Source organism: Miniopterus natalensis, chromosome 2 (assembly GCF_054644295.1).
Source record: "Miniopterus natalensis isolate mMinNat1 chromosome 2, mMinNat1.hap1, whole genome shotgun sequence".
Lineage (NCBI taxonomy): Eukaryota > Metazoa > Chordata > Mammalia > Chiroptera > Miniopteridae > Miniopterus > Miniopterus natalensis.
In genome coordinates this window covers 151,940,056-152,012,144 of record NC_142082.1, presented here as the reverse complement: position 1 = coordinate 152,012,144, position 72,089 = coordinate 151,940,056, and the positions used below count along the sequence as shown (strand labels likewise).

General features: G+C 40.6%; 1 protein-coding gene across 1 annotated transcript; it reads left to right on the top strand.

Annotated features, from left to right (window-relative positions):
- Positions 1 to 30,514: 30,514 nt before the first annotated feature.
- On the top strand, positions 30,515 to 62,665 carry RESF1 (retroelement silencing factor 1). The gene is given in 9 exon segments (XM_087814733.1): positions 30,515 to 31,071; positions 47,930 to 47,990; positions 51,237 to 56,278; positions 57,538 to 57,621; positions 57,746 to 58,015; positions 58,018 to 58,515; positions 58,518 to 58,614; positions 58,616 to 58,816; positions 58,818 to 62,665. Coding segments are annotated over 7 exon segments (6,678 nt in total). The 5' UTR covers positions 30,515 to 31,071; positions 47,930 to 47,990; positions 51,237 to 51,294; the 3' UTR covers positions 59,362 to 62,665.
- The last annotated feature ends 9,424 nt before the right edge of the window (positions 62,666 to 72,089 follow it).

The following is a 72,089-nucleotide window of genomic DNA, read 5'->3' as shown; positions in this document are numbered from 1 at the left end:
GATTTCACAATGTGAGTCCAGGCAATATTTGAGAGTATGTTTATTAAAGCTGGGGCAGTGAAACAAGGAAGGGCCTAGGATAGAAGCAACAGGAGAGAGCCTAGGCGGTGCTCTGCTTTGGCTGCCTAGAAATGTTATAGGAAAGAAGTGAGCCAAGGCACGGCTGCTTTCAGCTCACTGGAAAGTTAGAGAAAAAGGGGGCCTTGGACTCCTGGCTGGTGTGGCTCAGTGATTAGAGCTTCAGCCCATGCTCCAAAGTCTCGTGGGTTCAATTCCCCATCAATAGCACTTACCTGGGTTGCAGGTTCTTTCCTGGCCCAGATAGGGGCACATGCAGGAGGCAACCGATCAATGTGTCTCTCTCACATCACTACTTCTCTCACTCCATCTCTCTCTCTCCCTCCCTCACTTTTACTGTATCTAAAAGCAATGGAAAAAATATCCTTGGCTTATGATTAACAAAAAAAAAGAGTATGCGGGGGGCTAGGAGAGAGGATCAGTGGGTTAGCTCGGGACAAGTTGCCTCTGCTTCCTTGTTTGTAAGTCTCATGGGGACCCTTGGAGTTTAGGAGTGTAATGGGGAATGAATACACTCTACTTGTATAAAGCTACCCATATTAATCTTAGTAAATGTTATACCCAGTTTATTACTCTAATCTGATTTTTCTCTCAAAACTTGAGCTTGTATGTTAAAAGTTTTTTTAGTATACTTTACAGTTCAGGAGTTTCAGTTCCTGTGTGAACCTAAGGAGCAGTCTAACCTTCAAGGCCCCGGCTAACACCAACTGCCCAGACACGGGAATTCAACCAGACAGCCAGCTCAAGGATGCTGACCATGAGAATCCATATGGGGACCAACAAGGACGCTGCATGCACGTGCACAGCCCCTCTCCCTCATCTCTTTGTTCTGCTTTCCCTCTTCATCCTTATAAAAGCCGCCACCGACACTGAAACCTTAAGATGGGTTTTTGAGGACTGGGACAAGTCTCCCATCTTCTCGAGATGCTGGCACTTGAACAAACCTTCTCCCCTTTTCACCAGCACCTGTCTCACAGATTTGGCTTTTGGTGCTACAGGCAGCCAAACCTGGTTTTGCTCAGTTACAGGAAGAAGTAAAAAGTTTATGCCCAAGAAGGAGCATGGTTGTGCACTAGGGCGAGCTCACCCTGGCATCCTTTGTCTTGAGGGTTTTCTCTCTCTTCTGCAGGTGAGAACCTTAGGAGAGGGTTACAGTAGAATATTCATCAACTTTCCAGGTGTGTTTTTAATACTGATGCATCAAAATGAGTGTATAGGGGAGTTTGGGATGATTCTTTTTTTTAAAATCCTCATCCAAGGATATTCTTTCCATTGCTTTTCAGAGAGTGGAGGGAAAGAGAGAGAGAGAGAGAAACATCAATGTGAGAGAGACACATCGATTGGTTGCCTCCTGCATGTGCCCCAGGGGCCAAGGATCGAGCCTGCAACCGAGGTATGTGCCCTTGGCTGCCTTCATTCCAAGGGCTGATGGTCTAACCACTGAGCAAAATTAGCTAAGGCCAAAGAAAAAAATCTTAAAAGCACAAAGACAAAAGCAGTTAGTTACCTCATCCCCACATGCCAAGGTTGCACCAAGGTTGCGGATTTGATCTCCAGTTGGGGCACATGTGGGAGGCAACCAAGGAATGCATAAATGGGTAGAACAACAAATCAATGTTTCTCTCTTCCTTCCTCTGTCTCTCTCTAAAGTAAATAAATAAATAAATATCAATCAATAAAAAAAAAAACCCTTTAAAATATTTTACTACTCATGGCATATGATGAGAAATTTTCCACTTTTTATCATTAACTCTCATTTTCAAAGAAACTCCATCTATTGATTCATAATAGTGTTGCCAGATTGAAAAGGCTGCGTGCATCAAAGCCCAGGAAGACACAAACAGGAGCCCACCTGGCCTGGTTCGGTAATTGAGTGTCAACACGTGAACCAGGAGATCGCGGTTCAATTCCTGGTCAGGGCACATGCCCGGGTTGTGGGCTTGATCCCCAGTAGGGGGCCTGCAGGAGGCAGCCAATCAGTGACTCTCTCTCATCACTGATGTTTCTCTCTCTTTCTTTTCCTCTCTCTGAAATCAATAAAAACATATTTTTTTAAAAAACAAAAAAGACACAAACAGGAGTTTGCAGCCAAGAAATAAGGGTTTATTAGTTTAGGAGATGGTACCATGCACAGATTCACAGGTGACCTAATGCTCAAACACCTGGCTCTCTGATGGCTTCCAGGGGATGAATTATATAGGGAAAAAATCATTAATCGTGGTAACTAAAGGAATCAGGATCATGGTTTCTACTGATTGGTTGGTGCTGATGTCAGCCAAGGCTTCATTCTGTCTGATTTCTCAAGGATTTGTTCAGTGGAATTGTTCCACTTTCCTGAGTCTGGAGCTGAAATATGACTGAGGCCAAGATATTATCTTTTTATTTCTTTAATTGATTTTTAGAGAGGAAGGGAGAGTGAGAGAGAAAACATCAATTTGTTGTTCTATTTATTTATGCATTCACTGGTTGATTTTTGTATGTGCCCTGACCAGAGATTGAACCTGCAACCCTGTCTTATTGGGATGATGCTCTACCCATTTGAGCTACTCAGCCAGGGCCAAGGTGTTATCTTTAGTTTAGTTGAAAACTCTTGTCTCTGTGGTCAACAGACCTGAGACCTTGTTTTTAAGCCTATTGGATGCTGACCACAACTTCATTGTCCTGAAGGCTTAATGATTAAGCAAGGGAGTAGACATGCAAGGAAGAGGGAGGTGGGTGAGTCAGGGTGCTGGGTAAGGACCGTTTGAGCCAAAGAGGAAAAAGGAAGGGAAGGGAAGGGAAGGGAAGGGAAGGGAAGGGAAGGGAAGGGAAGGGAAGGGAAGGGAAGGGAAGGGAAGGGAAGGGAAGGGAAGGGAAGGGAAGGGAAGGGAAGGGAAGGGAAGGGAAGGGAAGGGAAGGGAAGGGAAGGGAAGGGAAGGGAGGGGAAGGGAAGGTCAAACAGAAGGAAAAAGGATTTCTGCATAGTTACAATTGCTTAATGTTGTTAACCTTAAAAGGCCAAAGTGAAAAGGCAGAAAGTGAAAGGCAATAAGTATTTATTTGAGATCCAAAAGGATAGCCATTTGGGATTCACTAATTCAGGCAGAAATTCAAATATTGCTTTGATTAGGCGATGAAGGGAAGGGGTATACATGAGAAAGGGAAGGGGGATAATTACACGAATAAAAGGAAGAAATTTCTATGGGTATTAGTAAGCTAAGGGAGAAATTTCTATAGGTGCAAATACACTAACATAGTGATACTAATTCTAAAGAATGACTTTAATTTCTAGTTGAGCAGTCATATTGTCTACGTTCCTGTTATCTTTACAAATAGTAGTTTGGAGTACAACGCTGCTGTAACCCAGTCCAAATGTTATTTTGCCCAGTTTTAACATCTGAGAAGTAAGACATGCAAGGTAGTTCCTCTGGCATGGCAGTTCCAACTCCATTTTGAAGTGGCTCCATTAATATCATTTTTACAATATTTATCTGCCTATATATTTTTAATTTTTTTAAAATATGTTTTTACTGATTTAGAGAAAGAGGAAGGGAGAGAGAGGGAGAGAGAGAGAGAACCATTGATATAAGAGAGAAACATGGATTGGTTGCCTCTTGCAGGTATCGAACCTGTAACCTGGGTATGTGCCCTGGCCAGGAATCAAAGTGGTGAGCTTTTGGTGCATGGGACAATGCTCAACCAAATAAGCCACTCAGCCAGGGCTACAATGTCTATCTATCTCGCTTCCTCTAAAATTCAAAGCTCAATGAGGTCAGGGTTTATATCATTTTTCCCCTCCCACAGCACATATTATGGCGTATGTGAGGTATGGGAGGTGGCAATGTGAAGCCTGATTGGAACATGAATAAATAAGACTGGGAGATAATAGACTATCTAGTGGGGTAAGAGTTAATATAAACCAAAGACAAGTTGGATGTGGGAAAAGCTTCAAGAAGAGGTCAATTGAGGATCCAAATTTGATAGAGCTTGTTGACAAAACTAATTCTCTTGGGAAACACAAATTTCTATCATTTTTTTTCAATAGTTCTGCCATTTGTCATTAATTCAGTGGGTTGGAAACAGTAGAGTCCCCTTGTACAATCTTAGTAATGTGAGATGTTTAAGCCTAAGGACTGGTCTTATAAAATGAGCCCCAACTGAACTTTATAAATCCTCAGAGAGGACTAGAAGGCTGAGGACTCAGGTGGCAGCTTTATTTAAAAGGCTACTTCTGACCTTGGTGGACAAAAGTAACCATAATTAGTGTGCTTACTCTAGAGTTGTCCCTAAAGGTGCATAAATCCCCAAGCCCTACGTATGGACACCCTAAAGGTAATAAAATAACAAGGTATATTTCTTTCTCCAAAAGAGTCTCAAAAAATTTTGGGTGTGTCATATAAAGTTAAAAGGCAGAATAGCCTACATCTGGACTTCTCATTATGTGAGATAATGACTTTCCTCATGATGATTGTAGGGGAGGAAAAGTTTTCTCTACTCTCCTACATTGTTTTGGCTGGTCTAATAATTAAATTGGACAGATTAACACGCAAAAAACAAATTTACGTTTGTATATATGGGAGTCCCACAAAAACAAAAGAAGCTCTCAGATAGTCAAGCAATTGAGGCATATAAGCCACCTTAAGCTAAGGAGAAGAGGCAGGGGTCTAGTGCTTCAAAAGGAAGGAAGACAATTCACAGGAAGATGGGAAGAGCAAATGTTTGGTAAACAAATGTTTGCCATACCACGCAGAGAAAACAGTGGGACAGAGAGAGCACTTTGAACAAACAGCCCCACCTAATTCCCCCTAGCCCCAGCTCACCTAAGCCCATACTCTACACTTATCTCTGGTGATAGTTCTCTCCCTGGACCAGGCCCTCTATTTAAATTCTTTTAGGCAGTTAAGGGGGAGATAAAAATTATTCCTGAGTCTGCTGGACCTTGATTGGCATCAGCTCAAATGTGGTACATTCTGGAGCAGCTTGTTCTTGTCGACATAATGTAGAAAAAATTTTTAAATAATTTATTAAAGTTTATTTGAGCCAAACAAAGGATACATCTGGAAGCAAGATCTCAACAGATTGAGAAAAATATCTCTTAGGATGTCAGTTTGCAGTTTCTTTTATGCATTTGGAACTAAAAAGGAAATGTAAGGAAGATTAAATGATGATGGGAGAAGAAGGTAAGGTGGGTGGTTGGATTTTTCCAGTCAACAATTTTTGAATCACTCATTATTTCTTGATGCATCTAAATCCCCCAAGTTGCCCGGCCTGGCGTGGCTCAGCAGTTGAGCATCGACCTAGGGTCCAGGAGATCGTGGTTCGATTCCCCATCAGGGCGCAAGCCCAGGTTGTGGCTCAATCCCCAGTGGGGGGCGTGCAGAAAGCAGCCGATCAATGACTCTCTCATCTTTGATGTTTCTATCTCTCTCTCCTTCTCCCTTCCCTTCTCTGAAATCAATACAGATATATTTAAAAAAAAAAAAAAAAATCCCCCAAGTAACCAAATTCTCCATTGCCTTGCCCTAGGCTTCATGGAAAGCTCTGGGTTATAAAATTAATTTATGGAAAATATAACAGTTGTTATTAATGCTTTCCAACTCTTAGTTATTAGTGTTTTTGCAACTGAGGTTGTCTATCAAGAGCTACCTTAGTGCCCAGCTGGTGTGACTCAGTGGTTGAGTGTTGACCCATGAACCAAGAGTCCACCTGTTAGATTCCCAGTTAGGGCACATGCCCAGGTTTCTGACTCAATCCCCAGCAGGGGGCATGCAGGAGGCAGACCATTGATGCTTCTCTCTCATCGATGTTTCTATTTTTCTATTCCTCTCTAAAATCAATAAAATGTATATTTTTAAAAAAGAACTACTTTAGTAATGTAGCCAGAAATAAGATAAATATAGGAATAAATCAGAGGATAGTGGTGATGGTTGTACATTATGAATGTCCTTATTGCCACTGAATTGTAACATTTTAACAAAATTTGTTAGAATGCTAAATGTTATGTTATATATATTTTACTATAATTTTAAAAAGTCACTAGAAAAAAGAAATCAGAAAACATAATAACAGCGCCTGGCCAGGCGTGGCTCAGTGATTGAGCATCTACCTAGGATCCAGGAGATCACAGTTCGATTTCAGGTCAGGGCACATGCCTGGGTTGCAGGCTCGATCCTCAGTTGGGGATGTGCAGGAGGCAGCCAATGGATGTTCTGCTCTCACATCGATGTTTCTTTCTCTCTCTCTCCCTCTCCCTTCCTCTCTCTCTGAAAATCAATTTTTTAAAATATTTTTTAAAAAAAGAAAGAAGGAAAAAAGGCATCTGGAAGAGTAGATTCACATAAATAACATATTTTAAATAAAAGAATAAACATAGGGGACATGGCCTCCGAGATATCAAAATACAAACTATTAAAACATCATGATATTAAAGCAGTTTTAGACAAATTGGACACTGAAAGAGAAGAAATTTCTGAAATAGAATCAATGACATATCTATATATTATATAGTATCCTAAGTTTCATTTCAAGTCAGAAAAAGATGAATTATTCAATAAGTGGTGTTTTGTCTGTTTTGATGAAAAAAGATCCTTACATTACACCAAATAATAAATATTTGGGGAGGAGGGAGATTTAAAAGTCCAAAGATAAATGAAAATATAAAGTTACCAGAAAAAACATTTTAAGAAAACATCTTCACAATTGTGAAGTGACAAGGGGTGTGTGTGTGTGTGTGTGTGTGTGTGTGTGTGTGTGTGTGTATAAATATGTCAGCCGTGGTTAGGGTGGCCTCTGGCCAGAGACAGTACTCTCTGTCCTCTGTCCTTGTCTTCTTGTAGGAATGAATTCAAACAAAAAACAACAAATAGCAGCAAAAGCAGGTGAGAATTTACTTGCAGAAAAGGAAGACACTTAGAGCCTGACCTGGCAATTCAGCAGGCTGAAACCAAACCTAGTGTCTCAAGTAAATGGGGTTTGGGGTATTTATACCCTTAGGCTGGAGAGCCCCTAAGTATGTCTCCCCCTCCTTATTTCTAAAAAATAAAATAAAATAAATTTTTGAAATATTTACACATATATATATAAAATATATTTTATATATATATAAGATATTTTATATATATATATAAAATATATCTTTAAATATCTTTAAAATATATTTAAAATATCTTTTATATATATATATAAAATATATTTATATATATATATAAATATCTTTAAGCTATAAGGCTCCTTCACCCAGGCGTTTTGCCACTGGTCAAGCCACATCCTCGAGGGGTCCTAAATCTTCTCTCCTCACACAGGGGTCTGTTGCCTCCATTGTCTATCTTTGGTTTGTCACGCCTCACATGTATCCCCTCCAAACCCCAACTGCCTTTCCCAGCTCATATCTTTCTATCTGCCTACTCCAACAAATATATACTTTAAATATACATTATATATTTCTAAACATTTATCCCAAACTTGGAAAGAGGCTGACTGATAATTGCTTGACATTTTTACACATGCTGGAACATTTATTGTCCGCTTGCCTTAATGTGACACTCTCGGGAAATGATAGTATATACTTGACAACAATCGACATCTGATGAAGGTGCAGAAAGACAGCCAATCTATAAGATTAGAAGTTTACTTGTAAACTCGATAAGTTGATAGGATGGTAACCACAAACTAGATAGAGATGTCAACCTCAAATGCCATGGGCCTTTATTGCTCTGAAGAAGTTAACCACTCAACTAATTTAGCAACCTTGTTAGGCATATCTTTGCCCTCTGATGTAAGTAAGACTGTTCTCCAAATGCTTCTCAAATCAACTCTTTTCTTACGTGCTGGTTCCTTTATTATTCAATAAAACTTTTACATGTTTATCAAAGAGCTTTTTACATATTTATCAAAGAACTTTACAAATTTATCAAAGAATTTTGCCTTTCAATATAATTCCATATTCACAGACAAGGCTCTGGAAGGATAGCAATAAAATTAAATTGGACATTGGTTATTTCTGGAGTTGGAAGTTGGAAATTAAATTTTTTACAACATTTCTGCATTACTTTTGTGTTGTAAAAATTCCTGATTTTAAAAATGTTATTGTTATTTTTTTTTAAATAATATAAAAGGAGCCTCTTCAAAGTGGAGTTGGAGCTACCATCCCAGAGAAACTGCCTTTTAAGTCCCACTCCTCAAAAACCTTTGGAATGTTAAAACTGGGCAAAATAACCTTTGGACTAGGCCTACAGCAACATTGTATTCCAAACTACTACTTGCAAAGTTTGCAGGAGAGCAGAAATTAAAGACGTTCTTTAGAATTAGCATCACTATGTTAGTCTGTCTGCACCCATAGAAATTCCTTCCTTCCATTCTTGTAATTATTTACCTTTCTTTTCTCATAAATACTCCTTGCTTTCTCCTCCTAATGGGAACACTATTTGGGTTTTTACAAATCAGTGCCTTCCAGAATTGCAATTCTTCTTGGATCTCAAACAGACACCATTGCCTCTCACGAAGACTATTTTATTTTTAGGTTAACAGTGTCAAAGTAAAACCAAAGAAAAAGCATTATCCACGAGCCCTATATTCACCACTAGAGAAGTGATTTAGCAAAACATGGTACCCCTCTTCCTTGAAAAAAATATTCAGTCATAAAAATTATGTTTGTGAAGATTATATTATAACATGTAAAACTATTTTGTTAAAGATATCAAAAATTATGTATAGAAAAAAATCAGGGGAGGAAAAACACCAATATATCCATGATAGTTATCTTTTGGTAATAGGCTATTAATAATATTTTATTTTTCAGTATTTTTCTCATTGTCTAATAAGCATATATTATTTTTACAATGAGAAAAATGTTGGCACAAGTAAAACACAGCATGTTGCAGCACGCCCTGACTTTTCTTTGAGGATATATGATATAATAGGTTGGCCCCTTGTGGCTTTTACAAAAACCTGTGTTATGTCCGAGAATCAGATCCCCTATGCGGCGGAAAAACAATCACTCCAGAGCTGATAATGTAACAGCAAAAGGGACTTTTGTTCCAGCTAGCTGGGGTTCGGTCGTATCCAACGCCCTGGAATTCTGACTCGAACCCCGATCTAAATTTCCCACAAGCTTATATAGGGCTACAGTGAGCAAGCAGTCATTGTCAGTTACAAAGTTATATGGGTTATAAATTCTTTAGGAAGGGTGGGCTCAGGATGTTTCTCAACCACAGGCGCCTGAGTAAGTTACATGGGTTATAAATTCTTCAGGAAGGGTGGGCTCAGGATGCTTCTCAACCACAGGTGCCTGAAGCTGGCGTGCACCTGGTATTCGTCAAACCCACCGGTTTAAGTTAATTCCTGGAACTGCCTCCACCCTCTGCAGTTACTGAGTCGCTCCTGTAGGCCTTTTGTCCTGCCCCGGGGCCTGGGGCCTGCCTCTGTCTTGGTGGGTCCTCACACTGTAGTTGGTATTGCCTCCCACACCTGCTGTAGGTGGAGGGAATGGCACCACGTGTGGGACCCATGAGGTCAGACCAAACCTGGGTTCTGCAACCTTGGTACTTGGGCTCTCGCTAGGAGAGAATTCAGAGCCAAGACCCCCAACTATAAGAGAGCATTTATTTGGTAAGTCACAGAGGTAGAAAAAGCAATTCTAGAAGAAATGGGCTTAGGAAACAAGTTAGAGAGGCAAAGGAAGGGCCTTTGGAGCTTGGGAGTGAGGAAGCTAATGATAAGGTGCCTGGGGGAAGGGGAGGGGCAGGGGAAAGAGAAAGACACAGGCATGCTCCCAGGAGGGAGAGGGCACAGGGTCCTCTGTCCTAATGGTTTTAAGGGTGGAGATTTTAGGAGAGGTCTCAGGGAAGGTCTCAATAGAATATTCAGCAGCTTTCCAGGTGTGTCCTTCTAGGGTTGTGGTCTCCACTGATTGATTGGTGGGCACCAGGGCGGGGTCATTACCCAATGCAGCTGGTCCTGAGGTCAGCTGTGGCTGGTTTTGTTGCTTTTCTGGGCCTGGAGCTGAAATACAACTGAGGCCTAGATGTAATCTCTAGGGAGGAGAGGTCAGGGGGTCCAAACCACAAGACCAGTGATCTGCTAGGGGAGGAAGGCCACCATGGGGGCAAGGTCCCACCCTACAATTGTCCTTTGCTAGGCATCCAGGGCTTTCCATCCTGGTGACCACCTTGGTGACCTGGCCCATTGTCCTTGCTCTGCTCATGTCTGTCTAACTTCCTATCGCACACCTAATAGTAGTCCCTCATATAATGAATATTTGGTAGTTGGCTTTTTAACAGGAGGGCAAGTTAGCACTTTAAACTGTGATCGAATTTGATAGAGTTGGTCTCTTGCAAGTTTTGACTGAGAAGACAATGAATATTGCTGTACTGTGTTGTTCATCAAAGGAACTTCTTCAGGTGGTTTATCTATGTGGGAAATATTCCTTTTTAACTTAGACATGTAGGGAGGGAAAACTCTACCCTGTCAGGTTTATTGCCACAATGGACAGAGTAATGGGAGAAAAGGCACTTAATTTTTTTAAATGTGTACAGGAGTTCACAGAGAAAGATGAAATTAAAAGAAGCAGGACTTATATACCCTTTTAACAAAAGACAGGGGGTCTGGGCTTCAGGGGACAAAAATTATGGAGAAGTGAAACTAACGGATTATAGGGGCTATTTTAGCAAGGTTTTATTTCTGCAATCTCATCTCAGTGGGAGCTCTTGGTCTTTGTGGTGAGGGTGGTGTGGTGATTCTTAATGCCTTAAACTCAAAAGAATCCTTATGCTAAAGGGGGGTACTTTGGGGTGCCATATGCTGATCCTTTTCAAAGAAGATGAGTCAAATACACCTATGAGGTTTAAAAAAAAAATCACTATTCCTTGCAGGAAACCAGGGAATTCATTGCTGTGCAGAGTTTGTGCTCTTTGGGGTGACTATTTTGAGAAGAAACTCTCAATTGCCCAGGTTTTCATATTCTAGCAGGGTGCCCTTGGGCAAATTTATTAACCTCTTTGACCTCTTCATGTGTAAAACAGTGTTGTGGTAAAGATCAATAGAGATAAGTTAGCAAAATGTTTGGCATGAAGTGTTGGAAGCCAGTGATGTGTCTGGACATGGTTCACGCCACCTGAGGGTCTGGAGTCAGGGACTCGACCCTCCCCACAATGACCCTTGATATTGAGAGCCCGCTACGTGTCTGGACATGGTCCACGTAGCCTGAGGCTCTGGAGCCAAGGACTCAACCCTCCCCAAAAGTTCCCATTAGAAGCCGAAATAAAGATAGTTGCCAAGGTCTGAGCTCCTGCAGGAGGCAGGATGTTTATGCTGAAAGTGTGTTTGTGCAGCCCGGAGAGAACTACTTTGTATCACCCTCACTTCCTTACCAGTTGTTTGTTACTCACTATATAATAAAGGCGTTGAAGCCATTTGGGGTGCACCTCATTGGAGGGCAGCCCCCCTGATCCCATAACTGTGTTTGTCTCTTTAATTCCCACCTCTCGAACTTGGGTTTGAACTCGGGTTTGTTTGTCTTTCAGGCTCGTTCCTGACAATGAAGCAAACAGCAAAAGCTACAAATATACTTTAATGTTCCTCTTTAAAAGATGCTTATTTCACAAGTGTACGGAGTGCTTGTATCACGCAGCATTTGGTTAGAGAAGCAGAAACACTGTGGATAACAGAATAGGAGCTCATTACAGGCATCAGTCCTTAGGTGATTACGGTTGCTAGTTGAGAAGTCTATGCCAGGCCACCGCCTCTGTGCTGTGTAGGGCTTGAAATCATTCAGTCTGGCAATCAGGGAAGCCAGGAGTGAGGGAGGGAAGAGCAAGAACTGGGATCCACAATGATAGACTCAACACTACAAGGATAAACCATGATGTTGGGTGGCCTGCAAGAGAAGCTGGTGGCCTTCACCGTGGAACTAACTACCCATGCACCTGGGCCAGGACTAGAAAAGTTGAGGAAGGAGATACTCTGTGTCTGAGGAACTATGGACTGGATACCACTGAACCCCCACGAGATGAGCTAGCACGTCAGTGACAACGTGTGTTCATTACGACAACGCCTGGCACCCTATACTGATTTTCAGTGAGAACAAAATTACAGCTGCTTCTTCACTCAGGCCTTCCAAAACATGCTCGTATTTTTCCTGTGGCCAACTGTAACTCAGAACCGTGCAGGGAAAACAACTCTGGGAAAGTTGGTTTGAACTTAGCTAAGTTGATGTAGTGCGAAGCCATCGTGTTTCTTGTATTGCTTATGACCCTGCCTACTTTCGTTTGAAACTGAAAACTTGGAGGGGAAAAAACCACACAGATTTTTAGTCTGCCTTTTTTATTTTGAAATTTGGAGCCTTCTAATAGCAAAAAACACAAAAACCAGTTACCTTCTCTGTTCTACTTGATGAATTTGTAGTTAAGAAAACAAATATTTACATCAAAACATGTTATTTTGAATGAATTATGTATCGCACCAGATAGAAATTTGTTTGACAAAAGACTGTCAAACTCTTGTGCAGATCTGGCCTCTGAGAGAGGGCTGGATCCAAGCAAATCTGAGTGGGTCGTGACAGCTTGTCCAGCTCGGTAGCCCCCTGGTTTAGTCCAGGACTAGCACCCATCCACAGACAGCTTTAAACATGGGTGATCTGAAGGAGTTTCAAAGAAGTCAGAGTGAAACAGGTGAAATTTCCCAGTACGCCCGTGACGGTTGTGAGGTCTACCTTCCACTGTAAGGAACAGCAACGGGGCCTAGGGTGTCCCGGCAGTGGATAGAGCATGGGCAGGGGGAACGGAGACCATTCTCAGGAAGTCATTCTAGAAGCAGAAAAACGCTAGGTGGCATTTCCATTCAAGAAGAAGGTCTGAACAGCATCGGGGACCATGAGGTTAAGTGCACGTGCTAAAGCGAAGTCACCAGACCGGCAGCCGCGGCCACCGCACCAAAACAAGGTGGGGGGCTTTTGCTATGGGGTCGAAGGAGGGGATATAATCAGTGGGTCTCTGATGTCCATGATACTGTTGTTAAGACCCCCTAGAGTTTGTCCGATTTTCTGTACACAAATAGAAAGAAAAGTTTGTGGCAATTGGGGAGTCCAAGGGTAGTGAGTCTTCAGGACAAAGACTCAGGTGTGTCAACTAGTTAAGATTATTTAAAGGGCAGTCAGTACAGAAAATTATGACTCCAATATCTACCATGTCCTACGAGGTCAACAGCTCTTCTAAATTATGTTTTTGTAATTAGCCAGGTAAAGGTGTCAAGAGCTTCTAGTTTCTTTCTTTTATTATTATTTTTAAATATGTCTTTATTGATTTCAGAGAGAGGAAGGGAGAGGGAGAGGGAGAGAAACACCAATGATGAGAGAGCCATTGATCGGCTGCCTCCTGCACGCCCCTACTGAGGGTCAAGCCTGCAATCCGGGCATGTGCCCTGACCGGGAATCGAACTGTGATCTGCTGGGTCATGGGTAGATGCTCAACCACTGAGCCATGCCAGTGGAGCAAGAGCTTCTAGTTTCTGAAGGGAGAGAAGTTTTCTGTTTTGTATAATGATGTCATGCCCAACATAACGCACTTTGGTCTGACAAAAGCGGGGCAGGCATATCCTTTGAGAAGTTGTGTCCCTCGTTTTCTAATGCTGTCATCAAATGAAAGGAGTCAGTTTTTTAAGACTTTGTATCTGGAGAGCATGACACAAGATTCACATATTATATGAGTTTCCCCATCTCTGGGTCCCCCAAGGAGATGAACTATTTGATAGAGATTAGAGAGTCCAAACTATACATTTCTTTTATATATTTAAATCCTCACCTAAGGATAGGTGTTTTTTGTTTTGTTTTTTAATTGATTTTAGAGAGAGAGAGGGAGAGAGAAAGAGAGAGAGAAACATTGATGTGAAAGAGAAACACTGATTTGTTGACTCCCGTATGCACTCTGACTGGGATCGAACCCAAAACCTGGGTATGTGCCCTGACTGGGAATTGAACCTGAGACATTTTGGTGTATGGGGTGATGCTCCAACCAACTGAGCCACACTGGCCTGGGCCAAACTATAAATTTCTAAGAAAATTATAAATTCTTCAATGAATTTTCCTCTTTCTTTAGAAGGATTTAGAAAGTTCTTAACTAAATTATGCAAACTTTTTTTTTAAGATTTTTTAAAAAAATTCATTGATTTTAGAGAGAGAGTGGAAGGGAGATAAAGAAATATCAATTTGTCGTTTCAGTTATTTATGCATTCATTGGCTGATTCTTGTATGTGCCCTGACCGGGGATCGAAACTGCAACTCAAAGTATAAAGCTATAGACCAGCAAATTTGGGCATCATTTTTACTTACATTATAAGACCTTATGAAAGGGTATTGTCCAATGAGAGGGGTGTGTTTAGGAAGGAGCAGTGGAGGAAAGGGGAGAGTACCTAGGGAAGGTCCGGGGGGAAGAGCAGAGTAAGGGGGAGGAGAAAGTCGAGTACTGGGCCCAGGAGTAAGTCAGTCCAAGGTCGGATCAGGAGAGGAAGAATAAATTTTAAGGATGGATTTTAAATCTTCTGCATTTTTATTAGCCTTTCCTAAGGCAGCAATTTTAGAATTTTCCTTTCAGAGGGCTCTTCATGCTCACTTAAAAATACTGGCCACTGAATATTTGCAACTGTTTTAGGCAGTTAGACAGACATGAGCACAGGAAGGACAACGGGCCAGGTACAGAAACTCACCGGGGCAGAAAACACCGGATGCCTAGCAAGGGGCAAAAATGGGAAAATAAGAATCCCAGGGTAACCTGTCCCCTAGCATATCACTTGTCATGCAGTTTGGACCCCCTGACCTTTCATATCACTGGTGATGCGGTTTAGACAACCTGACCTCTTCCTCCCTAAAGATAACATCTAGGCCTCAGTTGTATTTCAACTCCAGGCCCAGGAAAGCAGCAAAACCAGACAAGTGACGCCATGGTTGCCTCAGGATCAGCTGCGTTGACTAATGACCCCCTGTCCTGGCGTGGACCAATCAGTGGAGACCACGACCCTGAAAAAGCACACCCGGAAAACTGATGAATATTCTATTGAGACCCTCCCCTAAAATTTCCACCTGCAAGAGAGAGAGAAATACAATCAGGATGAAGGACCCATCGAGCTCTCCCCAACAGGGGCACTTAGTGCCATTCCCTGTCCCCTTCTTCCCTCTAAGGAACCGCAACCGGGGGAGCAATAGGCACTATGTGGCAGCTCGTGCTGGGCTAACCTCCTGAACCTGTCCCCAAGGACCCCTTTTCTCTGACTTCTCAGTGAGCCAAAGCAGCCCAGCCCAGGTTCTCCTCATGCTTCTTCTGTGCCCTTTCTTGTTTCAACTGTCCTAGGTCTATTTTTGCATTGGCCAATAAATTCTTACTTACTTTGCTACACTTTGTCTCTCGATTGAAATCTTTCCTCCAAGAAGGCAAGAACGGAGATCTCATCATCTCACCGGTAACAGAACCTTTCAACCATTTGAGCCTAAGGATCCAAGCAAATGTATTATCGTACTCATGTTCCAAATTCCCCAGAACGGCCACTGAAACTCTAATGTGTCATTGGTAAGATCCTGCCAGAGCTTCCAATGTTTAGTGCTATTTGTCCCCACAATGTTGAGACATATTCAAACGACAAGAACAAGCAAGAAATAAGTAGGCCAGGAAAGCATCTTGGGTCTGTACGTCTAGCTCATCTGTGAGAATCCTGAGTAATGAAAACAAATGAAATCAAGAGGGAAAGCAAGAGGCTTACACCATGGACAATACAAAAGAATAAAGGTTTAGGTGGTGCTTTGTCAGTGGGATCAGCAAAATTAGGTTCTTGCCTCTCAGAGGAAAGAACTCAACAAGAGAGACGGAGACCAGCAATAAGTGGCAAAGTTTTATTATAAACAAAAGTACATCTGAGGGAGGCTCAGACGGGCAGCTCCAGCTAGGTTCAAGTGCCGCAAACGAGTCTAGCTCCTGGCCTTTTATCTTATTCTTGCCCCTCCTGCATTGTCTTAATACTTTTGTACCATTCGTACTTTAGTACTTTATCCGGTAGGCTTCCTAGAATTTTGTTTGCCTGCAGGGGTCTTGTAAGATTTGCCCTTTTGCCCTGGCCAGTGTGGCTCAGTTGGTTGAGTGTTGTCCCATGCACCAAAAGGTCTCTGGTTTGATTCCTGGTCAGGGCACCAAACAAACAAGAAGATTTACCCTTTTGGTGCTGTGAGTCGTTTTAACTGCATTTCTTTCTCCCTGCTTTTGTCTAACCGTGATGATTGTTTTTAACTCCCTGCCCCTCTGTTTTATTCAAGCATGATCTGTTTGTCCTGTCCCTGCCCTGCTCATATCTATCAAACTACCTGCTCTAACAATTTCAACATGAACAGATGAGGAACAGGGCTTACTCGGCCAGCCTGTCCCTGCAACTTGAGGGGATCCATCAAGGTGTCTTGGGAACACTCTCTTCTTGATGTGGCTGGGGCCTGAGCAGTAGAGGGTCCAGTTCTGATTCAAACTGAGGCACCACAGTTTTAGAAAGTGGACCGGAACACTGTTAGCATAAACCTTTATTCAAGAATGCTGGGTATGGGAAGGCTTCAAATGAGCAATCTAGCCTGTGAAAAGATGGCATCTTAGCAGGAGGAGTCAGTTGAAGTTTGGCTAATTTGCAGAATAGTTGGTCAAAGATGGGTCCTTGGGCAAGAGAGGAGTAATTCCTGTGGATTAGGCATGGTTTAGTCAAGAAGAATTGGGGGGATGATAGGCGGGGGCTATGTTCAGAGGCACCAGGAGAGATAGGGAGGAGCACCTGTGGGGACAGCACTTAGGAGGATCACTGTGGAAGTTCTGTCCTTCAGTGTCTCTCGCTATTAGGGGGGTTTGCCGAGGGAGAGACATACGAGGATTGTTGGGAGTTAAAAACAGATTTATTGAAAACCATCTGGGTGCAGGTGGGGTGAGGCTCAATGGGCTGTCACCATGAGACTGTTTTTTGCAGGGCTTAGTCGGATGGAAGGAGGGGTAAAGAGTTCAATCTTGTTTGTTCTTTCTATGTTCCTTCTGTCGTTCCTGGAGCAGGGTGCAGGTATTCTCACCGGTCAACTGTGATTTGGCAGGAGCTTGTGGTCACTTTGTGGGTTGTCGGTTGCCAAGTTCCTTCTTCTGGGACTGCTCCTACCGAGATGGGAGTTTTGGACTTGGGTTGCAAGGAACTCAGGCTGCAAGGGACCTTATACTCACGACATTCTCTATCATCTGGGGTGTCATCAGTGAGAATGAACAGACCTAATACAACTGGGCCAAAGTAGAGTCTTTAAAAACCAGTAGTGGTAGCATTTATCCCCCCTTGACTATAAATCTGAACAGATTAGTAAATTCAACAGAGAATAAATTGATTGGCTAGTAGCTTTTTACAGTTTACACTCCTGCTCTAAAACTCAAAGCTCTGTCCAGAGCCATTCCTCTCCAAAGGCCCCTGAGTTGTCAGCGCACTCAGTCATCTGACTGCTAAGCCCAGCTCTTGAAAGTCATAAAGGGAGGAAATCATGTTGAATGCTACCCTCAGAAATTCTAAATTGCTGCAAATCCTATGTCAGCACCAACAATTACAGCTGAAAGAGGAAGTCGGCTTGGGAGTCAGAAGGTGGGCGGTGGCCGATTAGAAGACGGGGTTCTCATCCTGGTTTTACCGCCAGCTGGCTAAGTAACCTCAACTCTTGGCGTCATTTTCCTCAACTATCAAGAAGAAAAGAAGCCCAGCAGCCAGAAACACCAGAGACCCTGCAGACTTTTACACAGCTGCTCAGGGAGGCCTTCACCAGGATATGCCAGCCTCAGACAATCCGCATGCTCCAAACTGGGTTAACAAGGACATGCCTTAGAACAGCAGGCTTTGGAGACATTTTCTCGACTTTGCAAAGATTAAATATGGCGCACACACACACACACACACACACACACACACACCCCAAAACAAAACACTCAAAGTTCTAAGCACCTGAATTGCTGGGCTATTTCCCATTTTGATGTCTGAACCCTGTGGCCAATGGCTAAGCGTTTTGTTCTTTGTTTTCCAAATTGGCCTCAAAATTTGTTTTCTTCAATTTCCTTGGTTTAGGGAAGATAGGACTTAGCGATTTACTAGATGGCTGTAAACCGCTTGGCCCTTTAACTATTTCTCTCAGCTTCCCTATTCCGCTTGTCCTGGCTTACTAGCCTGTCTCATTACCAAACCCAGTTTCTTGTGCCTGAAGCTTCAAAAGGCCAAAATTTGTAACGTCAGAGTTTGGAGTAAGGAAAGACTTATTGATTGAGAAAGCGCCAACTGAGAAGATGGAAGACCTAACGGTGCCTCGAATCCATCTTGCCCACTAGGCTAGGCCAAGGGTTTTTAAGGGATCGGGGAACAGGTATGCAAAGTGCGGGTGAGGCAAGTTTTAAATGGAGGAACTTGGAACTTGGACATTTATGACAATGGACCCTTCACTTCTGAATGGGTTTCGGTGTTCAAGTTCTAGTTATGTTCTGGTCCTTTGGCTCCATGGAGGAGGAAAGGGGGAGGGGTGAGACTGGCTCTGGGTGTAGCTGGAGGTCGAAGTTCTCTCCTCTGCATACGCGTTGGCTGTATGACATGCGGTTTTGGTCTGTTGTCTCTGAGAAGCAACTCAATATCTTGTTAAGTAGAATAGGACCATTTTGAGCTGGTTCTGCAGTTACTTTGGTCCTTTGTATTTCCAGGCTCAGGTCTCCAATGATCCCCTTCTTGTCAAATCCAAAGGGTGTTTTCCAGTCTACCCTTACTTCATTTTTAACAGTGAGACAGTGTAGGGGTAACATCTGGACCCCATCTTGACCCAAAGAACTCCATCTTAGAGGCTTGACTATAACTTCTTGTTTTCAGTAAAATTCCATAGTTAAAAAGAACATAATCACATCCTTAAAGAAAAGAATGTATGATGATAACATCTTTCTTAACATCATGTTCTGCAAAATAGTTGTTTCGTCAATTAAAAGGCAACAAGACCGTTTGCATAAGCATTATTTTACAGGCCCTTTGGGTGGTCCACTGGAAAACATTTTGTGACTACCCCGGGATCAACCATTGCCAGATGATCATGGGACAACTGGCCTCATCTTCATTCCCAAGCCCTTCACCCACCTCCAGGCCCCTATATAAAAGCCATCCACAAGAACCCTTTGGGGAGCTCCATCTCTCTTTTCCGGTTCACTCCCTTGTGCACAAGCTCTTTTCAATAAACTCTGTCTGCTTGATCTTGTACTGAGTTCAGTGCTCATTTCTATGACATTGAGATTCAAGAACCTGGAAGTTAAGGTTCATCCCTGGTAACAACAGGGATGAACATTTAAAAAAATATGTTTTTACTGATTTCTGAGAGAGGAAGGAAGAGGGAGAGAGAGAGAAACATCAATGATGAGAGTCATTGATTGGCTGCCTCTTGCACGCCCCACACTGGGAATCAAGCCCTCATCCCGGGCATGTGCCCTGATTGGGAATTGAACCTAAATCTCCTGGATCCTAGGTCGATGCTCAACCACTGAGCCACACCAGCGGGGCAGGGCTGAACATTTTTTACTCATGTGATTGTTCTTTCCTTACCTTCTATCTTTCTTGTTACTTAACCTCCTTCCTCCCTTGCCATTAAAGGTTGGAGTTTTTCAAGACTTAGGCCTGTCTCTTTTTTCATTCGACACTTCACATCAACTAATACTTTCATATTCAGAGCTTTAATTAACTTTTAAAAGATGGAAGTAAGTGTACTTCTCTCTCAGTAATAGTCTAGCTGGTCCAGGCTGAAGGAGAGCTCTTCTTTACAGGTCTTTCAGTATCTAGTTTCCTTCAACTTTGTTCCTTAAACATTTTCTTGGGCGGGTGTTTTAACCTAGAGTCCATTATATAAGTTCTCTATTGCTAAGGAACGGGACCAAAGTCTTGCCACCCTGAAGCTGCCTTTTGGGATATTTGTTAGGATGGTTTACCTATGGCCTGTTTTACTAAGTAAGCTTTATTTAACATCTTCCGTCCAAGCATGTTTTTCTCCATAGTTTGGAGCTATTGACGCAAGCAAGCCCTTCTGCAAGCAAAGATAGGACCTGACCATTCTGCTTGACCAAGACTGTCTCCGCAAGACATCCTGTTACCCTCCAAGACATCCTGTTATTATGACAATTCTTCAAGGCCTGGGGATGCAACACTGGTCCTGCAATGTACCCTACCTGAAGTCCCTATGAAAGAAAACTTAACTCCACTTTCGGGGCTGGCTTTGTACTGTTGGTCTCAGCCCACTGTGAGACAATGCTTCAATAAAATTCTCCAAAACCTCTCAGTGTGCTCCTTGTCCTGGTTCCTCGGGCATCCACCTAACAATACTGATTTTAAGCTGGTTATTAAGAAACAAAAGACTTGGAATGGACCTTTGACCCTCTCTGCTCTCCTGCCCAAAAGATTCAGATAGAAAAACCTGCTTCAGGAAGGAAATCTTAGAATGTTCACCTCAGCCTAATTTGAATATGTGTATATTAAATAGGAGGGCTTTAGGAAGGGGCTGTTAGCTAGATACCGCCTGGGTTCCATTGTTTCTCAGTTGCCTACCAAGAATTTGCCTGCCATATGTGTTCCGCCGTTCCTCTACCTGTAAGTTGCCCATTTTCATTTCTGAAATCTAAAACCTCTTCCCCCCGCTTTTCTCCTTTGTCCAAAATATCGTATCTATTCAATGTTGCCTCACTGTGTTTGGAGTTTTCATGCTTATGTGAATTCCCCATGAGCATGTATTAAAATTTTAATTTTCTCTGGTTAATCTGTCTCTGTTAATTTGGTGATTAGCCCAGCTAGAAGGCTTAGAATGTGGGAGGAAAAGTATTATGACATAATAAATTACCATGAACTGAGCTCCTTAAACAATATACATTTATTATCTTGGAAGAGTTCGCTTCCAGACTCATTCAGGTTGTTGGCAGAATTTATTTCCTTCTCATGCTTTCAACGCAGACTTGCCTCCCTACCACACCTCTCTGGCCTCCTTTTCCATCTTCCTCTTTTGCTTTTCTTATTTTTTAAATTTATCTTTATTGTTGAAAGTATTACAGATATTCCCCTTTTTCCCCTATTGATCCCCTCCATCCTGCGTCCGCCCCACCCCCAGGCCTTCCCCATACCAATGTCTGTGTCCATGGGTTATGCTTATAAACATATAAGTCATATAAGTTCTTTGATTAATCTCTCCCCACCTGCACCTTCCCTCTGGAGATCCCTCAGTCTATTCCATGCTTCTGTGTCTCTGGATCTATTTTGTTCATCAGTTTATTTTGTTTATTACTTTCTACATATGAGTGAGATCATGTGGTACTTGTCTTTCTCTGACTGCCTTATTTCGTTTAGCATAATACTCTCCAGTTGCTCTCCCAAAGGATAAAAGAGCCTTCTTTTTTACAGCTGCATAGTATTCCATGGTATAAATGTACCACAGCTTTTTATCCACTCAGTCCTCTAGAAGTTTTTTTGTAAATTTACATGCTCCTATATTGGGTGCATATATGATTATCAGGGTTATATCCTCGTGTTGGATCAATCTCTTTACTATCACATTGTATGCGGGAAACGTATTTATACGTTTTACGTTGACTGCTAGTAGAGCGCGCTAAAAACTACCTGCAAGCAACGTGGTATTATGTAATGACCTTTCTTGTCTCTCGTTATGGTCTTCATTTGGAAGTCTATTTTGTCCGATATGATTATTGCTACCCAGCTTTTTTTTTATTGACATTTGCATGGAAATTTTTTTCCATCCCTTCACTCTCATCCTGTGTGTCTTTTGTTTTGAGGTGGCTCTCTTGTGGACAGCATATATTTGGGTCATGTTTTCTTATCCGTTTAGCCACCCTATGTCTTTTTCTTGGAGCATGCAATCCATTTACATTTAAGGTTATTATTGTTAGAACTTATCTATTGCCATTTTAATTTTTTATGCCTATGTTTCTCTCTCTCTCTCTTTCTACTTCTACTTACAGCAGTCCCTTTAACATTTCCTGCAATGTTGGTTTGGTGGTGATAAACTCCCCTAGCCTTTTTTTTTGTCTGGGAAGCTCTTTAGTTCACCATCTATTTTGAATATAGCCTTGCTGGATAGAGTAGTCTTGTTTCATATCCTTGTTTTGCGTTACCTTGAATACTTCATGCCATTCCCTTCTGGCCTGTAGAGCTTCTGATGAGAAGTCAGCTGATAGCCTTTTAGGAGCTCCTTTGTAGGTAACAGATTGTTTTTCTCTAGCTGCCTTTAATATTATTTGTTTTGAATTTTTGACATTTTAATTATGATGTGTCTGGGCGTGGACCTCTTTGGGTTCTTCTTTCTTGGGACTTTCTGTGCCTCCTGTACCTGTGTGACTTTTTCCTTCACAAGGTTAGGGAGGTTCTCTAACCCTTGCTTACTTTCGACCTCCTCTGGCACTCCTATGATATGAATATTGTTATGTTTCATGTCATCCCACAGTTCCCTTAAACTGTCCTCTTGTTTTTCAATTGCTTTTTTCATTTTGGATCTCTGATTGAGTGATTTTTTTCTACCGTGTCTTCTAATTCGCTGATCCAATCCTCAGCTTCCTCTAATCTGCTGTTTATTCCTTCTAATGTATTCTTTATTTCTGCTATGTTATTCTTAATTTTTTCATAGTTTCCATATATTTTTTCATGCTGTTGAGCATCCTTAAAATCAGTATTCTGAACTCTATATCTAATAGATTGCTTATCTCCATTTCATTTAGCTCTTTTTCTGGAGACTTCTCTTGTTCTTTCATTTGGGGCTTGTTATTTTGTCTCCCCATTTTGGCTCCCTGTTTGGGTTTGTTGCTATGTATTAGGTAGATCTGCTAGCACTCTCAGTCTTTTTGGAGGGTTTCTGGTGAAGGACAATGTCAGACTGAGTTTGTGACTCACCCTGAGTACCCTGTTTGGAGCTATCAACAACCCTAGGCTTGAGGTTTCCTCTGCTAGGGCTGGGTGTGGTTGGACAGTACCAAGATGCACACTAAAGTCTTCTTTTCCAAGGCCTAGGTCCAGAAGCCCATCAGGCAAAGACTCGAAGCACTTGGAGGTCTGCCTCTGCCTGCATGCTGATTAATCTGATCCTCTTAATGAAACTCCACCCGGTGGGGCAGCTGGTTGTTATCAGTCTCTCAACTAGCCTCAGGCTGTAGAAACTCCACCCGGTGGGGCAGCTGGTTGTTATCAGTCTCTCAACTAGCCTCAGGCTGTAGAAACTCCTCTGTGTAGGGCGAGAGGTTTTCCAGCCTGGGGGGGCAATTGCTCCCCCCATCCCACCCCACCCCCCGCCCCACAGGCAAAAGCAGCAAATTATCTGCCTGAGAAAGAAGTCCTCTGCAGTATGGGAGAATGACTCAGCACAGGAATCCAGATGGATGCCTTCTGATCCCAATCTCCAGAGGCCACAACCCTAGTCTCCTCACACAGCTCCAGTCTACTCTGCCCTCCCTCTGCTGGAGCCCAAGGTGTGTGGCTGCACATGAAACTTTGTGCTTTGGCTCTTTAAGAAGGTGCCTGCATTTACAGCTGTCTCCCCTTGGCAGACGGAAACCTGGCTGCTATCCACAGCCAGTTGTTATGTGAGCACCTTTCTCAGTTCTGGTGCTCTTGGCTGGGAAGCCCAGATTGGGGTTGATGCCCCCATGTTCTCAGTGGGAACCCCCCACAGCTGAGATATCCCTCCAGACCTTCAGCTGCTGCCTGTGGGAGCCCAGCCAGCCCTCTCACACCTCCACACTTCCTACCAGTCTCTATGCGGTCTCCGCTTTAGGTCCTTGGCTATAAAGGTGCTCTCCAGCTCGTCTTCAGTTGCAGTTGATTATTCAGGATGGTTTTCTATAGTTTGGTTGTAATTCCAGTTTGGTCCCAGGAGAGTGTCAGTGTATTTCCACTCAGTCTGCCGCCACCTTTAATCTCCCTCTTTTGCTTTTACACTGGTATGGTACCACCTAGGTAATCCAGGGTAACCTACCTATTTCAAGGTCAGCTGATTAGCAATCTTAGTTATAGCTTGCAAAGTCCCTTGTATATGTAAGTAACATAACCATGGAGGAATACTAGGAGATGAAGGTCAGAGGAGCCAAAATTCTGCTTCCTACATCCATGGACAGAATTCAGGAATACCATGAATTTGAGTGGCAAAACAATTAATCTTATTTTCATTAACATTTTACTGAAATTTACTGTGGAAATTGTTTTTTAAATTTTTGACTTTTTTTCCAAAGGCAAAGTTCTTTATTTTTCCAAAGGTTTTTTTTGTTTTTTTGGGGTTTTTTTTGAGAGAGAGAGAGAGAGAGGGAGAGGTATAGAGAGATCGAAACATCAATAAGAGAGAAACATCGTCAGTTGGCTGCCTCCTGCTCGCCCACTGCTGGGGATCAAGCCTGCAACCCCAGGCATGTGCCCTGATGGGAATAGAACCAGTGACCGCTTGGTTCCTGAGTCAGCGCGTAACTGCTGAGCCACACCAGCCAGGCTATTTATTAATTTTTTGAGAGAGAGAGAGGGGAAGGGAGATGATAGATAGATAGGTAGATAGATAGATAGATAGATAGATAGATAGATAGATAGATAGATAGATAGATAGATATAGATAGATAGATAGATAGATAGATAGATAGATAGATAGATAGATAGACAGACATTGCCTTGTTATTCCTTGTTATTCCACTTATTTATTCATTTGTTGGTTCTTTTTTTTTTAATCCTCACCAGAGGATACTTTTTCCATTGCTTTTCAGAGAGAGTGAAAGGGGGAGAGAGAGAGAGAGAGAAAAAGAGAGAGAGAAACATCAATGTGAGAGAGACACATCGATTGATTGCCTCCTGCATGGCAATCGAGCCTGCAACAGAGGTACGTGCCCTTGGCTGGAATCAAACCCAGGACACTTCAGCCCGTGGGCTGATGCTCCAACCACTGAGCTAAATCAGCCAGGGCCGTTGGTTGATTCTTGTATGTGCCCTGGTTTGATTGAACCCACAACCCTGGCGCATCGGGACAATGCTTCAACTATCCTCGAGCCACTCAGCCAGGGTGAAATATACTATTTCCTTCAATTATGAGTGGTGGCAACAAAGCCATGGTAATATAACAATATTAACAGTAAAATTTCACCGTAATAACCACAGGTATTCTTATGGTATTACAATTAATGCAGATAAGCTTGAAATATCACTTATGTCCATCAGTTTCAAAATCACAGTTGTTAGATCTACTACTGGATCTTATTTATTATGTTAATAAACAAATAGATTTATTTTTAAATGTTTTGATAACTTTCACATTGAATTAACTTCCTTTACAATCTTATATAATTTATTTTACTCATTCCAAAGCATAATTCTAAGAGGTCTATTGGCTCCACCAAACTACCAAAGAGATTTGTGGTATGAAAAAAGAAAAGAATTATCTCAGGAATTATATTCCTTTACATGGTTCAAATTAGGTTACTACCATTACTACATTTCAAAGGAATTTCAGGGTAACACATTCCCTTAGGCTGAAGTTGCATACAGTATTTCTGCTCATATGTCATTTTGAGAACTGAAACATGCCGAGTCTTAGCTGCAAGGGAGACTTGGGGAATGTATTCTCCAGCTAAATATTACTAACAGGAAGTGGAAACAGAATACAGGGGATAACCAAGAAAATAAAAAGAAAACTAATGACCTGATTTATAACTTAAATAAATAATAGGCATTTTTAATTTTAAACAACAACAAAATAATAATAATAGGCACCTTTTATAAACCAACATAGTTACGTTAACCTGAAAATAAAAGACCAAAGTGGGAAGCAATGAAGCATTTATTTGAATCCAAAAGCAGCTATTTGGAAAGCATTGATTCAGGCAGAAACCCAAATTGTCTTCTGACTAGGAGGTAGAGGAAAGGGGTATTTATGAGAAAGGGAAGGAGAACAATAACACGAATAGAAAAATTTTTTATAGGAACTGGTAAGCTAACACAGTGATGCTAATTCTAAAGAATAACTTTAATTTTGAGTCTGGTAGTCACTTTCTTGTTATCTTTGCAAACAGTTGTTTGGAATACAATGTTACTTTAGGCCCAATCCAAAGGTTATTTTGCCCAGTTTTAACATTCCAAAGGAGTAAGACATGCAAGGCAGTTCCTGTGGGACGGCAGCTGAGACTCCATTCTGAAATATCTCCATTTAATTATTTTTCACAATCTCTTATGTTAGATATGCTAATGATGTCATGCACTTTTAAAAACATGTTTTATAAGTTTCAGAGTTAACAAGGTTTGAGCTAAATATTATGCTCTTGATAGATTGAGATAGTACCTGTAGTCAAAGTAATCTGACCTAAGGGAGCCTTTCCTTTTGAATGTTGGGAAGCACAGGGAGAGGATCTGTAATTTCCATAGGGGACATAGCATAGAGCAATCTATTCTTTTAGAGGAGTCTTTCCCCAGCCTGACCAGATAACAAGGTTCTTTGTTTGACACAGAGTTGTAAATATCAGAAAGAGAAGGCAATGTAAAGCCCAGCCCTTGAGTAGGCTTACTTTCAGGTCCCAAATAATGTGTCCTTCCTTTGCAAGTCTACTTCCTGGTGACTCCTCAGGGCTGCTATATGGATGAATTTGTTGACACAAGAATGTCCAGATTTGTAGAGAATTTTTGTAAGAACTTATTTGAGCCTTAGGAATTACATGTCGGGAAGCAAGATCTCAAATGAGCTGGAGAATGACAGTTTTGCAGTTCGTGGGAAATCTCTGTGGTTGGATTATATAGGATAGTTTACAAGATCATACGATCCCTTTAGGATGGTTGTTCTAAGGTCTGGAAGAAAACATTACTTTTGGCATTTCAAATGTATGTTAACCTAGATGCACAAGAACAATGGGTAGGGCTTGCTTAAGGTAAAAATGAACCTTTTACAGACCTGGGAGGTGACTTATCCACCATGACCTGCCTAGTTAGGAATTTATGATCATATCACCCTTTGAGGCTACTTTCAGTCGCTGAATTTGTCAGATTTATTACATAGCTTCCTTTCCATTCACACATCTCAGTTGTATGTTAGGATTGGTGGAAAAATCAAACGCTTTCTGAAAATCAGACAAGCTTTACTTATCTAAAGGAGACAGGAAAAAGTTTTCGCAAACACAGACCAGGATATATATACCGCAGAGAGATCAGCAACTTTATCCCAAATAGACTTGAAGCTTCCTGGGCATTAAATCTTTCTGGGCATTAAACCTTCCTTAAGCTATAAAGGAGTGGGGTTTCTTTTTTAAAAAAATTTATCTTTACTGTTGAAAGTATTACAGGTGTCCCATTTTTTCCCCCCATTGGGCCCCTCCACCTTGCTCCCACCCCCTCCCCGGGTCTTCACCCCATTATTGTCTGTGTTCATGGGTTATGCATATATACATATAACTGCTTTGGTTAATCTCTTCCCATCGCCCACCCCACTTCCCTCTTCCCTCTGAGATAGGACAGACTGTTGCATGCTTCAGAGTCTCTGGATCTATTTTGTCAGTTTCCTTTGTTCATTAGCTGGTTTTTAAAGAAGACCCTTCAACATTTCATGTAGTATTGGTTTGGTGGTGATGGATTCCTTTAGTTTTTTCTTATCTGTGAAGCTCTTTATCGGCCCTTCAATTCTAAATGATAGCTTTGCTGGGTAGATTAATCTTGGTTGTAGGTTCTTGCTTTTCATCACTTTGAATATTTCTTGCTACTCCCTTCTGGCCTGCAAGGTTTCAGTTGAGAAATCAGCTGACAGTCATATGGGAGCTCCCTTGTAGGCAACTAGCTGCTTTTCTTTTGCTGCTTTTAAGAGTCTCTCTTTGTCTTTAACCTTTGGCATTTTAATTCTGACGTGTCTTGCTATGGGCCTCTTTGGGTTCCTCTTGTTTGGGACTCTGTGCTTCCTGGACTTGTAAGTCTATTTCTTTTCCCAGGTAGGGGAAGTTTTCTGCCTTTTTTTTTCAAACAGGTTTTCAATTTCTTGCTCTCTTTCTTCACTTCCTGGTATCCCCACAATGCCAATGTTGGGCCACTTGAAGTTGTCCCAGAGGCTCCTTACACTATCTTCATATTTCTGGATTCTTTTTTCTTTTTGCTCTCCTGATAGGGTGGAGTAGGGATTCTATCAGAATTCCTGGCAACAAAACATCCTCTCCCTTGGGTTCATTTATGCTTGCTGACCTATGTGGCTTAGGTTCTGGAAAACCTTCTATCTGCTCTGCTCTAAGTTGTGTATTAATTTATGTAACTATCTCAACAATCCTATTAGGTAAATATTAGTGTTCCACTTGTTTTACAGATGAGGAAACTGGGCAGGTTAAATTTAACTGAGGTTAAATGATTTTCCCAGGGTTGTATGTCTAGTGAGTGGCAGAGCCAAGAATTGAACCTCAAGGGCAAAGGAACATCCTGCTCCCCATATTGAAAGAACTAAACACCTCTGCCTTTTCTCATTCTTAGTCACTCAGACAGGATTCCCTTGTTTAAACTTCCTCCTATAGAAACCCTCCTATAGCCCTGCAGGGCATGGCTCAGTGCTTGGTTGAGCATTGACCTATGATCCAGGAGATCTCGGTTTGATTCCCAGTTAGGGCAAATGCCTGGGTTGGGGGCTTGATCCCCAGTAGGGGACCTGTGGGAGGCGGCCATTCAATGACTCTCATCATTGATGTTTCTGTCTCTCTCTCCCTCTCCCTCTCTGAAATCAATAAAGATATATTTAAAAAACAAACAAACAAAAACCCTCCTATAAAAGACGTCTAATAAAAAAAGTGGAAAAGAAAAATAAAGGTCTATTTCCTTTTTTAAAAATTTTTTTGAGAGGTTCCTCTGCATTAATGGATGTTCTCCCTACTGCAATAGGCTGAGAAAACAAACAAAATAAACTTCTCCTTTTGCTTTACTTGGCACACTTTCACATGCTTTGTAGAAAGATTGCTGATCTTACAACTCCGACTCCCTGGTTCTGAGACCATCAGCAACAGCCAGAGAACTTGTTAGAAACTGACATTTCCAACCCCGCTTTAAACCTACTGATTTGGAGATTTTGCAGGTGATGTTCTTTAATCCCTTTTTAACAAGCCCCCACGGGCGCTTCTGATGCAAATTAAAGGAAGAGAACCCCCGCTCCAGAAGTTGTCACCCTCGGACAAGCGAATATGCTTTGCAGATATCCGCGCGACCCACGGGAGGGCGGCGGCTCCGTATCCGGGAGGCACTAGGACCGCGGGCGCGCCGGGCTCGCAGCCGCCTCCGAGCGCTCGGGGAGGAGCGCAGCGGTTCGCGGCGCGCGGTTTCGGTGCTGGTCCCGCCCCTGAAGGCGGACCCGAGTTGACTTAAACTCTGGCCCCCGGGAGGCCGTCTCGTCCTCCGCTCGTACGCCGCCTAGGTCCCGTGCTGGTCGGTAAGTGTGGGACCTGGTACTCGGGTGTCCCGCAGGGCACTGGGCACCGCCCGCGGGCAGGGGCAGGGACAGGGGCAAGGGCAGGGGCAGGGGCAGGGCGCGCGCCCGTCCGCCGGGCGCTTTTGTTCTGAGGCGGTGACCGAGCCGCCGGGGCTGCCGGTGCTGGGGCGGCTCCCGGCCTGGAGGTTCCCGCGGGCTCGCGCGCCCCCCGCCCCGCCCGAGGTCGGCCGGCCCGCCCGTTGCCCTGCTCGCGGCGCTCGTGCGCCAGAGGCCGGCGGCGGACGCCCGCGGGAGCCCCGGGCACCGCCTCGCGGGTGGAGGTCGCGGGTAGTGCCCGCGAGTAAGCATTTTCTTAAACTGCTGGGCGGTTGGTTAGGTGGGGAGGTGTAAGAGCAGCTTTTGTTTCTAATTATTTCCTGTCGCTGGCGTGAAAAAAAAAAAAAATCTTTGTTTTGCACTTACTATGTATCGAGCGTTCCCTTCCTCCCCACCCCCATTATTATGCTGTTCCTCCCGGAACGATCGGCCCGCGCGCCGTCCGCGGGGCCCGAGGACGCCCCTGTGCCGGGGGTGTTTTCGTTCCTCGGCAGCAGTTCGTCTCCCGAGGCGTCTTAATGCACGAACGCAGGCCGGTTTGAGGTGTTCTTGAGGGACGCGGGCTCCCTCGGCACAAGTCCTTAGGGTCCCGAATTTCAGCAGCAGGCTTTCGGGGAATCGTTTCAGTGAAAACAATTTATTTGTAATACTGGCAGGGCCAGGCTTCAAGGTAAAAAGAACAGCAGGTGATGTTGCAGGAGCTTGGGGTGCATTTTAATTGGGCGGGTCGAAGAGCTTAATATGTTAGCTGTAAAACATTTAGATTTTATTCAGTATTAACACGCACGAATGTTTAGGTTTCAGTTTTGTTTTGTTTGTTTTTGTACAGTTGGATTCTCTTTTACTAATCTAATAAAGAAAATTGCTAAGGTACTTTTAAAAAAAATCCTCAGCAGAGGATATATTTCAATTGATTTTAGAGAGACATCGATGTGAGAGAGACATCCATCGCTTGCCTCCCCGGAATACCCCAACCGGGGAGGAAGCCAGGACCTAGCTGTGTGCCCTGACCGGAGGGAGCCCAGAACTTTTTGGTGTGAGGGAGGAAGCGCCAACCAACCTAGCCACGGGGCCAGGCAGAGTACTTTTGTTTGGGAATGAAACGATAGTAGTGGACCTGGAGAAGGGCACACGAATTGGAATTATAACTTGAAAAGTGAAAGGCAGTCTAGGTCAGACCTAGTTTTTATTTTCTTTGCACACTCTAGAATCCAAGAAACTTAGTATACTTTTCATGCAACCTTAAGTAACAGAGCTTTGCACAGCAGTGTCATATGAAATAAACAGAATAGCACGTACTTTTATTGTAAATTTAATATAAATAAAGGTAGTATATAAATTTTATATTAAGTCATTAGTAATTATGTAGTAGTTTCTTGCTGTTCCAGGACCAAAGAAGTAAACATTGTGGAGAGATACTGACATGATTGAAGAGAAATGGGAACGGGTACAACAATGAAAGAGTAACATCTTATTTACAGGTAAGTATGTCACCTCTAAGTAGCCTAATATATCTGCTATGGAACAAAATTATTAATTAAATGAATCTGCATTGGCTAAAAATTAAACTATAGGACACAGTGGATTTGATGACAAAACTTAGAAATAATATGCTTGGCTTAGTATGGAGTATTCAGTTGTTCATCTTTGCAAGATATAGAAGAGATTCTTTATGGTGAGGTGACTGGTCCAAGTTAGTAAGGCTACTTGAAAATTATTCTTTTTATGCTGTTTCTCCCCCCCCCCCCTTTTCTTATTTGATTGTTTTTATTTATTGTTTCTGGCACATGGTGTTGGGGGAAGACAGCACAGAGCACAACTCTGGGAGAGCCATTCCATGAGATACCAACCTATAAAAACAAAGTGATTATCTCCAGGGCCTTCATCTTATAAAAACCAAGTGTTAGGGAACCTTGCGTAATGGTTAAGACCACAGTTAAGGTCAGACTGCTGAGCTTCAGATCTTGGCTCTACCATTTTTACCACTTTTTTAATTTTTAAAATTTTTGTTGGTTTCAGAGAGAAAGGAAGAGAGGGAGAGAGAAACATCAATAGAGTCATTGATCGGCTGCCTCCTGCACGCCCCCTGCTGGGCATCAAGCCCTTATCCCTGGCGTGTGCCCTCACCTGGAATCAAACCGCCATCTCCTGGATCATAGGTCTGTGCTTAACTGCTGAACCACATGGGCCAGGCCACTTTTACTGTCTGTACAGCCTTGGGAAAATATTTAACTTCTCTCAATTATCTGATCTGTAAAATGGGGATAACAGTAGTACCTACCTCATAGGATGGTTGTCATAATATAGCACATTTTGAACAGCTCCTGGCACATGGTAAGTGCTCAATAAATTTTATCTGTTGTCATGTTACAGGAAATACATTTTATGGCCCAAGACAATATTAGGTAGTATACAAAATTTAGTTTGCTCATTTAAGCTCTGCATGAACTCACCAGCTTTGTGTGAAGTTTTCACTATAATTTTGTTGTAGGTTCTGTTTTTATAAGGAAGTAGCAGACACAACTCTAGTTTTTACCTGCAGACTTATTTGAAATCATGAATACCTTCATTAAATTGTTCACCTGGGGCAAATTTGCCCCAAAGCTTTGTTTTCCCATATTCTGTGATATGCTGGAAGCTCGGTCTTAGACACAAAAGGAACATAAATGTTTAGAGAATTGATCTAGCTTACTGTTGTAGAAGACACTCATAAAGGTTAATTTCAGAATATTTTTTTGTTTAGCCATGTTTTTTCCACCCCCCTCAACCTCTTCCCACTGGAGGCATACTGTGTGAAATAGACATAGCAAGCATTCAATATGAGATAAAGAGACAACAGTTTACCAACCCTGTTTATAGAAATGCAAGTTAAAATTTACTTTGTAGTAAGCCTTGTAAAGAAAGAAGTAGCCCTAGCCAGTTTGGCTCAGTGGTTAGAGTGTCGGCCCAAGGACTGAAGCTTCCAGAGTTCGATTCCAACCAAGGACACCTACCTTGGTTGCAGGCTCCATCCCTGGCCCCAGTCAGTGCGTGTCCACATCGATGTTTCTCCCCCTCCCACGTCGAAAAGCAGTGGAAAAATTCTTGGGTGAGGATTAAAAAAAAGAAAAAGAAGTAATCATGTGGACCTTGAAGAATTCTAAGGGCTTTGTTGGGAGGCAGCTATGTAGTTTATTCTTAATACCCTAAGTGTGCTTGTAAATTGAAGAACAATGTTGTTGGCCTGTTGAAGTGAATGTCTCGTGAGACATTGCTAATAGTTGTAATGATTGCGGAGATTTAATGACAGTCACTAAGGTTCTCTTGTGATGTATTAAATTGCGAGACTATTTGTAAATAAAATTTTTAACTTGTGGTTAAAATTGCAAACTTACAAGGAATTATATTGTATACTTAAGTTGTAAGAAATAGAAGTTATAAGCAGATTACTGTTTTTTAAGCCCCCAAAGAACATTTATCATATCACATAATTTAAAGGTTATATAGCTCAGCCTTCAGGTTTGGCTTGATCCAGGATCTGAATCGGAAATAAACTTTTAAAGACTTGGGAGACACTATCTTTGAGCTCTGCTTCAGCATTGACTATTCGAGGCACACCTCCCTTTCTTGGTTGGCCCCAGTATCTAGGTATATATCTGTCTATGAAAGAATGTCCAAACCTATAGAAAAATTTTATATGTTTATTTGAGCCTAACTGAGGACATATATAGAAACAGATCTCAACAGAATGAGAAAATACGCTGGAGAATGGCAGTTTTGCAGTTCTTTTTATGCATTTGGAATTAGGAAAGAAAAAAGGATTACATGAAATTAATTGGCTGTAGATTATGGAAGCTGGAGAAAGCAAGGGGGGGGGATTCACTGATTGGATAAAAAGTAAATTGGAGAGATACATACATTTCTGGGTACAGGTTGTTAACATTTACAGTGAATAGGTATGGTATATAGATAAGATCATACACTCCCTTGAGGGTGGCTGTCCCTCCCCGGGGTCTGGAAAAGATTGCTCTGGCATTTCAAAGGTGTGTTGCCTTAGGTGCACCAGAACAATGGACAGGGCTTGCGTAAGGGAAGGATAAACCTTTTACTAAGGAAGTCATAGGCCTGGGGAAACAACCACCTGCCCAGTTAGGCATTTATGATGCAATCACCTGTGAGGTTACCTTGGTCACTGAGCTCGTCACATATCCAGTCAGCTTCAACTTGCACAGATCATACCTTTTGTCTGCTTGCTCCACCAAAAGTTCAAATTCCATTGGCCCTCCTTGGGTCATGTGCATGTCTGCTAATAACGGGAAGGTGCTCTTTGGTTTTTTGGTTTTGGTTGTTTTTTAAACTGGCTTAGATACACAATTTATATACCATATTCATGTAGACCAGTTAACCCATTTACAGTGTGTAGTGGTTTTAAGTATATTCATATATTTGAATATTTGTGTAATCATCACCTCGATGAATTTTGGAATATGTTCTCTACCCCAAAAAGAATCTTCATACTCATTTGCAGTCACTTCTTATTCTTCTCCAACCTACCCCCCCCCCCCCCGCAACTATTAATCTAGTTTCTGTTTCTACATTTGTGTATTCTGAACATTTCATATAGCTGAAGTCATATGTGGTCTTTTGTTACTCTTCTCTCACCTAGCACAGTATTTTCAAGGTTCATCCATGTTGGTGCATATATGTACATCATTCCTTTTTATTGCCAAATGTTACGTTGTGTGGATATGCCACGTTTTGTTTTTATCCTTTCATGTTAATAGACATTGTGGTGTTTCTACTTTTGGGCTACTATGAATAATGCTGCTATGAGTATTCATGTACAAGTGTTTGTATAGACATTTTCAGTTCTCTTGGGTGGAATTACTCTGTCACATGGTAACTATATTTTACCTTTAGAGAAACTGCCAGACTATTATTCAAAGTAGGTGAACCATTTCTATTTCTCAGCAGCAGTACATGAGTTCCAGTTTGTCCACATCCATACCAACACTTTTTAATTATAGCCATCATAGTGAGCAAGAAGTGGTATCTCATTGTGGCTTTTAAAAAAAAATTTTTTTTTTTAAATTTCAGAGAGACGAAAGGAGAGGGAGAGAAAGGTAGACACATCCATGATTGGCTGCCTCCTATAGGCCCCCTACAGGGGGATCAAACCCGAAACCTGGGCATGTGCCCTGACGGAATCAAACCAGCAACCTCCTGGTGCATGGGTCAACATTCAGTCACTGAGCCACACCAGCGGGCTCATTGTGGGTTTTGGTTGCATTTCCCTGACAATTGATGATGTTGAGCATCCTATTAGCTATTTCTGTATCTGTTCTGGAAAAAGTAGCTATTCAAAACCTTTACGGACTTTTTAAATTTGAATTGTCTTTGTATTGTTGAGTTGTGAGAGTTTATGTATTCTGGATTCTCATTCCACTGGTGACCATAAACGTGAAGGTTTTATTTGGTTTCTATTCCATTAATCAATGTCTATCCTGTGTGAGTACCACGTGATCTTGTTTACTATAGTTTTGTAGTGTTAAAAAATAAATAAATTTGAAGATATAATTGACTGTATTGAACAGATCCCGTCTAGTCTAGTAAATAGAGAGGTGCTCCAGGAAGTTGGAGAAAATTAGTATAATAATATTGCATGTTGCCCTGGCAGGTTTGGCTCAGTGGTTGGAGCATCAGCAGTGGACTGAAAGGTCCCAGGGTTTGATTCTGGCCAAGAGCACTTACCTCAATTGCAGGCTCCATCCTCGGCCCTGTCGAGGGGGCTTTGGGAGGCAACCGATCAATGTATGTATGTCTCTCTTCCCCCTTCTTCCTTCCAGTCTCTGAAAAAGCAATGGAAAAAATACCTTTGGGTGAGGAATGAAAAATAAATTTTAAAAAGTCTTTTAAATAATGTTGCATGTCAGTATAATAGAAAAATTAAATAAGTGGAAGATGGGAAGGATTTTTATAGGAAACTGGTTGGGGCAAGAAAGTTATTAACGAAAGGAAGGATTGTTTCCGGCAAGATCACCTGCTTCGGGGGAAGGGCTGCAGGGGTCTTTTCAGGCAGATTATCTCACTAATTGTGATCAAGAAATTCCACTCCCATGATGGTCTGAAACTGCAGTTAAGTCTTGCTTTGCTGTCTTGGGGGCAACTGACCTCACATTTAGCCTGTTAATTCTTTTTCTTTAACAGGACTAGTCAGTTTTGAAATTGGAAAGTATGAGTCCCCCAACTTTATTCTTTTTCAAATTGAATGTTAGGATCAGGTTCTCATTGCCTGCAAAGAAATCTGGATTTTGGTAAGGATTGCACTGAATCTTCACATTAGTCTCCAATCTATGAATGTGAATTTTTTCCCCCCAGTTATTTAGGTCTTCAATTTCTTTTGGCGATGTTTTATAATATTCAGAGTATAAGGGGGTTTTTTTTGTATTTTTTTTTTTTTTAAATATATCTTTATTGATTTCAGAGAGAAGAAGGGAGAGGGAGAGAGAGAGAAACATCAGTGATGAGGGAGTTGTCATTAACTGGCTGCCTCCTGCACTCCCCCGACTAGGGATGGAGCCTGCAACCTGGGCATGTGCCTTGACGGGGAATCGAACCTCGATCTCCTGGATCCTACGTCGATGCTCAACCACTGAGCCATGCCCAGCTGGGCCAGAGTATAAAGTTTTTACTTTTGTTAAATTTATTTGAAAGTTCCTATTCTTTTTGGTGTTGCTGTAAATGGAATTTTTTCTTGATTAAATGTTTTATAGAAATGCATTTGGTTTTTGTATATTGAGCTTGTATTAGACAACCTAGCCAGACTAACTTGTTCTATTAGTTTTTTAATTGGATTCCTTAACAGTTTTCTTACCTGCAAGGTGATGTCTTCTGCAAGTAGAGATAGTCTTACTTTTTCACTTCCATTCTGGATGTCTTTTATTTTTCTCTTTTTCTCTTCTACCTGCCGTGGTTAGAACCTCTGGTACAGTGTGAAGGGAAGTGCCAAGAATGGACGTCATTGCCCTCTTCTCTCTCAGAGGGAAAGCATTCAGTCTTTCACCACAAAGTGTGTCAGCGCTGGTTTTTTTGTAGATACCTCTTATCAAGTTGAGGCATCTCCTAGCATGCCACTGTCTCCAGATTTCCTTCTAGTTCTAGTTTCAGTGTTTTTATCATGAAAGGGTGTTGGGATTTTAAGATGCATTTAATTTCAGTCACATTAGATCTTTATCTGCCAAGCTGATCATGTGATTTGTCCTTTATTCTATTGATAGGTTACATAATGTTGATTTTTTTGTTTTGTTTTTTGTTTTAAATTTTGAACCAGTCTTGCATTTCTGAGAGAAGTCCTCCTTGGTCTGGGCATGTTTGTTTTCTGCTGTATTTTGTTAGTGATTTGTTGAGGATTTTTGCACATGTATTTGTAACAAATTAGTCTGTGGTTTTATTGTGATTTCTTTTCTGGTTTTGGTATGATGGTAATACTGGCTTCATAGAATTGAGTTAGTTGGGAAGTATTCCCTCCTATTTTATGTTTTAGAAGAGTTTGTAGAATTGGTTTTTAAATATTCATTTTAGAGAGAGGGGAAGGGAGGGAGAGGGATAGAGAGATAGAAACGTCAATGGGAGAGGGACATTGATGGCTGCCTTCTGCACACCCCCTACTGGGGATCAAGCCAGAAACCCAGGCATGTGCCCTGACCTGGAATTGATCTGGTGACCTCCTGGTTCATAGGTCAACACTCAGCCATTGAACCATGCCCGCCAGGCTAGAATTGTTTTTTTGTGTGTTGTTTTTTTTTTTTGTATTTTAAAAAATATATCTTTATTGATTTCAGAGAGAGGAAGGGAGAGGGAGAGAAAGAGATAGAAACATCAGTGATGAGGGAGTCATTGATCGGCTGCAGCCCACAACCCGGGCATGTGCCCTGACCGGGAATCGAACCCTGATCACCTGGATCCTAGGTCGATGCTCAACCGCTGAGCCACGCCAGGCTAGGCTAGAATTGGTTTTAAATCTTTAAATTTTTGGTATGATTCACCAGAATGCCATCTAGGATTAACCATTTTTTTCTGGGTAGTTTTTGTTACTAATGCAATCTCTTTATAGTTCTGTTTAGATTTTCTGGGTCTTCTTGAGTCAGTTTTTGTTAATATGTCTTTTTGAGCTCTTTTGGGGGTTTTGTACACAATTCACTGTGTGGGTGGGGGTGGGGGATTACCAACAACCACCAGTTCTCTGTGGGCAGATTGAGGACTCAGTCCCACAAAACCGGCTTCCTCACCCTTCAGACGCCAGTGTTGTCACCTGTGCTTCTGACCCACTGGCTACAGATTGGAGGTTCCCATGACCCCCTGCTTGGACTTCAGTGCTAGTTGAAAGTCCAGGTTGTTACTTGTACTTCCAACTGGCTGACTAACTATAGATTTATAGAGGTTTTCAAGACCACCCTTTCCTTGCCCGGCTGGTGTGGCTCAGTAGTTGAGTGACTCAAGAGATCACCAATTTGATTTTTTTTTTTAAAGGTTTTTTATTTTATTTTATTTTTTAAAATATATCTTTATTGATTTCAGAGAGAGGGAAGGAGAGGAAGAGGGAGAGATAGAAACATCAATGATGAGAGAGTCATTGATCGAGCCCACAACCAGGGCATATGCCCTGACTGGGAATCGAACCCTGATCGCCTGGATCCTAGGTCGACGCTCAACCGCCGAGCCACGCCCATCCGGGCAATTTGATTCTTGGTCAGTGCACATGCCTGGGTTGCTGGCGGATCCCCAGTAGGGGGTGTGAAGAGGCAGCCGATCAGTGATGTTTCTCTCTCATCAATGTTTCTGTCTCTCTATTCTTTTCCCTTCCTCTCTGTCTAAATATCAATAAAACATTTAAAAAGAAAAAAGACCCCCTTCCTCAGATTCAATTAATTTGCTTAGGATGCCTCACTGAACTCAAACATTTTACTTACTCTATTATTGTTTTAATGCAAAGGATAAGAATCAGCAGCCAGATGGAAGAGTTGCATAGAGTGAGTTATGTGGGAAGGGGCTTTCATGCGCTCTCCTCGCATGCCACTCTCCCCAGATTTCCATGTGTTCACCAACGCTGAAGCTCTCTGAACCTTTTGTTGTTTTTATAGACGCTTTATTATATATTCATGATTGATTAAATGAAGATACCTTTATTAGTCTCATCACTTAGGAAAATCCAAGGGTTTTAGGAGCTCTGTGCCAGAAACAGGCATGAAGACAAAATTTGGTAAATCTAAACGTCTGTGAAATTATAAAACCAGTTTTATCATACATTAATTGGTATAAAGAAGAGTTATGTTTCTAAGATAACATCAATGTTATAACAAAACTGTTTTTTGAGGATCTGCTGTATGTATTTTGTAATATAAATTATAATATTACGGGGGTTCTTTTTATCCAAATTATTAAACATACTGGTATACAGTTATTCATAGTATTTTTTAAATGTAATGTTGGTAGTAATGTCCCTATTTCATTGCTGATTTTAGTAATTTAAGCATGTGTTTTTCCTTGGTCAGTCTAGCTAAATAAAGGTTTATCAATTTCCTTGATCTTTTCAAAGACTCAACTTGTGGTTTTGAACCTTCTCTCTATTTTTGTATTCTCTTGGTGAAACTTTATGACAGCAAAGGATATACTATAGAATGAACAGGAAAAAATATGCACAGGCAAATTCCGTAGAGGTCAGGTGTATGCTTCCAGCTTCTTCATGAGAACTGCGTGGACATGCTTTTTCTGCAGCTTCAGACTGCAGGGACACATGGACTCAAGAAGAATTTATATACACTAAAAACTTCAGGACGCCAAAGAACATTTGTTTATGTAGGTTATAACAATATTTACTACATTAGAAACTAAAACTGAGAAATTTTTAAAAATTATTTTATTTAAAGGTATAATAAATCCTTACATGTTTAACATAAATATTTTCCAAAAACAGTAGTGAGCCCTAGCTGGTTTGGCTCAGTGGTTAGAGCATTGGTCCTCGGATGAAGGGTCTCAGGTTCAATTCCCGGTCAAGGGCACATACCTCTGTTGCAGGCTTGATTCCTGGCCCCAGGTAGGGTGCATGCAGGAGGCAGTTGCTGTGTCTCTCATCAATGTTTCTCCTCCCGCTCCCCCCAATTCTCTCTGAAAATTTAGAAAAAATATCCTTGGGTGAGGATTAAAAAAGAGTAGCATGGTTTGATTGGATTGTCCTCTGCTTTTTGCCACTTTTAGTTTTAGTTGAATTAGTTAAAAGTGTTTATTGGGTGATAGGCGTTCATCTCATGTAGGTGACTTATTCACTATGGCTCTAAAGATTCACTGCCACAATTTCTCAGTTTTTACATTTTTTTCCCTACATGACCATGTCATTGGGCAAAATGTGTTGTGGCTAGGGTGGCTTGGAGCATGGAATCAGTCAGTTTCACAATTGAGTGATTGCTATCCCTTCTCGCTGAGCAAAACTTGCATAGCTTCCCTGTGTTTGCTGGTGAAGGAGACAATAAACCCGGGGTAAAGTGGTGAGAGTGGAAACATTAATCTAATTTACCCAGGCTATTGTCATCCTCAACATAACTGCTGGCCAATGGGAGATCTTAATTCAAGGACACTTAGAAACATTCAGCAGTTGCTGACTTAGGGAGTGGATGTCCTTGGGAGTTGTGTCCTTGTGCGAAGACCTGAATACCTCATCCTGTTAGTCACAATTTCCTGATTAAGGGAAAACAGAACACTTTTTTTTTTTTTAATCCTTACTCGAGGATATTTTTTCCTTTGAGTTTTAGAGAGTGGGAGGGAGGAGGCGAGGGAGGGAGAGAAAAATATCGATGTGAGAGAGACACATTGATTGCCTCCTGCACCTGCCCCAACCAGGGTGGGGATCGAACTTGCAACCCTTGACGGGAACCCAACCCGAGACCCTTCGGTGCATGGACTGACACACTACCACTGAGCCAGATTGGCCAGGACAGCAGAACACTCTTGTATGTATTTCCTAGGCAATAATTATGGCTGAATTTAACTGATTGCTGGATCTGTCATCCCTTACCTGATCATGCTGACAAGAAGGTTAAATTCTGTCCCACAGGACTCTTCTGGTACTTGAGGTCCCCTTGCATCATTAATCTCAACCTTCAGTTTTATAAAGTCTGGTTATTAACCCATTCCAAAAATGCCTGTATTGAGGTTCTTGCAACCCTCTCAACAGAACCTGAGACAACCAGAGTAAACACTGGAATGTGGTCTATAATGACGGGTAACTTAACAGGGAATAACAGTTTTATCAGATTTCTCTTCAGAGGCACTTCAGCCTATTTTATGGTAACTAGTCAGTTTTACTAAAATAATCTTTCTACCTCAGGAGGCACAAAATTTGCTCACTCCTATTTTATACGTGATACTTACACTCCTAACACAGTTTGTATCCCAAGAGAATACTGCATCTTATGCAGGTTATTCTTGCCTGGTAAACACTAATCCTGTACTTGAGGCAGTTGTCGGAGATTTTTAAATATTTGAGACCTAATGGATCATGCTTCCCTGAGGTGGGAACCTAGAGGCCTCTAAAATGAGTTGTTAGGGAGAACTCCAAAGAAGGATAACTGACTTCTTCATGTGTACTCTCCTATCTTTAATTCCCACCTTAGGGAATAACAGCTAGAAAAGGTGGTGAACTACAGTGGACCCTTGAACAACATGAGTGTAAACTGGAGATCCACTCATACATGGATTTCTTTTTCAATAAATGCGTATAGTACTGTAACTTTGTTGTAAGAGTAGAGTATCTCATACAATACAACATACAAAATATGTGTTAATTGTTTATTAGTAAGGGTTTCAGTCAACAGTAGACTATTGGTAGTTAAGGTTTTAGAGAGTTATACTTGGATTTCCAACTGCGGGGAGTCGGGGGCAGGGGGTTAGTCTGTGCCCCTAACCTCTGTGTTGTTCAAGGGTTACCTGTAGCGCACACTTTCTAGCCTTAATGGTAGTTGCATTACTCTGAACCTCCTGCTAGCCTCCTCCTGGGCTATAGTGATTGCCAGCACCCCATGCTGTACCTGGAGTAATCAATCAGGAAAAGTAGAGCAGTTTACTTCTCCCTCCCGTTTTTCGTGTGGCTCTCACTGGTGAACCTGGATGATATCTAGGACGAATTTAGCTAGCGGGAGCCTGGTTGTGGCCTGACCTCCACAAAGGCCTGATCACCCTGCTGGGAGTCAAAGTCTGCTCATTCTTTCTAGTGTTGCTTAGGAGAAGGTACACAATTAATTAGAGTATCTGATTGAGTGGCATGTGAATCTGAAGAGAATTTGTAGCTGGATATGTGAAAGATTGGAGAGTAGAGTTGTAGGCGAACATCTTCACCATGTTGCCCCAATGACCTGTCCTTCCCATGGGCCTGCACAGTTAACCTTGGCCTGACCAACACCCTGCAAGTCCTCCCAGAACAAATGTTGATACACAGCCTTGTGAGAAATAGCCACAAAGTTGTTCCTTGTGTGCCTGCCTCGTTCCCCGTGAGCACAGGATTTTACCATCTCTCTTCCCCTGTGGGGTATAGTTGCAGGCTATAAAATGGCTACAGTTGGCTTCTTAACTGTTCTCTTCTGCCTCAGACCTTCTTGGACTGGGGACACCGATGTTGGTTTTGCTATTTTAGTAAGTTATAAATTGTATGTGAATCCCTTTGGGCTTGCCTCCTTTCTATCTATGTGGCAGTATGGGGAACCAGCTTTACAGTTATGAGAGTAGTACTTCTAGCCCTGCTAGCCATGGTGCTACTGCTTAGGGAAGACTACTTAACTTCATTTATTGTGACAATTAAATATGAGAATGTATTTAGAGCATTTGGGACTATTCTTGGCATATAGTAAATTATCAAATGTTAGCTATTATTATAAAGTTGTTTATGAATAATAGTGTTGTATTATAAATAATGTAAAATTTAGAATATTCTCTTGCTCAGCCAGCATGGCTCAGTGGTTGAGCATGGACCTGTGAATTAGGAGTTCACAGTTGTATTCCTGGTCAGGGCACATGTCCGGGTTGTGGGCTTGTTCCCTGTAAGGGTGTGCAGGAGGCAGCTGATTAGTGAGTCTCTCTCATTGATGTTTCTATTGTTTTCTCCCTCTCCTTTCCTCTCTCTGAAATCAATGAAAGTATATTTAAAAATACATATATATATATTTAAAAGTAGAATATTCTTCAAAGCCTATTTAAAGGACTGATAACCTAATTTCTCCTTTCACTAAGGATACAAAACCCCAGAGGCAGAATAGGTTCAATAAATCAATACTTTTGGAATTCCTGAAAAGTGGCTTTTATACTAGAGTGTTGGTGTTTGTGGTTTTATTGATTTTTTTTTTTTTTATAGAAGTATCTAGAGCTTTTTCCAATACAAATTAGTTTTTTAATGAAAAATGCTGGCTTTCCTCAATGTAACCACATCAGTAGACACTCTCCAAATAAACTTTGGCTTGTCGAACACATCAGAGGTGGAACTTACAAAGCCATAATGGAGAATTTCAATGAAAATGCCATAACAGATTTGTTTGTGTGTTTCTTCAGTTGAGAAGAGCATTGTATCATGTGTATATACACACATATTTATAAGTGTGTTATGTGTATATATACATATACATATATATACACATTGATAGGTTTTTTTAGGACGGTACTGAAATACAAATGAAATGGTTGGCATAGATGTGAATGAAGGGAGAGGTGGGACTTTTTCCATCTAAATTAAAATAAGCACATCTCTTTAATTACAGATAATGTTTATTTATTCAACAAACATTTATTGAAGCCTGTTAATACTGTCTAGATATGCATCTTTGTGTGTGTTGTACCAAGAGTTTTTTTCATGCCTATCACCTTGGCTATTCTTAAGCTCTTTCACTCTAATAGTGTTCTAGTTTCTTTGATAAAATAATGGTTGCATTTGTATATAAAACAATTCTTGATGTGGCACAATTTGCCCTTTCATGTTTTATTTCTTAATATTTTATCTTACCTATAGCAGACCTGCTGTGGCCAATCATAATATATATATATAATAGATCCATTTTCATAGAGTTCTTTCTGTTCCTGAGTGTATAGACTCATGCATGTGTGTTTAAGATAGATATTACTGTTGATTATTCCTCAAGGGTATGACTTTAAGTTATTTTTTACTTTGTAATAATAAGGCTGACCTAGAAATAAAGGAAGCTGTCAGGTTGACAGTTTTTCAACTAAACCACATCCTTTGCTTTGCATGGATATAAAATATTTTAAAATGAAAAAAAAAATTTCACAAATCTTTTCTTAACCTTAGTGAGGTCTTAATGAAATTTTTATGTGAAAAGTCTACGTGTATTATTAGATTTATAGTAGATTTAGTCTCCATTTATAGTAGCTACTCACTTCCTTTGCTTTTCCTGCTTCACAAATTAATTTGAATTCTGCAGTTCACAGCTTGCTATTCACAACTTCCTATATTTTGGTCTTTAGTGACTTGTTTTATTTCCAGTTTTCTCACAGGAAGTAAGAATAATAATATGCAGGATTAAAATCCTGAAATTGTCAGATCTAAGGATAGACTTTGTCTATTTCAAGGATACAGGATTGTTTTTAAATTAAAAATTTAAATACTTTTTATGATGACATACAGGAAAACACCATGGATTCTCTCTTGGAATAGGAGTATATAAATTACACCTCTCAATTTTCCCTCTTTGGACCATAGCACTTTATCAGTGTGAACTCACAAGAGCTGCTTGCCTCCCAGTGAGGGACTACCACATCTTATCAGCATTAACATATTAGTATTGCCTGTTCTGTTATCTGTAAAACCTACACCCAGATAGGTGGGGTTAGTAGAGCCAAACTTTGTGCAGGCAATGTCTAGGATTATCATTTAAGGTTCTCTAATTTGCCTATAGCCAGTAAAAGCAAGGATGTTCCTAGGAGAATTCTCTACAGCAGAATATAGGAATTCAGTGCTTTGCTGGTTTGATGGCACCTGCTCCCATTGCTGGGTTGCTTGTTGACCCTTTCACCACTTGGAAGAGTACTTGGACTGTTGAATCCAGCCCACAGTAACTGCCAGAGAGGATAGAGCCTTAAACCTACAAGGCAACCAACGGGCAATGAATTACTCACTGACGTATAACTTGAGGTACTAGAGTTGTTTTTTAACCTCCATTGGAAATGAATGTGGGAATATATGTGTTCACAACTTCTATTTTCTTACTGATTTTTCTGTCCATTTGTTGAAAGCGGGGAATTGAAATTTTTGACACTATGAATTGCTGATTTCTCCCTTGTTTGTGTTTTTGTTTTTGTTTTTTTCTTAACCCTCATCCGAGGATACTTTTTCCATTGATTTTTAGAGAGTGGAGGGGAGTGGGGAGGGGGAGAGAAAGAGAGAAACATCTCTGTGAGAGACACACATCAATTGGTTGCCTCCTGCACATGCCCTAACCCTGAGCCACTCAGGCCAGGGCATTCTTGTTTATGTTTTTGCTTCTTGTATTTTAATGTTCTGTTAGGTGCACATGTGTTTATAATTGTTATAGTTTCTTGGTGCCTTGATCCTGGTATGTCCCTCTTTATCTCTAATAACATTTTTTTGTTTTATTCTGTTTTGTCTGATTAATAGAGTCCCTCTGTTTTTCTTGTGGTTGCAGTTTGACTATCTTTTTCTCTCCTTTGAATTTCAGTTTGTATCGTTGGATCTAAAGTGTGGCTATTGGAGACAGCATATAGTTAGTTTTTAAAATGGAGCCTGGCCCTGGCTGGGTGGCTCAGTTTGTTGGAGTGTTGTCCCGTATACTGATAGGGTGTGGGTTTGATTCCCATTCAGGGCATAGACCCTTGTTGGAGGTTCGATCCCCAGTTGGTGTTTATATGAGAGGCAACCAGTGTTTCTTTTTCACATCCATGTTTCTCTCCCTTCCTCTCTGTAGAATCAGTTTTTAAAAAAACATATCCTTGGGTCGAGGATTAAATAAATAAATGTAGCCTGACATTTAGTATCTTTTTAAAAAAAATTTAACTTATTGATTTGAGAGAGAAATATTGATTTGATGTTTCACCTATTTATGCATTTATTGGTTGCTGCTTGTATGTGCCCTGATAGGGGATCGAACTTGTAACTTTGGAACGTTGAGACGACACTCTGACCAACTGAGCATCCTAGCCACGGTATTCACTATCATTTGGATTGTTTAAGCCATTCACATTTAGTGTTATAAATAACCTAGTTGGATTTATATCTGCTGCTGTTGTTTTTCTTTTTTCTTATATATTTTTGTTCCACCCTTATTGTCGAGCTACTTTTCATTGTTTCACAAGATGCTAATTGTAATGTCAATTATAATTCAGATTAAAGGGGAAAATAACGTTTTGGTGATAACCTACTCTGTTAGGCATGATGCTGATACTTTTATTTATTTTTATTTATTTTAAATCCTCACCCGATGATACTTTTTCTATTGCTTTTCAGAGAGAGTGGAATGGGGGGCGGGGAGAGAAACATTGATGTGAGAGAGACACATTGATTAGTTGCCTCCCACACTTGCCCTGACCAGGCCGGGAATTGAGCCTGAAACCAAGGTACGTGCCTTTGGCTGGAATCGAACTCAGGACCCTTCAGTCTGTGGGCCGATGCTCTAACCACTGAGCCGACCTGGCCAGGGCTATTTAAATTTTTTTTAAATCGTCTAAAATTTTTTTCAATTATAGCTGACTTATGTTGTTATATTAGTTACAGGTGTATACCCCGGTGATTAGACATTATATAACTTACTAAGTGATCATCCGGATAAGCACCCATCTGACACGATACATTAGAATGTTATTGACTATTCTTTCCCTATGCAGTACTTTGTATCCCCATGACTATTCTATAACCAGTTTGTACTTCTTAACCCCTTCACCTTTTTCACCCATCCCCCTGCAACCTGGCAGCCATCAAAATGTTCTCTGTATCTGAGTTTGTTTCTGTTCTACTTCTTCATTTATTTGTTTTTTTTAGATTCAATTGTTGATACATGTATTTATTGCCATTTTGTTGTTCATATATATATATATTTTTTTCTTCTTAAAGAAAGCCCTTTAACATTTCATATAATACTGGTTTGGTGGTGATGAGCAACGTTAGCTTTTTCTTGTCTATGAAGCTCTTTATCTAGCCTTCAATTTTAAATGGTAGCTTTGGTGGGTAGAGTAATCTTGGTTTTAGGTCATTGCTTTTCATCACTTTGAATATTTCTTGCCAATCTCTTCTGGCCTGCAGTGTTTCTGAGAAATTAGCTGAGATTCTTATGGGAGCTCCCTTGAAGGTAACTAACTGCTTTTCTCTTGCTGCTTTTTTTGCATTTTAATTATGATGTGTCTTGGTGTGGGCCTATTTGGGTTCATCTTGTTTGGGACATTGCACTTTCTGGACTTGTCTTTCCTTCACCAGGTTAGGGAAGTTTTCCATCATTTTTAAAAATAGGTTTTTAGTTTGGGTTTCTGTATGACAAGATCTATATATTGCTCTGTGTGCCCAACACCATACTTTAAGACCCCCTTCACCCCCACTCTCTCACCCCCTTCCCTCTGGCAGCCACCACACTGCTGTCTGTGTCCACGAGTTTCAGCTTTATATCCCACATATGAGTGAAATCGTATGGTTCTTAGCTTTTTCTGGCTGACTTGTTTCACTTAGCATAATATTCTCAAGGTCCATTCATGTTGTTGCAAATGGCAGTGTTTCATCCTTTCCTATGGCTGAGTAGTATTCCATCCATGGACATGTGCCACATCATCTTGATCCACTCCTCTATCGCAAGATGCTTTGGTTGTTTCCATGTCTTGGCCACCGTGAATATTGCTGCAGTGAACATAGGGGTGCATATATCTTTGCGAATGTTTTTGAGTTATGTTTTTTAAATACTGGCTGCCCTAGAGTCTGTGTATATGCATACACCCACGTGTGTGAGTGACCTAATTCAATGGAGACAGGTTGATACCTGGAATAAAAGAGAGGGGGAAGTAGGATTTTAAATTCAGAGATTTGATAGGTTGGTTACGTCACTGTAAATGCAGATTACAAGGATGCACGTTTCATAGATTTGATGGGGGTATCTCGACATGTTCTGAATAAGGGAAGCTTGTGTGTAGTTTGGACTGACTGGGGTGGGGACAAGGGAGGAGAGAAGAGGTCTTAGACAATAAAATTATTTTCAGTATAAATAAGTTTCAATAAAATAAAGTAGAATTATTGGTCATTGTTCAACTTGATATTTATGTTCACGAAGTAAAATTAGTCTGCTGACATGTGATTTTTTTTTTTTTTTCCTCCAGAAAACTGGCTGCTCCTGTGCAGAGGAGATTCATATGTTCAACCTTAGCTGGGGTTTGTCAGGTGAGTGCCACTGTTGTCACAGGTGAGGGTTGATAAAAGGGGGTAGGCAGGGTGGAGATTCTGGGCCTAAAGGATTTAATTTCACCAGAGAAATTAAAATGATAGACTGGAAATCTGTCTGTGGTAATACCCATTATCTCAAAAGGTCTAAAAGTGCATTGTATTAAAAAATAGACACTCTGCAATCATAAAAAAAAGTTAGAAAACAGAATTCCCTCCCTCTAATTTAGGTGGTGCAGGGATGCTTTTCCAGACTTCAGTGTCTTCTGTTTCCTCAAAGGAGAGAGAATGGGGGAAAAATCCCAAATTACTCAGAAAGTTCATTTCTCTTCCTACCTATCTGCTCTGGGTGGCTTAGACGACAACATTTATTTCTCACAGTTCTAGAGCTTTGAAGTCTACAATCAGGTGTTTAGTTTCTCCTGAGGCCCCTCTCTCCCTGGCTTGCAGACAGCCACCTTCTCTTATGTGACCTCATGTCATCTTTCCTTTGTGGGTATACACCTCGAGCTTCTCTTGTAGGACACTGTTCCTGTTGGGTTAGGGATTCACTCTTATGATCTCTTTTAACCTTAATTACCATCATAAAGGCCCTGTCTCCAGCTGCAGTCCCAATGAGGGTTATCCCTTCAATCATGAATCTTGGGGGGGACTCAGTTTAATTAATGACAGGCTCCCACCCCAAAGTTCACAGAAGGGGGAATTTATTAGGCATCAGTAACTCTTTAGATAGAAGATGCTTTTTATTTTGAATTACGCTTCTACGGAGTTAGTCAGTTACCTTATTAATGAGCTTTCTTTAGAGAAAGCATGTGAGGAATACATAGATTTTCTCCTTAGGACTTGTACGTGCCTTCAGTCTTGTTTTTCTTGAGTTAGTGAATAGACTACAACTCACTCTGCCATCCAGTCTTGTCCTAATTCACATGTCGATACATATAAAAGTTTGTTAGTCTTTTTTGCATTTCCATGCAAATTTTAGAATTAGCTTGTAATTTTTCACCAAAATAAGTTTCTTGGAATTTTCCCGTGGATTGCATTGAATTTATATGTAAGTTGTGAGATAATTAATGTCCTTAATTGTCTTCAAATATTTGAATATGGCATATCCTTAAACTTAAGTCTTTGTACTAACCAGAGGTCTTGCACATTTATCATTGCATTTGATTTTTTATGATATTGAAAATGGTATTTTTTCCTAATTACTGCTGGTGTTTTCTTCTATATTTACCTTGTTTTCAGGGATTTTAATTAATTATGACAATAGTCTAAAATGGCAATTTTCAACCAGTGTGCCACAAGAATTTTTAAACATGCAATACTTGACTATTTCATCAGGGGCACTGACCTCTTTTCCCTTAGATTGTCAAATTAAAAAATGACACCAGCCAACACAACACTAGCTGCCAGATGTGAATGAGTCAAAATTATACCTATTTCTTTTTGTTAGGTTGGCAAAAAATATATTTTTTGTTCCTCAGAATTTTATTTATTTTAAAAATTACATTTTTATCTATTTTAGAGAGATTGGAAGGGAGAAGGGATAGAGAGAGATTCTGAGAAGCATCGATGAGAAACATCATTAATTGGTTGCCTCCTGCACACCCCCTATTGGGGATCGAGCCCGCAACCTGGGCATGTGCCCTGATCAGGAATCAACCGGGGAACTCTTGGTTCATGGGTGGATGCTCAACCAATGAGCCACACCAGCCAGGCTGTTCCTCAGAATTTTAGTAATTAGTTTGTGTGCCATGAGATGAAAAAGGTTGAAAATCGCTCGTCTAAAAGGTCTGTAGAGCCTGGCCTTCGTGGATTAGCGGTTGAGCATCCACCTATGATCCCGGAGATCTCAGTTTGATTGCCTGTCAGGGCACATGCCTGGGTTGTGGGCTCGATCCCCAGAAGAGTGTGTGCAGGAGGCAGCCGATCAATGACTCTCTCTCATCATTGACGTTTCTCTCTCCCTCTCTCTTTCTCTCTCTGAAATCAATCAAAAGTCCTTCCATCTGCCCAGCCGGCTTGGCTTAGCAGTTGAGCATCGACCTATGATCCAGGAGAGCACCATTCCATTCCTAGTCAGGGCACATGCCCGGGTTTTGGGCTTGATCCCCAGCAGGGGAGCTGATCAGTGACTCTCATTGATGTTTCTATCTCTCCCTCTCTCCCTTCCTCTCTCTGAAATCAATAAAGATTTAAAAAAAAACAAAAAAAACTGGGAAATAATCTCCACATCACAAGAAGTGAGAATAATAAGGTAAACCATAGAAATTAAAGAAATAAAGACAGTAAACAAAATAATGAATGGAAGTACAGAAATTCAACAAGCCACAAGCTGATTCTTTAAAAAAAAAAAAAATCATTAAGCCTCTGCACTCACATCACTGATCATGGAAAAAAGTCAACACAGCCTTAGACTATCCCTAGACCCATACAGACATTAAAATGACAAATATTTACTTTAAGTAACTTTATTCTAATACATTCAAAATTTAGGTGAAATGAAGAAATTCCTTGAAAAACACACCTAATCAGGACTGACATAATACCTTATCTCTTCAAAGAAACTAAATATCTTTTCACAAAGAAAATGCCAGGCCCGTACAACTTCACTGGGGCATTCTAGCATTCTACCAATCATTCATAGAATAATCCAATATAATCTCTTCTAAAGGACAAAAGAGGAGATGCTTCACAGCTCACTTACTGAGTCTGGCATAACAAAAATGAAAAGGAGGAAAATTAAGAAGCCAATCTCTATCGTTGATTGGCTGCCTCCTGCATGCCCCTTGGTGGGGATCGAGCCCAAAACCCAGGCATGTGATCTGACCCAGAATTGAATCGTGATCTCCAGGATCATAGGTTGATGCTCAGTCGCTTAGCTACGCTGGTTGGGCATATTTTTTAATCTGTTTTTAATAGTGAATGTGGATTACTTAGAATAAAGAGCTGGTTACAATAATAAAAGCAGAAAGTAATCACCACTTAAACGTAACAAATAAAATATTAACTGTATTGTGTAGAATGAATTCCTGTTATGTCCCAGAAGTATTTAATGGCATTCGTCATATTTATTGTTGTCTCCTCATTTGCTCTTCCCCTTTCCAAAATTAAAGATGAGGATTTGTCTAGTCTGAGGTTTCAGGAAGTATAATAGATATAGTCAGCATTGGTGTTAAGGTAAACTAATTTTTTAAGAAGTTCTGTACAGGCAAAAATAGCTTAATAAAAGGTTTTTATTTTCTACAGATTCCTTGGATTTAAAAAAACCTGACTTTTAATATACTTCTACTACATCAAATCAACAATGAATTGGAATGCAAAACCAGAGACTGTCACCTTACCACCGTTGTATCCTAAAAACCAGTCATCTTTTTTGGAGCCGAGTTTAATAAACACACCATCTCAAGGTTCTTTAAACTCTCCTGGGAGTAACCAGCCTGCATGCATGTTTCTCAGTAATTCAAATGCAGTTTCACAGCCACTGCTCAACATCAGAAATTATAAAACTACTCAACAAATCTCCTTATCTGATATGTCTAGTAGGACAGTTTTTGCCTCACAAGCTTCAGTAGAAAGAATAACATCTGCAAATGTGAAAGGACCCAAGCAACTAAATCACAGTTTGCAAATGTCTTCAGGAATTGCACAAAATGTGTGGTCAAAGTCACCAGTGAGGAATTCTGTGTTTTCTCATACTGGGCCAACTGTATCTCAGCAGACTGGTTTTAGAACTAATATACCCAATGTAAATGCACTACAAAATCAATTTGTAACATCAGAAACCTATTTTATGCAAGGACAGATGGTCCCTTCTAATTCTGTAAGAGTTCCTATAACTTATCAAGGAAACCAGAGACTTACCTCATCTTTATCAGAGCGACAAGGTGACTGGGCACAACAGTATACACCCAATGGAGTGACTTATCCAGATTATAGACCACTTCCAGAGCAATATAGTTACCCATCACAAAGCTTTTTGCAATGTCCTACTCTTCAGAAACAAAATCCTATGCCACTTACATCATTACGAGTTAAAAATAGTCATCCTCCAAATTCTTCACTGACTTTACGGTCAAAGCAGACCGCACTTGTACCGTCCTATCAATATGCAGCTCCTCAGATGGACAAAAGACCTCTTCCTCCTTATGACTGTAGATATGCAAGCCAGCCTTTGCAAAATACTCAGCATGTTATTCAGCACTCTTCTGTAGAAGTTCCTCAGAGTCAAGAAGCACATGTATCTGAAATGAGGAAAGACTTTTGCAGAGGCTTTCAACAGCAAAACCTCAACGAAAACGTCAGCATGATTGGAAATTTATGTAATGTGAAAGTAAATACTAATGTCAGTCAGCCTTTTAATGACCCCATTAGATCTTCTGTGGATGGTGTTCAGATTCTTCCTCAACATATTCAAGAAGAAAGAGTAGATTCTTGCAACCTAACTTCAAATCAAGTACTCGACACAAGTTTCACAAAAGAAAAGTTGGTGAGGGATATTAAAACATTAGTAGAAATAAAAAAGAAATTTTCTGAACTGGCAAGGAAAATTAAAATCAATAAAATTTTACTGTCAGCAGGTTGTATTAAGACAAGTAAAAATTCTTATGGTGAATTAGCTCAAAATTCCGAGCTGTCTCTGAAACAAACTGCAAAAACCCAGTCTGGACCACAGGTAAACCTAGTCACTCCAGAGACTGCAGGGGATAAACCACCCACAGTAATGGAAACTGCAGAAGAAACAAACAGAACACACAGTGCACTGAATCCTAACATTCAGGACACCCACTGCCTAAATTTTAACCAGGTCAATTCCATGTTTCTAAATTCGGTGTGTGCGGGAAAGGTGGCAGTGCCAGACCAGTTACATAATTTGAACGTTACAACTTCTTTAAAGACATCACCTGTCGAGAGTACTCATGCAGCATTAAATAACACCCAGCTTTCATCAGCAAATGCAGTCAGTGTTGAAAATGTGCAAACAAATCCTGAAACAAATTTTGTTCCCCAGTCTCTGGCCTTTGAGGAATATGCTTCGAAACATCTAAATAAAAATAGGCTACTTCTCGGTCTCCTTGCACATGGAGATAAAATTGAGAAGACGTTAGTAAAAGATGGTTGTGAAACTATTCAGCATTCTAAACCACACAGTTTTGAAATGAAATCCAATACCCAAGTCACTGGTAACCAGGTGAACTTGAAAACCATGGAAACTGCAAGCCCTTGTAATATAAATGGCAAGATTTCACAAAATGCTTTTTGCCTTGACCATAAACCTTCACCAAATGGAATAACTCCGAAAAGTGACGGTCACTGTTCTATGGAATTGATAACCACGTGTCTTTCTCTGTGGAAAAAGCAATCTTCAGAACCTACAGGAAAAAAACAGTGTAATGAGTTTACAACAAACAGAACAACAGTTGGACTCCCAAAACCTGGGGAAGTCTGTGATAAGACTCCAGTTTCAGTTGTGGGAAATTCTCAGAATAAGGTGGTAAACTGCTCAGAAGTAACAACTCTGCCAATGGTGGTGCAAAATTATGAGGCTTCAGGTGCAGCTATTACAAAGGGAACAGAACTTCAGATTGCTGTAGTGTCACCCTTAATTCTTTCAGATATGAAAACATTGCCTGTCAAAGGAATAACATCTGAACCGTTACCTGAAACAGTGTATCCAGTTATTAAAGAAGGCAGTGTTTGTAGCTTACAGAATCAGTTGATAGAAAATACAAGAGTTACTGCTGCTTTGAAAGTAAAGGAACCAGTTACAAGTACAACAAACACCAAGATTTTCCCACTAATTCAGAAGGAAAAGCAAAATGCACCAACTAATGGTGATTCAGAAGGTACACCTAACACCAACCAAGGAAACCATGTCAAATCAGAACCAGATACTCACTGTCCTGTGAGTGATCAGCAGGCCTCATCTAAATCAAGGGACAGTGATACTGTGAATAGTGATTTGTTGAAGATTGACAACATATGTTCTCTGGTTGAAGGTGATACATCTTATAATTCCCAAATAGCAAAGATATTCAACCCACCTCCTGTGAAGAAGGATGAGCCACAGGAACCTTTACCCAATCTCCAAGTGACCAGTAGTAGACAACAAAAAGAACAAATAGACAACGTTCCTGAAAATAAAGAGTTTGGTTTACAAAAAGATAGTTTTGTACAGTACAGAGGTGTTTCACATAAAATACCTGATCAATCACAGTCACTGCAACCTCCAGAGTCGTCACTTTTGAAGAATGTTGAAGCAAGTAGTGAAGTTATAGAGGAAAGCAATTTGAAGCATATTACTAAAAAAGAAAGCACAGCCAAAGATACGTGTTTATCAACTATTCAGCAGGACGGTAACCCTCAGGAAATCGATGTGTCCTGCAGTTACACTGCCCAGGATCCTGCAGCAAATGAGATTCTCGATGATAACACATCCACCTTATACCCACACGATCAGCTGTCGGAGCTTTTGAAAGAGTTTCCGTATGGTATTGAAGCTGTGAACACAACATGCGAAGGTTCTCTAACACAACAAATAACAGACCGAATCTCAAAAGATGAGTCTTGTGATAAAACCAGCTGTGACTCCAAAGACTCGACAGACCAAATAAAAATTACAATATTAAACTCAGAGCAAATGAAAGAATTATTTCCTGAACAGAATCATCAGCCATTTGAGGTAGGCAAATTGACAGAACCTGAGAAAGAAAACCCTGTCACGAAAGAAGGGAGCCAGTGTGACCCACAAGTACGTACAGATGGAGAAAATTGTAATTCTGTAATGGCTTTCGAGAAAGATGATATCCGTTGCTGTGCATTGGGGTGGCTCTCTATGGTTTATGAAGGAGTACCCAAGTGCCAGTGTAATTCCATCAAGGACTCAACTTCAAAGGTAGAAAAAGGGAAAGATCAGTGTTCTTTGGAGACCAACAGTTGTAAGCAAGGAGAGAGCACCTGTAATAGAGATGTTTCCATAGTACTTAATAATCCTCCAAATAACAGTCCGAAGACTGCTCTGTCTTTTCCGGATGGGACAAACCATTTTCCTGAAATAGAACAAGGCAACAATATAAAAGATATATCCAAAACAAAAAGCTCACGAAGAACAGAACAAGAATTATCCAGTCAACCTTTATCTAAAGGTGATACAAAACTAGATTCCTTGGAAAGTCACAAAAGGAAAGGAAAACTGAAATTTCATGAGGTAACTTTTCACTCTAGTAATAAAATAAAATTTCCTCGAGAGAGTTTGCAGAGAAAGCTTATAATACAAAACTCCGGTCTGCTAAAAGCAAAGGCAGGTTCCTTGAAAATTAAAAGTAAAGATCTGCAAATGAAGAATGGTTCTTTGATACATCCAATGTTGCCAGAAAAGAGAACATTGAAAGCAGGTGACTCTGAACAAAAAGTTTCAGGAAAAAGGCGGTCAGGTGAAGGGAGCATGCTTCATTCGGAGATAAAGAGGGTGAAATACGATAAACAAGAGCAGGATAAAAATGGAGGCGGCACATTTAAAATACATAGTTCTTTGTCAAACACAGATGGAAGAGCCAAAGTTAAAGAAAAGATAGTATCAGTTGTTAAGTCCTCATGCTCTAAAGATAGTAAAAGGGTTATATCACCAAAGGAGTACTTAAAAAGGCAGAAGCTTAAAGAAATGATGAAAGCATCAAGGAAAAACGATGGGGAAAATATACCATGCGATTCTCAGTACGTGAGGTCCAGTAAACTTTCTGTGCAAGTGGGGAGTTGTGGGGAATCCCATGAGGGACCCAGTAGCAGTGTGCAGACATCTAAAGAGTCATTAAGTACTTGCACAAGCCAAGTTTTGGATAAAAATCTCAAACCTCACCATTCTGGTGTGTCTAAATCATCCCTTTCGGGGAGTGTTAAAGAAACAGTTGGTAGAAAGCAGGCTGATAAAATGTGGATCGACAAAGCCAAATTAGACAAAAATTTAAGCAGTATTAATAATGGAGTTGAACGTAGCCAGATGTCACCCCAAGCAAAGGAGCAAAGGAAACAGTATCTGAACAGAGTTGCATTTAAATGCACTGAACACCAGAGCATTTGTCTCACAAAACTTGAGAGTTTGCCCAAGAAGTCTAATAAAGAGAAGAGAATGGAAAATAAACCTAAGAAACTTTTACCTAAGAAAAACACGGAAAAACAAAGCATGCTGGAGTTTAAATTGTGTCCAGATGGACTGATTAATAAGAATACAAACTCCATTGAAGTACAGAAGGATCTACAGCCTTGTCCCAGGAAGGAGCAAGCCACTGTGCAAGGTCCAGTATGATTTTTTTGATGGTGTCTGCAATATTGTAAAGCACTGGGTCAAAAAGTGGGTTAGCACCTTTCCTGTCATCTAGGGAGCCAGGAAAGAGAATGTGTTTCTGCCATTATTTATTTGTATTTCTCAGTAAGTCAGTAGTTGATTGGGTAATAGTTATCTTAACTTTATCTTCTTATTATAAATTGTAATAAGCTTGTACTAATGATAAGGCATATAAAATTGTAAGATCTGCCAAATACAAAGATTTCCTTTTGTACGAAGAATCCTATGTTGTGGAAAGATATTTATTGTGTTAAGTTAGAAATGTATATGTTATTTAGAGAGTATTAACTCTTGTTGATTCACTTTGGACTTGAAATTTCATAGTTCTCTGGTTTTGAAATTATTGTCTAAATATTGGGAGATACGTAATGATTATTAGTGAAACTTTTTATACTTTGTAAATGTTTAACCTGTTACCATCTTTGAAACAGTTGACTGTTCTCACTATAGTTAAAGTGGTAACGTCTGGTCTACTCATGAAAGGGAGGACCGTGGAAGCAGTATTGTCCAATGTTAAGTCACTAAACCTAGAATGGCAAACATGACCATTGGTTAGCTGAATGATAAAATTCTCAATGTACTACAGGAGGCAAGGAAAGAATAGATGACTTAATTATTAGTAGTAGCATGGAAACATTTAGGAGTTGTGGATATTATATATAAAACATTGTGATGAGAATCCCAGATTGAAAAACTGAAAGATTTGAATGGGAATCTGTTTCTCCTGTGCTTTTCAGACAGTATCCATTAAGGTGCATAATGTAACAGTGTAAATAAGGTACATTTTCTTGGAAGGCGAAAGGGATGTATGATTAAAACATATACAGTTTATTTTGTAAAGCATTGGTGATTTCACTTCATGCTTTTAACTAGGTTCTTAGGAGGCATGGAGGTAATGGGAACATTGAAAGTGGTTGGAGGCAATGTGAATGATGTTTCCCTCATGTGGCTTTAAATACCTTGAAATGTGTTGGTGTTCAGCCCAAGTGGGCGAAACATAATTACATAGTGAAGGTGAACTTTTAGAGCAACGTTTTTCAATTGGGAGTTAATTAGGCACTTCAAATATGAGAAAACATTTTCCTGTTTAGTATGTGACTATATTAATATGTTCTAAGTCTGTTTTAGGCTTACCTGACTTTTCTTCATTATACTACTAAAAGTGGTGAATAGTAATATGTAAATATCTGAAAATAAATATTTAAATAGTTACAGGAATAAAAAGTACAAAAGAAGACTGGATAAAAGGTTCACTTGAGGAGAAAAGGATTCCAGAAGCCAACCAAGAAATAGGTAATGTCATCATCTATTTAATTTTTTTCTTTGCTTTTCTGTTACTCTATCATATATAAGCTGGATTATATATAAGCTGCAACTATGATGAAGTGTGATTTTTATTCACTTAAAAATGATTCAGGAGTCTATAACTCAGAGCCGTTCCGGCACCTGCACTCCAATCCCTGTGAATCTCTTCTGTGTGCCATGAACGGCATTGTCCCTGACAAAGCAGCTGGTACCAAGCGGGGTTCTGATGAGCTCTTCTCTGCCTATGTTACTAACGGACCCAATTGAGCTTCCACAGCAAACAGAAATAATAGCAAGAAGTTCAAAGGTGACAACAGAAGTGCAGGTGTACTCTCCAGAGTGATCTGCTTCAGGAAGTTCTCGAGGGATGTCACTGAGGACAGCGCTTTGGAAGGGTCACCAGCCTCCTGATGCTGAAAGGGAAGAACCAGGCCTTTATTGAGATGAACATGGAGGAGGCAGCCAACGCGATGGTGAACTACTACACCTCCACAATGCCCATGCTTCGCGGCCAACCCATCTGCATCCAGTTCTCCAACCACAAGGAACTCAAGACCGACAGCTCACCCAACCAGGCACAGGTCCAGTCAGCCTTGCAGGCCGTGAACTCTGGCCAGTCGAAGAACCTGGCTCTGGCTGCCTCCACTGGTGCTGTGGATGCTGGGATGGCGGTGAAAGGCCAGAGCCCAGTGCTCAGGATTATCATAGAGAACCTGTTCTGTCTAGTCACTGCAGACATGCTTCACCAGATCTTTTCCCACTTTGGCATAGTTCTGAAAATCATCACTTTCATCAAGAACAACAGGTTCCAAGCACTGCTGCAATATGTCAAACCTGAGGGTGCCCAGCACAGAAAAGCATTGCTGAACGGGCTGAGCATCTACTTTGCTGCACACTCCACATTGAGTTTTCCAAGGTCACCGTCCTCAGTGTCGAGTACAATAATAACAGGAGCCACGACTATGCCTGTCCTGCCCTGCCCACTGGACCAGAGCATGGCTACGGCCTTCGGTGTACCTAGGGTGTCAGACTCAGCTGCAGGCCTCTACAGTCCCAGTCTGCTCTGGGCCCTGCCCTCTCTGGCCATCCTGTCGATGGCAGGGGCACCAGTGGTAGGCCATTTCGCCATCCCACGCCTGGTAGGGCCTGGAAATTCTGTCCTGCTGGTCTGCAACCTCAACCCTGAGAGTCACACTCCAGAGCCTCTTTATTCTTTTTGGTGTGTATGGTGATGTGCAGCGGGTGAAGATTTTGTTGAGTAAGGAGAATGCCCTGGTGCAGATGGTGGATGGGATCCAGGCCCAGCTGGCCATGATCCACCTCAGTGGGCACAAGATACACAGGAAGCCGTTGTGCATCACGCTTTCCGAGCACCAGAATGGGCAGCTGCCGTGCAAGGGCCAGGAGGAGCAGGACCTCACCAAGGACTATTCGACGTCACCCCTGCACCGCTTCAGGAAGCCAGACTCTGAGGACTTCCAGTACATCTTCTCACCCTCAGACCTCTCCAACATTTTGCCCTCAACATCTGAGGATCACCTCAAGATCTTCTCCAGCGACGGCAGAATTATCAAAGGGTTCAGGTTCTTCAAGAGAAGCAGGAAGATGGCACTGATCATCCAGATGGGTTCAGTGGAGGAAGCCATCCAGGCTCTCATTGACCTGCACAACCACAACCTGGGTGAGAACCACTACCTGCAGGTGTCCTTTTCCAAGTCCACCATCTAGGTACGACGCCAAGGACCAGCTCCGTCGTTCCAGAACATAGCCACTTTAAAAGCAGCTGAAGTGACCTTAAAAAACCAGAGATTTTATTTCATTTTATTTTTTAAAGAGAAATCAGTTTGCCTATTGTTTGAAAAATTAAATCTAATTCATCCTGCTTACCTCGTGGAGATGGGGTGCCGGCCTCAAGGTTCTTGATTACATGTTGACAATACGCCTGTTCCTCCTTAGCCCCCTTTCCTGTGCCCTCTGCAGCCTGTGGGGTGGGCAGTCCCAAACCTCCACTCGGATTTCTTGTGGCTTAAAATGCACTGCTCTTGGCAGAGCTTTCTTGTATCAAGTGCTTAGGGGTTTGGGGACTGAGGGGACTGCCTCCTGCAGGGATCATGTACCTGACCTAGCAGGAGGCTGCCAGCTGCGAGGTGTGCCAACATTTCAGTCCTCCATTTAATCAAGTGTGTGATTCTCTCTACTCCTGGCTTGAGGTTCCCCTGCTGGGCTGAGACCCCTGAAGGTGTGTCCCTGCTGCTGCTTCAGCTTGGAGCTTTGTTTCATCGTAAACCTCTGAATTTTGCCTTGATGCAGTTGCAGACATCTGTGCGTAGCAATATTTTCAGTTGACCAAATGTTCTAGTCTTCATTTACATGCAAAAGAAATAAAAAGGTAGCCTTTTATATAGCGTTTATAAAAATGGTATGAGTATAATCTGCATTTCCTCCTTATATGACCTTCTGCACTGTGCCTTTTGTTCCTGGTAGTTAAGTTGCAGGGCAGAATCTAGATTCCAGGGCAGACATGATGGGGGCTACTGAGGAGCCTGGGTTCTTCCTAGAAAGCCCCAGAGCCTTACACCTAACCTGTCCTCTGTCTGGGAGGACAAGGGCTCTTAAAATTTTCAGGGTTTCTTTTGTCCTGCAAATTTTGGACCAAAGTTTTCTGTTGTTATTGTCTACCCCAAAAGCAGCCCTTGAGTATCAGCTGAATCCTTCACCTTGTGCAGTCCTGCATTGACAGGTCCAAGGTGCTTCCCTTTGAACAGACCTCATGCTGGCTGTCCCAGCCCCTCTTCTTAGTGCCTAGAACCCTGAGCTTTCATGTCTAGGTGTGGGACAAGGTTATAAATATATTTATACTTTTTTATATCTGTTGTAAGACATGAGGGGCAGCAAATGCTGTTTTTCATGGTGACACAGATGTATATCTTGATACTAACAGTGATAGGCTCAGTATTGTTAATGCGGAGGGAGCATGGCATATTCCACTGGCCGCCTGACAGCTTGTAACTGGGAGAGAACTGAATTAAAGGGATTTTATAACAACTCTGCCTTTTCTGAGGTCTTTCTGTTCATGTGGTAGAAGGCAGTTTAGCCAGTCTGTGCTAGATATTGAATAAACTCTGTATCCGCTGTTTCCCCGCCCCTCCCAAAAAGATACAGTGTTTGTGTGTATCAGTGGTAGGAAGATATCAGGAGGGAAGTGATCTGTTTCCTAAGTGTGGAATTGAGTTATTTTGATGATGAGAGACTGATGCTGCTAAAGTTTTTTTTGGCTGGGGAGGGATTTGGGCTGAGGGCCAACCATAAAACCAGAGCTTTTCATATCCAGTTTAATTAGTGGAATGAATCTAGTTTATATTTAGGGTTTTGCCTTGAGAACTAGAAGCTCACGTTCTGGTGTTTTGTCTTAGTTTTGGTCAGTTGAATATGTTAAAGACAAGGGTTTAGAGTTGCTGGAAAATGGAGCAAAGCAATTTCAACATAAGCGACAGGAAAGGGAAGCACATTTTCAAAAAAAGAGGAATGACAAGTTGAAAAGACTGTTGAAAGCACAAATACTTGTAGAAATTGAGTCATACACATTGAAGGTGCATATAGGAAAAAACTTAAGTTGAATCAAAGGAGGAGAAGTGCCCTCTTAATCAGAACAGGAAAGCGACCATAAAAGGGGATCTGATATATTTTGGAACACAGGAAATTAGAAAAATAGACGTGTGTGTAGATGGAAACAAGAAAGGACCATAGAAACAGGAGAGACATAAATATTACCCCAAAGAGAAAGTGAGAGCCATACTTGGAATCTAAATATGAAAAGACTCAGAAGATAGATGCATGTACAGGTTGACCAAAGGCTCTCAGACGTGAGGTGGTAGATAGAATAAAAACAGCCACAAACGGGATGAGCAATTACTAGGGAAGGTGGAACATCAGTACTGAAAACCATGATGAAAACACAAACTGGGCGCAAGCACAATGAGATCTGCAGCTGCACAGATGAATGGCAGGAAGACATTCCCTCCTATTTTCTGTCATGCTATAGAGAGGGAAGCAGTGGTGTATATCCTTTTAACAGAAATCTCATCACAATGAGATGAGGGGAGAACCAGTTATACAAGTTGTAGAACTCTGTCGAAGTCTGATGAGGCCTCGGAAAGAGTGAAAGGTGAAATACCAAGATGAAGAGACTGGAGAATGTGAGCCTATGTGAAGTGAGAGGAAAACATGTCATGACTCCCAAACAGCTATAAAGAAACATTTTAAATAAGTATACATCTAAATTTTGTAGCAGAGTTCAGAGTGTGAAGAAGTAGTAACAGAATCCAACGGAAAGCAACATAGAGACCCACTCCAGGCATCAGCGCAACTGATGTCATGAGAAGAGAATGAGGGTGTAGAAGAACTTGAAGCAGATTAAGAAGACAGAATACTTGACCTACCCAGGCAGAAAGTTTAAACTCATCCAGAAAGGAATGGCTAGAACAGGAATGAAAAGCATGGGAATTCTGAATCTGGGGAACCGTCAGTGAAATAAAGAGGCACGTCTAGAATTGCACAAAATCTGAAAACCTGGATTTAAAGGAACAGTGAGGCCAGTGCAGCACCGAAACAGTTTAATGAGAAATTACAGGCAACCCTTGGAATACCTGATGCACAACGAGGCCAGAGTTTTAAAGTGATCCATTCACTGTTTGGAGCTGGTTGGTGTTTGTGCTCTTCGTATTGCTAGTTCAGATTGCTGTTAAGGTCACTTAATAGTGTCCAAATGATAAATGAGATTTTTACTGAGCAAGGAAGAAGGTAGCACAGAACGGCCCTAGACAGATAAGACAGTAATGAGAGTAGAAAACAACCCCAAAGGACAGTCAAGAAAGATGTCCTGTGTGTAATTTATAATCCGATTGAAAAAAGCCGTACTTGGTCAAACTTTTAACTTCTTGTCCTAATTTTTTATCCGAGAGGAATGCGCGTTTTCTCTGATTGTTTTGATCACTAACATTAAGAGAATAATAAAGTAAATAAATGAAATTTCTGTTTCCTTAGATGATAATGGTTTGGCTAATTCAAGAAACGCCAAGAGAACCTTCAGTGCAGATGGATTTGAGACACTACAAAACCCAGTAAAGGATTCAAAGAGAATATTTCAGTCCTACAAAAAGATGTACCTGGAGAAGAGAAGCAGAAGCCTTGGTAGCAGTCCTTTAAAATAATTTTGAGACTTCAGTTCTTCTGATGGTTCTGTAATTGCCGTGAACTTTTTTTGGTCATTTTCTGTTCAGAATACTTTGCTGGAAATACACAGAATTTCTATGATAAAATTTCTCAGAGTTGGTTTCCATTTAGGTTATGTGTATCATTGAAATTACTTAAAATGGCTTGAGAATCTTATTTGTGGGTAGCAGATAAAAGAAATAGATGGTATTTTTCAGGGAAACCATGAGGTATTGTATTTCAAAATTATTGAGCCAAGTATACTATTATTTTAAAAGGAATGCGTATGCAAATCTTATTTTTGAAATGCCCACTATTCTGAGGGAGAAATATTCTTCAGTTAAGGACTTCATTATTTTAGCTGGAACTGCAAATATATTTTTGTTTCTGAAACTTACTGGCAAAACTTAGTTTTCCAATGTGCTCACTGTGAATGTCAAAGTATATTCCTAAGTATTTTATACCTAATTGTAAACTTTTTGTCAGAAGTCTTTTATACTTGTTAAACTGACAGAGTTTTGAATAATATTGAAACATTACTTTTTATACTTGAAATAAACATTTATTTTTAAAAATATATATTTGAAATCCAAATGGATTGATTTGTGTTTGATTTCCTACCTTCAGGATAGGACACATTTTAGAAAAGTGTTTTTATTTTTTAATTTAAATTTATTGAAGTAATATTAATAACATTATATAAGTTCCAGATTATCAACATGATAATTCAACATCCATGTTGCATGCTCAATGCCCAAAGCGTAGTTTCTTTCTGTTAGCATATATTTGAACCTTTTACTCACTTTGCCTTCCCCTCTGGTGAAGACCCTTCTATTGTGCGCATTTATGATTTTGTTTTTGTTTGTTTATTTTTGTTTTATATTCCACAGTGAGTGAAGTCATAGTTTAGTTTTGTTTTTTTAGTTTTTTTTCATACGATTTATTTCACTTAACATAATACTCAAGATCCATCCATGCTGCCCAGCTGGTGTGGCTCAGCGGTTGAGCATCAGCCTATGATCCAGGAGGTCGCAGTTCGATTCCTGGTCAGGGCACATGCCCGGGTTGCGGGCTTGGTCCCCAGTACGGAGCACGCAGGGGGCAGCCGATCCATGACTCTCATCATTGATGTTTCTCTCTCTCCCTCTCTTCTTCTCAGAAATCAATAAAAAAACATTAAAAAAAAAATCCATCCATTCTGTCACAAGTGGCAATAATTAACCTTTATTATGTCTGACTAGTATTCCATTGTGTTTATGTGTATACATCTATGTCTCCCATCATTTTTCCCCAGTCATCTGTCCATGGACACTTGGGTTGTTTCCATGTCTTCGCTATTGTAAATAATGCTGCAGTGAACAGAGTGGGGGCAGTGGGTTTTTTACATGTATCTTTACAAATTAGTGTTTGTGTATTTGGGGGGTAAATACCCAGAGGAAGACTTGCTGGATCATATGCTAGTTCTGTTTTTAGACATTAGAAGAACCTCTATACTGTTTTCCATATTTACATTCCTACCAACAGTATACGAGGGTTCACTTTTCTCTACTTCCTTTCCAACATGTGTTATTTTGTTTTTATGATAAACCACTTTAACAGGTATGAGGTGATATCTCACTGTGGTTTTGATTGCCATTTCCCTAGTAAGTGATAGTGAACATCTTTTCACATGTCTGTTGGCCACCCATATGTCTTTCTTTAAAACATGTCTAAAGATGTTTGTTTTTCAGTTGGTTGAGTTGTATGAGTTATTTATATATTTTGGATATAAATAACTTATCTTCTCCCAGTTAGTAGGTTGCCTTTTTTGTTGATGGTTTCTCCTGCTGTGCAGAAGCTTTTATGTAGTCCATTTGTTTATTTTTTTCTTTTGTTTTCCTTGCTTTTGAATTTTAAGTTAAAAAAACACCTCTTAGACCAGTGTCCATAGCTCAGCGCTTATGTTTTCTTGTATGTATTTTATTGTTTCAGGTCTTACATTCAAGTATTTAATTCACTTTGAGTTAGTTATTGTGTGTAGTGTAAGGTAGTAGTCTCGTTTTATTGTTTTGCACAATAAATTATTGAAGAAACTTCCTTTTCATGTTATATTCTTGGTTTGTTCATTGAATATTAGTTGCCCATGTATGTGTAGGTTTATTCCTGGGCCCTTAATTCTGTTCCATTTTTCTGTGTGTTTGGTTTTCTGACAGTACCATACTATTTTGATTACTATAGCTTTGTAGTAAGTTTTAATTACTATTATTATTTTAATCCTCACTTGAGGATATTTTTTCCATTGCTTTTCAAAGAATGGAAGGGGGAGAGAGAGAGAGAGACCTTGATGTGAGACAGACACATCAATTGGTTGCCTCCTACATGTACCCCAACCCGGGCCTAGGATCAAGCCTGCAACTGAGCTACGTGCCCTTGGCCCAAATCGAACCCAGGACCCTTCAGTCCGTGGGCTAACACCATTGATTTTAGGGGAGAGAAGAGAGAAACATTGATGTGAGAGAGAAACACTGATTGGCTGTCTTTCATTCTTGTCCCAACTAGGGACTGAACCCACAACCTAGGTATGTGCCCAACCAGGAATTGAGCCCACGACCTTTTGGTGTACGGGACATTGCTCCAACCAGCTGAGCCACACTGGTGAAGGCATATTTGTCTCTGTATTTTGATATTATTTCTTTTTATCTAATAGTTGTTCATAACATGTTTAATCTCTACATATTTTGGGTTTTTCTGCTTTCTTGTAGTTGGTCTTTAGTTTCATACCATTGTGGCTAGATAGTATGTTTGGTATGATTTCAGACTTTTTAAATTTATTGAGACTTGTGTCCCAACAAATCATCTTTCCTTGAGATTGTTCCATATGCACATGAGAAGAATGGGTAGCCTGTCATTTTGGGATGGAAAGTTTACTAAAGGTCAAATAAATCCATCTGGTCTAATGTGTCTTTTAAGGTCAATATTTTTTTGTTGGCTTTCTGTCTGGATGATCTATCTCTTGCTGTAAGGTATTAATGTCCCCTACTGTTACTGTATAATTGTTAATATTTCCCTTTAGTTCTGTTAATAACTTGTTTTATACTTTTTGGTGTTCCCTGTTGAGTGCATATATCATAATAAGTGTTACGTCTTCTTGATGGACTGTCTTTATCATTATACAATTTCAGTCTTTGTCTCTCGTTACCTGTTTTTATCTTGTAATCTGTTCTATATGATATAAATCTGGCAACTTTTTTCTGGATGCCATTTCCTTGGAGCATCATTTTCTACCTGTTTTCTTTGAGCCTGTTTTTGTCTTTGGAGCTGATAGGTGAGTTCAGGCCCTAGCTGGTTTTTCCTCAGTGGTTAGAGCGACAGACTGTGGACTGAAGGGTCCCAGGTTTAATTCTAGCCAAGGGCACATTGTGTCTCAGTTGCAGGCTCCATCCCCGGCCCCTGTCAGGGTGCCTGTGGGAGGCAACCAATTGATGTTTCTGACATCAATATTTCTCTCTCCTCGCCACCTCTCCCACTCTCTCCCTTCCACTCTCTGAAAAGCAATGGAAAAAATATCCTTGGGTGAGGATTAAAAAAATAATTTAAAAAAAAATAGATGAGTTCAGCACATATACCTTAAGGGTGATTGTTGATACATGAGTACTTACAACCCCAATTTTATCTTTTGTGTTCTGGCTGTGTTTAATATCCATTTCTGAAATAAAGTTCCAGTTTCCTGCTTTTGCTTGTCCTCTGCTATGTTTTGTATAGTTTTGTCTTTTTGTTTCAGGTGGAAGTGCACATTTCAACATTTGTAATGCAGGTTTTGTAATAAATTCCCTCAGCTTTTGTTTGGTAAAAGCCTTTGTTTCTCCATATCTAAAGGATAACTTTGCTGGAAATATTATTCTTGGCTGGTGGTTTCCCTTTTTCAATATTTTGAATACATCATTCCGTTCTCTCCTGGCTTGTAGGGTTTGGCTTCTACTGAAAAACCTGTTATTAATCTGGTGGGGTTTCCTTTGTAGTTTACTGTCATTTCCCCTCTGACTTCCTTGAGAATTCTTTGTCATTAAATTTTTTTAATATTTCGAGAGTGAAACAAGAAAGGACTTAGGACAGAAGAAGCAACAGGAGAGAGCCTAGTCGGGGCCTGCTTGGCTCACTGAGAAGTCAGGGAAAAGGGTGCCTTAGGGACGGGTACAATTTTTTACCCTGGATGAGGTGCCACTGCCTGTTGCTCCCAGGGTTGCAGGTCTCCTGGGCCCCCTTAGAGTTTAGGAGATGCATGCCTATAGGAGAAGAGAAAGATGTTGGTGTGCTCCTGGGAAGGAGAGCACACCTTTATTAACTTTTGACAGGTTTACTATAATGTGTCTTGGAGAAAGTGTTTTTCTGTTAAGTTAATTAGGTGTTCTATTAGGTTGTATTTGAATGAACAGCTCTTCCATAGGTTTGGGAAGTTCTGATCAATTGTCCTCTTCTCCTTGTCTTCTGGTATACCCATTATCTTTATACAGCTCTTTCTAGTGGGTTCAGATTGTTCTCATAGAGCCCTCTCTTCCTCCCTCCCTCCCTCAGCTCCAGTAAGGGAGAGAGACATCGATTTGTTGTTCACTTATCTATGCATTCACTGGTTGCCTCTTGTATGTTCCCTAACCAGGAATCAAACCCACATCTTCGGTGTATAGGGACGATGCTCTAACCAACTGAGCTACCAGGCCAGGGCTCTTGTAGAGTTCGTTAATTTTTTTAAGAACTCTTAATTCTCTCTCTGTCTGAAATATTACTAGGTTTCTGTTTTAGAACTTGCTCTTCTCTCTTCCATCTGGTTTGCATATTTCCAGTGCTCTTTAATGCATTCTTCATCTCATTAATTGAATTTTCAGCTCCGGGAGTTCTGTTTCATTGTTTTTTTATAGTTTCAATCACTTTGGTAAAGTACTCATTGTGTTCAGTAATTTTATTCTTATGCTAATTAAACTGCCTTAGTTTTCTTGAATCTCGTTGATTTTCTAAATAATTATAATCTTGACTTCTCTGTCATTTAAATCAGTCTTCCATGACTTTGTGTTTGGTTTGTGGAGACTTTTCATTTTCTTTCTGTGCTACCATCTTACTTTGTAGATACTTGATGGATTGTTTCTCTGCCTACACATTTGAGGTAGTGAGTTCTTTCCTTGTTTAGATAACACTTCTGTACATTTAAAAATCCTTATGATGCTAACTTTTTATGCATATTTTGTCACAATTAAAAAATATATTCTGAAGACTTAAGAAAACTGAGCTGCTCACAATATTAAGCAACATGCTTCCATAGGAAAAACTGCTGTGCTCATCTTGACTACTTGATGATTTAATATCAATAAAAAGATTCAATTAGAAAAGCTTGGTAAAACTGCTGGCACCGTAGGATCAGACAAAGCAGTAGTTCCAAACTGTATTAATAGTCATTATATAGGTATAGGTCATTGTACTGTTTACTGCTGGGAACTCTCAGAATTCAAAGACGAAAAACCTGTCACAAGTGTCTTTGACAAAGCAATGAAAGTTTTTCATGTTATTAAATCTCAGCTCTTGAGTACCTGTATTTTTAATATCCTGTGATGAAATACCAAGTACACACAAAGAACTGCATGCATTCCAGCCTAATTTGAGGCAGAGATTCAGAAGCAATGACGTGTGATGATCATTGGGGAAAACATGTAAATGTTTTGAGTTGCAAACAACTAGTTCCATGAAATATCAGCTTTACTTGAATGAATCATTGATGGACCTTTTTCTCAAACTACATCCTGACATTTCAAGGAAAATAAAAGTATTGTTGCTGATGATAAAATTTGTGCTTTCCAAGAAAAGTTAGGATTTTAGAAAACATATCTGGAGACCTTGAGCTTGATGGCATCCCACTATGATCGGACATGTGCTAAAATGTGTCATTATTTGGAAAATCTGCGTAACTTGGTGAACCACTATTTTATGATGACCAATGCAGCGTGGTAAGACATCCATTCAAAAAGCCAAGTACACCAGTGGATTTTAATAGAACAGTGCGAAAATTTCCATGTGGCTTCAGCTTCCATATTGCAACTAACCTTTAAGAGACATCTCTTTGTCAGCTTTTGGTAACAGTATTGAACAAGAATATGTATGATCATCTGAAAAGGCTTTTAAAAGCACTTACTTGGTCCACATAAAAAGATTGGATTTTCTTGACATGTTTCAAGCAAGACAGCGTAGCTCAACAACAGACAGAATGCACAAGTAGATACGAGAATTCAACTGTTCTCAAGAAAGTCAGACATTAAAGAGATTTATATAAAACAATACCAGGCTTCTCAAATAATTTTGTTTTGATACATAATGTTTTCCATAAAAATATATAACCATGTAATGGATTCATTTTTAAAAGAAAAATACTTCAAAATTTCTTTCACTTTTTCATGGAATAAATATCTCTATAAATTCTTTGATTGTTAAGATTGTTTTAAAAGAAAAAAGTCTCTTAGAGTGGTTATAGCAGTGATTCAGGAAAAAGAACAATTAAATGGATACCAGTCTTGCATGATTGCCAAAAAGTCAACATTAACTTTCAAATACTTAAATCATATAAACCATGTAAATACTTGACAATGTTGAATTGGCTGCTATCCTTGTTCTTTGAATGTTTAATAGTTAATGTTATTATATTAGGTGGTGTTTTTACTTGTTAAGTCTACAGCCTTAGAGGTACTGATATTTTATGATATTTTATTTCAAAGGTTGATTTCATGAGAGACTATATTCATCTAAAGAATTAACTAGAGGAAGCAATAATACATGAAGTCTAGCTTTAAAGGAAAAATACAGCAAGAAATCCATCTGAATGGTGAAATTGATCATCATCTCACATATGCCTTATTTCTTGGAATTAAATTTGCTAATCTTAAATACCTATAATGTATGAAGCTTGTGGAAAGCACAGTACTATGATAGAAGCTGCAAAGATGTATAAAAACAAGTTCTTTAAAAAAAAAAATCTCTAGAAGATGTGAAAAAGCAAGTTTCTAAATTCTCAATTCACTGGATGGTAAGTGACAGATGAAAACCAATTACAAGTTTTCTTATTGACTTTGGAATGCCTAATATACGTTTACTGTAGCCAGGTTAATGCCTTTTCTTGCCCATATTTAGATGAAAGGTCAAGACAATCTACTGGTCTTTCCAACTAATTTTTTTTTTTAAATGTTCTTTTCAAGAGAAGATTCCAGAGATAGAAATGCAAATGTCTCAAGGAAGACAGTGAAGGTTGATTTCCTTCTGACTAGATATTTAAAAGTGGAACTTGGAGAAGTTTTTAAAGCTTCTCTATGTTATGTTTAGACTGCAGAGTAGACATTTGTAATACAAGGCAGGATTTCATCTAAATTATATCCTTAAATGAATACTATAACGTCAAAACAGTCGCAAGACCATCAAGACCCAAAAGCCCTTAGATACATGATGGTAGCTTGGGACTGAACAATAGATTTGGACTTCAAGATGAAAAGGTGCCCTATAAAGGGAATGGATGCACCTTTAAGAAAGTGTTGCTAGGGAAGGTAAGATTAATGCTAACTGAGAGCATCTTGATAATCCCGTAATCATAGTAAACAGGTTATATACACAATCAACTGGAGCTTAACTGTACAATGTGGTAGCCAATCGCCATTTGTGGCAATTGAGTACTTGAAATGTGACCTGGTCTAAATTAAGATGTACTTTATGTGTAAATGCACAGTATAGTTTTAATTTATGTTCTGGAGTGAGAGCCAGTAGGACTTACTGTTATATTGATAAGTGAGATTTTTTTTTTTTAAATATATCTTTATTGATTTCAGAGAGAGGCAGGGAGACGGAGAGAGAGAGAGAGAAACATCAATGATGAGAGAGTCATCACTGATCTGCTGCCTCCTGCACGCCCCCAACTAGGGATCGAGCCTGCAACCCCAGCATGTGCCCTGATCGGGAATCAAACGATCTGGATCCTAGGTCAATGCTCATCTGCTTAGCCACGCCCTGCTGGGCAAGAAAACTTGTTTCTTGATTGTGCCACTGAGTTGGATGAGAGGCCTGTCTTGCCTGTGTGATTTAGGGCGTCTTGAGGCTGACTGGTGATTGGTTACCTTAAGCATGTGGCCAGTTTCCATGGAGCTTTGCAAGGGCCAACTCCTTTTTCCGGAGGCCAGCCTGCAAGCCAACAGTCTTGAGCAAGTTAACCCATACCTCTTAGTGTTCAGTCAGCTTGGCATACATTCTAGAGAGGAATGGAGTCTTCAATTTGTACTCAGGCCACCACATTTTCAGATAATTATGAACATTTAAAAAAATGTTTATTTTTTTAATATCCATTATGTTTATATCCATTATGTAATTGTACCACAACTTTTTTATCCACTCATCTACTGATGGGCACTTAGGCTGTCTCCAGATCTTGGCTATTGTAAGTAACTAATAAATCAATAAAGTAGAAAGATTAAGAAGATACTAGGGGGGAGAGTGAAGTGGCATTAGTCTCAACAGAATTTACTGCCTCCTAGGAGCTTACTTTGGATCCTGTTCTTCTGATAACTGGTTGACTGTTTTGTCTACCAATTCTGGGCTTTCTGGGAGGTACTTAGGTGCTAACCACTGTTAGAAACTGTCCTCCTTTGCTTTCAGCAACCTGTTTGAAGCTTCAAGCAATCCACACTTTGTATCTGTCTCCACAGGACTTGGCTGTGTGTGGGAGGGGCCAAGTTGCACTCTAAGACCAGCACGGGATCCAGGGATGGGTCAGCAAACTTCTCCAGGTTCCCGAGGCTCCACCTTTGCCCACCTTTGCCTGCCAGCCAGCTGTTAATGTTAATCACTCAAAATCTGTTTCTTAAAGGGCTTTAGGTGGAATAGGGGGTATAGACCCCTGAGCATCCCATGAGGGGGAGGTTCTTTTCAGATTTCAGGGAAAGTGATGCGTGTGTTTCCCCATCCCAGAGCTGCTACTCTGATATTGTCCCAGAATGTTTCCCTGCCTTGGGCTGGGTGGAGATCCTTGTATGCAGTCCAGTGGGATCAGCTGGATACCAGGAGTTTCTGTCTCCCTCTCTGAGGGAGAAGCACCTGTCAGGTTCCTGGGATAGTGGGGTGGACAGCTCCACCCCCAATCCAGACACTGATGCTCCCTGAGACTGTTCAAACCCATAATCTTGGCCTCTGCTGTTGCTCTGCAAAGGTCAAGATGCAGGGTGGTGCGGGCTGTATCACCTGGGGCAGGTTTT